General features: G+C 44.0%; 5 protein-coding genes and 1 long non-coding RNA gene across 7 annotated transcripts in view; 5 read left to right on the forward strand and 1 right to left on the reverse strand.

Moving 5' to 3' along the window:
* Positions 1-316: 316 nt before the first annotated feature.
* Positions 317-5,641, forward strand: LOC122164414 (ovomucoid). Its single transcript, XM_042826429.1, has 8 exons — positions 317-374; positions 1,295-1,314; positions 2,044-2,180; positions 2,710-2,767; positions 3,032-3,168; positions 3,910-3,976; positions 5,023-5,132; positions 5,568-5,641. The coding sequence occupies exons 1-8, from the start codon at positions 317-319 to the stop codon at positions 5,611-5,613; spliced, it is 633 nt and encodes a 210-aa protein (XP_042682363.1). The 3' UTR covers positions 5,614-5,641.
* A 1,386-nt stretch (positions 5,642-7,027) lies between these two features.
* Positions 7,028-18,955, forward strand: LOC122164543 (ovomucoid-like). The gene is made up of 11 exons (XM_042826642.1): positions 7,028-7,042; positions 7,332-7,461; positions 8,463-8,479; positions 14,927-14,978; positions 15,482-15,504; positions 16,067-16,191; positions 16,438-16,483; positions 17,377-17,504; positions 17,604-17,649; positions 18,301-18,416; positions 18,889-18,955. The coding sequence occupies exons 1-11, from the start codon at positions 7,028-7,030 to the stop codon at positions 18,932-18,934; spliced, it is 744 nt and encodes a 247-aa protein (XP_042682576.1). The 3' UTR covers positions 18,935-18,955.
* A 3,506-nt stretch (positions 18,956-22,461) lies between these two features.
* Positions 22,462-26,252, forward strand: LOC122164497 (serine protease inhibitor Kazal-type 6-like). The gene is made up of 4 exons (XM_042826581.1): positions 22,462-22,522; positions 24,434-24,459; positions 25,249-25,361; positions 26,207-26,252. Exons 1-4 carry the CDS (start codon positions 22,462-22,464, stop codon positions 26,250-26,252), a joined length of 246 nt encoding a protein of 81 aa, XP_042682515.1.
* An 11,065-nt stretch (positions 26,253-37,317) lies between these two features.
* Positions 37,318-50,101, reverse strand: UBLCP1 (ubiquitin like domain containing CTD phosphatase 1). 2 transcript variants are annotated; one of them, XM_042826524.1, is made up of 11 exons: positions 50,040-50,101; positions 47,391-47,584; positions 46,853-46,944; positions 46,395-46,480; positions 46,188-46,303; positions 45,013-45,111; positions 44,080-44,117; positions 41,678-41,776; positions 41,192-41,308; positions 39,690-39,817; positions 37,318-38,385 (listed from the first exon to the last, which is right to left on the reverse strand). In XM_042826524.1, exons 2-11 carry the CDS (start codon positions 47,542-47,544, stop codon positions 38,358-38,360), a joined length of 957 nt encoding a protein of 318 aa, XP_042682458.1. In that variant the 5' UTR covers positions 47,545-47,584; positions 50,040-50,101; the 3' UTR covers positions 37,318-38,357. The 2 variants fall into 2 exon arrangements, with proteins under 2 accessions (XP_042682458.1, XP_042682457.1); XM_042826523.1 differs by having other exon boundaries at positions 47,391-47,581; positions 50,040-50,097.
* A 53-nt stretch (positions 50,102-50,154) lies between these two features.
* On the forward strand, positions 50,155-53,428 carry LOC122164345. Its single transcript, XR_006170209.1, has 2 exons — positions 50,155-50,549; positions 52,602-53,428. It is a non-coding gene; the product is annotated as an uncharacterized LOC122164345 (long non-coding RNA).
* Positions 53,429-55,989: 2,561 nt separating this feature from the next.
* RNF145 (ring finger protein 145) overlaps positions 55,990-69,376 on the forward strand; it is a 39,923-nt gene continuing 26,536 nt past the window's right edge. Inside the window, exons 1-2 of the mRNA XM_042826299.1 lie at positions 55,990-56,094; positions 64,568-64,781. Of these exons, the coding sequence (XP_042682233.1) occupies positions 64,598-64,781 (184 nt within the window). The 5' untranslated portion in view covers positions 55,990-56,094; positions 64,568-64,597. The remainder of the gene's footprint in view (positions 56,095-64,567; positions 64,782-69,376) is intronic.

The raw sequence follows: 69,376 nt of genomic DNA on the forward strand, positions 1-69,376 counted from the left end.
TCCTTAAGAGGTATCCTTTGTCCAAAAGGCTGTTTGTTTGATTTTGACCACTGAGAGCATGTGACACTTGTCTCAAGCTATTATCCAAGTGTCCAGCCAAAATCAATTGCCTGGGAGACGCAGACCATTACCTGGAGGTCAGGACCTCAATAAATATTACCAGCCTCATTGTGCCGTTGACAGATTCAGCTGGCTGCTCCGTGTTCCAGTCCAACAGCTCAGACGCCGTGTTTGTATATATTTGCAGGCAGCCTCGGGGGACCATCTCAGGAGCAGAGCACCGGCAGCCGCCTGCAGACCCGGGCAGTACCTCACTATGGCCATGGCAGGCATCTTTGTGCTGTTCTCTTTTGCGCTTTGTGGCTTCCTCCCAGGTGAGTAACTCCCAAAGTGCTGCAGAGGCTTTGTGCCTGCCAGTGCTGACTCTCCTTGGCAAAACGTGGTTGTCACCATCAGGGAGAGACTTCCCTACAAAGCACCTGCAAAGGCTGCCTCGGTACACGGGTATTAAATGGATTACTGCTGTGCTGGGTGTCTGTCGGGTTCTGTGTTCCCAACACAATTCTTAGGCTCTCAGCACTGTTACGCTGCTTGCATTTGCTGCAGAGAATGGATAAATGCTTGAAGCGAGGCCATAACGAGGTGGTCAGACCTCCAGGAACTAGGAAAATATTGTCACAGCACAAGCAAGCTCTGTGCAGGAACCTGGCAGCTTTCCTGCAATGCTTTTGCTGCTAATGGAGAAACAAGAGATGCAAACAAGCCAGGATCTGATGTTCTCCTTCCGTATTTACATCTCATGAAATTACAAAGTCAAAGACAAGTGTGGTTTATTTCTTACACTCAGCTTCTTTAAAATGTATATCCCTGACAACAGATGCTGTGTATGTTTGCTTATCCTGTATGTGAATATTTGCATTTGCATTTATCTGTATTGACTCAGGTTTCTTTTCAGATATGTGATAGATGTTTTCTAGGGACAAAACGGATGTGTAAATAGATAAGGAAGGAAAAGATATCCATTTTTCAATTAATAAATCTACCCTATCTCTTAATTTTTTTTTAAGAACGGAGCTATTCAAGAACACGTTTCATCAGTCAGCAATAAGAAACTAAATTATGCTTATCAGCATTAAAAAAAGTCATACATAGTTTACTTAGTTCAATAATTGAATCAGTGGAAGTCACTCAGTTTGGTTCTCTGTGCTGGAATTTTGCATGTACATTTCAGCTAGCTGTGGTCCCAATGATCAGACTGCCTTTGTTTTACATTTTTGTCCTTTTTTTCCCCCAGATGCTGCCTTTGGTGTTGAGGTAAGTAAGAGAGTTCTTTCTGTCCTCCTTTTCTCTTTTCTCTCTTTTTTTCCCCCTTTCTTAATTAGTATCACTGTAATCAGATCCCACAGTGTAAAATGTTAAATTATGCAGTTCTGAGCTCTACATCTATGCTGCATGTAATATAGAATTGTGATATAAAATTGTTGGATGAATTAATTTCTAATCGACTCTGAACTGGTCTAAGCTTCAAGTTGATCATATGGTCTGTGAAATAATACAGTGGTTTGGGTTGAAAAGGACCTTTAAGATCATCTAGTTCCAACCCTCCTGCTATAGGCAGGGCACCTCCCACTAGACCAGATTGTTCAAAGCCCCATCCGTATGATCAACTCTAGACTGATGGCTATAGACCATAGCAATAAAACCAACCCCAAAGCAGCCTACTGAAAGAAGAAAGGACTGTGAGGCACCACAGCTCCCAAACCCCAGGTTGTTAGACTCATTCTTTTGAATAAACATGTTTGTATGAATAACAATGGAAGAACACTGGAGGGCTTTGCACTCTCAGGCTTTGCAAAACGGTGCCTGGAGGACAGGATAGATCCCTGCTGGTTTACCACAGAGGGAGCTGCATGGCTGTAAACCCACTGCCCAGTCCTCTCCCACTACATGGACAGGAGGATGGTTCTGGTCAGTGCCCCTTGAAAATGAGAGATATAACTACAGAATGTCACTTTGTCCCGTTGCTGTGTGTTTCTTTGTCAGGTGGACTGCAGTAGGTTTCCCAATACTACAAATGAGGAAGGCAAAGACGTTTTGGTCTGCACTGAGGACCTCCACCCCATCTGTGGAACTGATGGAGTCACTTACAGCAACGAGTGCTTGCTGTGTGCCTACAACATGTGTGTACTGCAGAGAGAGCTCATCCTGCAAGCAAGCAGCTGTGCTTAGGGCTCCTGACAGCACCCCTTTCCAACAAACAGTGATCTGTTACATGTCACTTACGTTGACTCTTTCAGAGCAAGCTTGAGTACCACTGCGTGACACTCCGTTGCCTAGACATCACTTTGGTTACTGTGTCTTTTTTGTTGATGTAATTTATTCAGGTTTTTCTCCTCCATCTCAGGGATGAGGCAGATGATAGCCCCTGGGGCATATTTTACCCTGGCAAAAAGAAGCAAAAGGATGGAGAGATGCTCCAGTTTGAATGGTCCAAAACAGTCCTGAAGATTTCAGAGTCTTGAAATCCCTGCCAGCCACTCAGTGCTGGCTAGTTGGGCAGCATGGCATTACCCTCTCCAATACAAATGTATATATGTATATATAAATACAAAGATGACTTAGCAAGACTCAGCCTCATTGCATTAGGAACATACTCCCAGTAACAAGAAGTCTTTGCTGAGCTTCCTAATGTCTGTTTTCCCTCTTCAGAGAATATGGAACCAATATCAGCAAAGAGCACGATGGAGAATGCAGGGAAGCTGTTCCTGTAAGTGAAACCAAGTTCATCCTTTGTGCAGTCAAAACTGCATATTGGCTTGCCCAATAAATAATTTAAATGCTGAGTAAGAGGGCATGTGAGATGTCAGAATCTTGTACTGATCATCTTCAGGTGAAGTTTCATCACAGTAACACAAAAAAAGCATTTTTTCCTGCTGAGATGGCATTCTAGGAGGCCCAAAGCACGCACTCCACTGGTCTACATGGTCACTGTAAGCCCTCACTAGCGCTTTGCTCTGTGCTCCTTCCACAGATGGACTGCAGCAGGTATCCCAACACGACAAATGAGGAAGGCAAAGTGATGATCCTCTGCAACAAGGCCTTCAACCCTGTCTGTGGTACTGATGGAGTCACCTACGACAACGAGTGTGTGCTGTGTGCCCACAACGTGTAAGTCCTGTGCAGAGCTCCCTTGGCAGGAATGGGTCCTGCACCCCTGGCAGCCACTCTTTGAGCGCTGGGTTTTCCAATTATGCCTTTTCTGTATGGCTCTTGGACCCTGTCCCTCCTCTTCCTGATAACCAGATGCTGTTTTCCTTTGCAATTAGAAAGAGAACCGTGCCTTTGATCTTGAGAGAGAAGTAGAGAGCTGAGTGGGGACTTAAGAGAAGCACTCTGTCCTGTATTAACTAAGGGTCTGTGTGGCTCACATTGCCTTGCAGAGGACTGTGGCAAACCTCTGCGGCACCTATGCTGTAAAACAAGCTAGCTCCTAATCCATGACAGCCTGTCACCTCTTGTCCTTTGCATCATGCAATACTGCAACACTCTGGCACATAGTACCACCTCCCATAACACCTGGTGTGTTGAACCAGAGTGTTGGAGACCAATAGCATCCCTGTCTTCAGGACCATCAGGTACCATCCTGTGTAGAGGGTGGGGGGAGGGAGGACTCTGAGTCCCATGAAGTATTGGAGGAAGTATATATGACTTTTGAGGTCACTTCCAACCCAAGTGATTCTGTTATTCTATGAATGTCAGGGAGGTGGGGGTGCTTGCAGGGCTGATATCTTGAGTGGTATGGACACAAACTAGGCTGGGCATTTGCAGCCCATCAGCACTGCAATGATGTGGAGTTCAGCACAGCAGGATGCAGCCACAGCTCCCTGACATGGATTTTTTTCCTTTCAGAGAGCAGGGGACCAGCGTTGGCAAGAAGCATGATGGTGGATGTAGAAAGGAACTTGCTGCAGTGAGTGTGAGTTGCGCAATGAAGGAGCAGGTTCTGGTCCCACTGATGTCAAAGGAAACATGGCCAGCATCTGCAGTAGCCTCAGGAGCATCACTTGTGCTTCAGAACAGAGAAGATTTCACTTTCTACACATGCAATACACATTAACCACAGTAAAGTCAGGAAGGGAAGAAGACGACTGCACAGGAAGGGATCAGTAAAAGACCATGAGCAGAAATAACCCATGAGATCAGAACTGAGAATAGGAACTGATAATATATTTAGGGGGTCAGACCAATGGGCCACCAAACCCGTGATGGTTTGATGCAGAGTCCCCTCTTTCAGCATTCATAAGAATTGAGTAGGAAGGAGTAAGAGTGGGCTGAGTACATATGGATCTCCCCAAACACTCTACAGCTACACACCTCAGCCAGGTGTGATTTCTGTGTAGTTGGTAAGCCTCAGTGGATTTCTCTCCCATGGAATTCTCCAGCCTCTTTCTGGACATGTATCCATGGTAGTTGTTGGGTTTTTTGGGGAGTGTGTTTGTTTGTTTTCTTTTCCTGCCTCTTTTATTCCCCCCACAACAATGACCCTCAGCAAATATACTACCCATCTCTCAACCAAACAAATCCCATTCTCCATGTACCCAGATAAGTGCTGATTTTTGCTTTGAGCCTGTGGGAGAGATGCTGGACCATTATAAAGGTATCAGTGCTGCCTCTTCTCCAGACACCAGTGTTTTTTCCATTTAATTTCCTGAACAGGTCAGGAACACGGTGCAACATGATTGTAAGCACAGCACGTTCACGGAGCGAGCTGCTGCTGCAGCTCAGAAATGCAGCAGTCAGGTTGTGATATGCATCTCTTACACAGGAAATTATGCTCTATTTTTATATTATTAAATCTAGCATAGGAGAAAGGACATCCAGTTTATATCAGATCGTGCAAGGAAATTAATTATTTTTAGTTAGATCATTATCATCGGCACTGCAGCTGTAGCTGGGGAGGGGTTGAAGCTCTTCAGCTATCGACTCCTTCATATCCTCCACATCACAATGGTGTTTTTGCAGGTTGACTGCAGCGAGTACCCTAAGCCTGCCTGTACGATGGAATACAGACCTCTCTGTGGCTCCGACAACAAAACATATGGCAACAAGTGCAACTTCTGCAATGCAGTCGTGTACGTACAGCCCTGGTTGCATTCATGTCGTCGGCTGCCTCCTACAGGCACCAGCTTGCACAGTTCCTGCTTTTGTTGCTGACTGCTGACCAGGATTTGGGGGCAGAAAAGAACACCAGGCATCGCGCCAGCCATTCATTTTATTTTTCACCAGAGCATGTCCGGTTTGTTAGAATGGATGTTTTGAACATCATTAACCTTAAGGGAAGTTTTCCTTGCTTGCTGCAAAGAAAATCGAATTTGGTGTTTCATTATAGTTTTCAGAAGGGGTTAAATGATTTCACTCATCTCTTAATAATCAGATAGCTGAGGAGATGCTGAGCCTGCCAGTTCTTGGGCTCTGGGCAGGATCCCATCTCTTGCCTTCTCTAGGACAGAGCGCAGCAGGCTCTGTGGCTCTGTGTCTAACCCACTTCTTCCTCTCCTCGCTTTCAGGGAAAGCAACGGGACTCTCACTTTAAGCCATTTTGGAAAATGCTGAATATCAATGCTGGGAGAATTCACCACAGGATCCCCACTGGCAAATCCCAGCGAGAGGTCTCACCTCGGTTCATCTCGCACTCTGGGGAGCTCAGCTCACTCCTGATTTTCTTTCTCAATAAACTAAATCAGCAACACTTCTTTGTCTTGTTTAATGCTCTGTCTCATGCAATGTTTTCTTCTGATTTGTTGGACGGTGACACCAGACTGAATATGTTCCATGCTCGTGGCTCTGGGGTATAACAAGAACAACATCTTCCTCCCATCCCTGTCATAAAAGGCAGAAAATTAAATACAGATGCATAAACCTCGGCTGTGTGACTTTGCGCATAAATGATAGTCAGCCTCCATTAGTGTTCAGACCCTTTTAGACAGCTGAAATATTGCTACAAACTGCTGATGCTGGCTGAGCTCCCCTATGATACAAGCAGCGCACTTTCCTTGTGCAGCATTAGCAGTGAAAGCAGCTCAGGGTGCAGTGGTGGCCAAATGCAGGGCCAATCCCATCGCCTCCTATCCATGGTCCATACCCATGGGCACAGCTGCTAGTGAGGTGCATGTTTTTCGGACACGTTAGTCTGCCCTGCCTACGTGCCTGGGTCCTCCAAATGACTTTGCAAGGTTTTTCTCATCTTGTCCTTTAATGATCACCAAGTGTTTGAAGATGAATGCCTTGCTAGGTCTGGTTCTGCTTCTGCCTACTGGTCTTTCCTCAGCCCGAGTATCTGAGCAGTGTTTTGCAGTCTGAGGACAAAGTATCCCTCTGCTTTTGAGTGTGACCTCTGTCATTGGCTCATTGTCCGTGAAATTTATTCTGCTTTTGTCCTTTGTTGGTGTATTGAACTGATGTTTTCTTGATCCACATGAGAGAAAATTTAATAAAAGTTACAAAAAAATAATTCCTCCCTTAAACGTTTCTTTTCCTTGATGGAATGAGGTCGTTCAAAAGAAGGATTCTTTGGTGGTAAAACAAAGGATTTATGCTGAGATGGGTAGATGGATGAAGGAGTGATTTCCAGTTTGGATTGAAATTTTCTGGGATCCAGGCTGTGGGCCTCACATCATTCTGTCATCATCAGGCTATCAGTCTGCTGCTGCAAATCTACCCCACAATGCTAATGGCTTTTAGGGAAAATAGCAATTGTTAGTTCTTTGCAAATGCCCATAAATCTTCTTCCATCGCTTGTCCAGTTCCAGGACTCTTTTCAGCCCCTGGTCCCCCACTTGCTCTCTCTCCCAGCTCAGAGTTTTCCTGGATTTACAATGACTTGATGACACATTATTGATAGAAAAAGGGGAAATTGTTTCAAACTGGAAGAGAGGAAATTTAGACTGGACATAAGAAAGACATTTTTTACAATGCGGGTGGTGAGCCACTGACACAGGCTGCCAAGAGAGGTGGTGGTGCCCCATCCATGGAGACAGACAAGGTCAGGAGGAGCTCTGAGCACTGATGGAACTTTGTCCCTGTTCCTTGCAGGGGGTTGCACCAGAAGGCCTTGAAAGATCCCTTCCAACTCAAATGATTCAATGATTCTATCGGGATGAAGCACAACAATTAAGAATTTCCACTCTGGAAGACATTCAATTCAGTTTAACAACATTTTGCCAGGAACATTGAGAAAGCACTGCATATAGATAAGCACTGATAACATGCACATGGAGGAAATCCAGCAGCATTCTCTCTTCAGGTTTGTACAGTTGCTCTTTTGCCCACAGGAATTTTCCACGGTCCTTCAGCAGGCACCTGTCACACACTTCACTGGAAATAATGAAGCCAAGGGCATACTTCACATATTTAAACCTGTGATTGCTGTTGATAAAGAAGCATTCTTTGTGGCTTACCTCTGTAAGTGCCATCAAGATTTACAACCCTGACACCAGAGCATAAACGCCCGTTATTTCAGAGTAAGGGTGGGTAAAACAAACGTGAATGCACACAGCCACGCACACACTGAACAGGTTGCCATCCAAGGGCAGAAGGGCCACATTCCATGAGCACGATGCACTTCTGCTCTTTGCCATTGCCCAGGTGAGGGGCTGTGCTCCTGCTCTGCGCTTCGTCGAGTGCCGGCTGTAAAAACACAACAAACATCCTCAGACTGGAAAGAGCTGTGTTCTACAAGGACTTATTTACTCCTAGAGAGATGGTGTTGAAAAGACTTGACATCAAAGACTATCACTTATGGGGTAATATTTTAGCAACAGAACTGAGTGGGTAAGAACAACTGTGGGAACAGCTCCGCGCTCAGTGCTAGTTTATGCATAATGAAAGCAGTGACATGTACGTGGTACCACCCGGCGACTCTGACATCCACTATCGAACCTCCAAAACACTCCAGAATCACAAATTATTTTACTGAATGGAAGCGAATGTCTCTTGCAGTCATCCTGAACTGAGATGCAATTGGAGAGGCTGAACGGCTGCAGCAGCGTTAGGGGAGTTGCACCTCGCTGAGCCCTCCCGTTATTTTGGTGCTATTGTGAGCTGCAAGCAGGAGCTGCTGCCAGTCCGTGCCAGCTCTGCGGCCCTGCTTCCCCAGCAACTTGCTTATCTCTGAGTACCTGGCCTTGCTCATCCTGTGAATCACAGAAAATTGCTTTCTCTTCCTCTCTTTCATTTTGCACATTCTTCTCCACCCAGGCTGTAACCACATGAGAAAAAAATGCAGTACAGAATCGCTGTTGTAAACCTCAGTGTGGCACGTTTTGCCTGAAATTCCTTTTGTCTGAGAGTCGTAGACCGAATTGAAAGTTGTTTATTCAGGACATGCACTCACGGATTTTAACACTAACGGAGGAGATGAATTGCATTTGTGTCACACTTCCTATTCCCTTCTTTTTTTCCAGATCCCACTGCACTGAAGGTAAGCGACAGACCTTCAATTTTTTTCTCCATCATTTCTTTCCTCAAAGCAGTTTCCATATAAATCATTACTAATCGCATTGTGATTGAGCGTTTGAAAGCCCTGAGTCATCCCACGGTCTGAGCAATATTTGCTACAGATATTACCGAGTGAAATGGCCACTTTCATCTGATCGTTTAAAAAAAATAAAATAAAATAAACAGTGCAGCATTCAGTTGGTGTCCAAGTTATTGTCACGGTTACTGCAGCAGCACTGAAGATATTTACATGGGATTTACATCACTGGAGACTCAGAGGGCACTGCAGGAATGTACTGCACTATTCCTGCCCTGTCCTTAAGCTCTTCTTTGATAGCTGCTGATGGTCGGTACTGGGGAAAGCCCAGGGCTGGGGGGGAGGTCTCCTGGCATTGCCCTGCTGATAGATCTGCTGCTGAGGGTATTTTTGTGAGCACAAGGCTGCATCGATCTACAGGGCGACTGCAGTGCCTGCGCCGTACCCCGCAATTTCTGCTCTCAGGAGTACATCCCACACTGCGGGTCTACGGTGTAACATATGCCAGCAAATGTTTATTCTGCAATGCTTTTCTGGGTGTATGAAAATAAATCTCTTTGCTAACTAAGTGGTGAACTTCAACTGTCTTATCAAATTCGGGGACTGGTTGGAGATGGAAGGTTGTTTTGTTTTCCTACTAGCAAGGGCAGTATTTTTTTTTAAAGCGTGAGGGTTTACCAGGGATTCCTTTCTTTCAGGTATAAAGAAACAACATTTAGCAGAGATCTTAATCTCCACATTGGCTAATTTGCTGAAGAGCTCGCTTCCAGCAAATACAGTCTATTTCCTACAGACTATTTGTTCTTCTTTTAAATTAAGTCTTTATCATGTCTTTGAATGTTAGTAATAAGAGGAAATAGCTAGAACAGCTTTCCAAATGTTCTGTTTTGGTTAAGTTCCTCTGTGATGTATCCTTAAGCAGAGGGATGGATGCACAGCAGAAGTGCAGAGATTCTGCCTCTGAGGTCCTGAGTTCTTTCTCTGCAGAACTCACTGGGCTCTCACTTTGCTGTGCCCTGCACAGTGCTCACATCACAGCCCACCAGGCTCCAGCTCAGACAGAAGGACTCTCCCTGGCTGTGTCCCCTATAGTGGATGCTGCACAAAGCCTCATTCTGAACTTTGAGAGCTCCTGATAAAGCCTGAAATTATGCTCAATAAAAAAATCTTTCAGCATTTATGTCTTGCTTTCATACTACGTATCATGCTGCTGTTTTGTTGTTTTTTTTTTATTTTAAAGATGCTGTGTGATTGCTTCACTGAAACAGTCCTGGGGTGTGGTTATTAATGGGTAAATTACCAGGAGAAATAATGGATTGTCTGATTTATGAAGAAATGAACCCCTCCAAAAGGCCATGAGCTTCTGCTTTCTTCCAGATTTTCAAAAGAAAACCTCTGCTGGGGATGAGACCCAGTGCAATGTTCAGGCCACCCTGTACAGACACTGTCTGTCCCCTTAGGAGCTGAAAATAAAGTGGTGGTGGGTACCCATAGGTGTGGGAAGCCTTTCTGCAGCCACCTGTTTTGCCTCCCGAAGCAGAGGATGGGATATTTTCCCATCTGTACAGCACCAACAGAGGGGTGGCAGCAGGGCGAGGAAAGTGATTGCCCCCCTCTGCTCTGCTCTCATTGGAAGCCACGTGCAGTATTGCATCCAGGCCTGGGGCCCCAGCATGAGAAAGATGTGGAACTGTTGGAGCGGGTCCACAGGAGGCCATGAAGATGATAAGAGGGCTGGAGCACCTCTCTTATGAAGAAAGGTTGAGGGAACTGGGTATGTTCAACATCAAGAAGGGAAGGCTGAGGGGAGACCTCATTGCAGTCTTCCAGTACTTGAAAGGAGCTTGCAACCAGGAAGGTGAGCAAATTTTTACATGGTCTGATAGAGATAGAATAAGGGAGAGAGGCTTTAAACTAAAAGAGGAAAGATTTAGGTGAGATTCTCTACTCAGAGGTTGATGTAACACTGGCACTGCTGTCCAGAGCTGCGGGTGCCCCATCCCTGGACATGAGCTGAAGGCCAGGTTGGATGGGGATCTGTGCAGACTGATCTGGTGGGGGGCAGCCAGCCCACAGTAGGGGTTAGGGTAGATGGGCTTTTAGGCCCTTTCCAACCCAAACCATTTGATGATTCTGTGATTCTCAGATATGCCTGCCTGCATCTGAGCTCACGGTGCTCGCGGGGGTGGGATACGGTACACTACGTGATGCTCAGAGGACCGCACACAGGAGCTGCCACAGCCGTTTATCACCTCACCCACCACTTAGCTGCTGCTTGTAGTTAATTACGTCAGCTGTCGCTTGTAGAGAATCCTTTGAGATCCTTGGGCCCCTGGAAATCTTGGCTGATGAAAGGAAGGGCTCAGAGTCATAGCGTTAATTTATTATTCATTAACACCAAAGTGCCGGCAGTGCGGCGTGCTGTACGGGCAGCGGGCTCACAGTCAAATAGTTAATGATCTTAAGTGACAATGTGTCACTTTGCAGAGAGCAGAGAGCAGCTCTCCTAAGGGAGACAGCTTCTTTCCAATTCTGCAACCATTCAGTGCCAAGCCCCTCTTTGGGATGAAAGTGAAGATGAGGAGGGTGACGAGGATGAGGAGGGCCTCAAGGAACCTTCCTGTCTTGGAGACAAGTGATGATCCCAGTTGCTCTCAAGGTCCCAGCAGTCTTCAAAGTGCATCTTGCAGGGGCCATGTCCTCTGAACAGCAAAATCCAGGTCATAGAGGGGAAAATGTGAGCCGAGATGGGACAAATCTCCATCTTGCCATGGAGCTGCACTGCTGAGGAGGTGGTGGAAAGCAGCATGGGACCCCAAAATTCCCCCCACCTCTGCACCAGGCCCAGCTCTGCAGGATGATGAGGAGGGCAAAGTTCTGTCGCAAGCATCGCTGACAATCATTATTTTGTTGTTGCTGCTCAATAAAATCCTGACACAATATAACACAATATCCTCTCATCATTACTAATCTAACTCTCCCTCCAGGAAATTCCAGGCAGAAAACAGTGTCTGCCGGCCGAGGTGCTTTATGGCACGGTTCCTTAGTGGTACCTCAGCACTTTGTGTCATTATCTGGTGACAGTGAATTTAGGAAATGCCATTCAATTACCCTGCAAACTGATTAACACATTGATGCAGTTATTTTGTTCTGCTCTATTTTATATCAGTTCTTCTGTTTTATGTATTTCTCTACTTGCCGGCCAGAACACACCTCGGGCCAGTCTAGACTTTGCTGTTGATGCAGCTTTTCCCTAGGGCTTCATCAGCACAAATGGTTTGTCAGTGTGGGGAAAAATAAAATTACGCTTTAAAATAAAACTGCCTGGAGATGCTGTTTTGGGGTCTGGCTGTGTCACAGCTATTGCAGTGATGGAGCTGAGGGATTGGGATGTGCTGGGCCAGATCCTGAGCTCGTTGCTATAAGCCAAATAATTCCAGACACCCTTTTTTCCCTGAGATATCATCTGTGCTTAAGCAGCAGGAGATTTGCAGGCAGCGATCAGATAGCTGAGCTGCAAGGAGAAATATCACAAGAGCACGGCTTAGAGCAGGGGCTTTACTCGCTCTAAATTGAATTCCTATCCTCATAGGAGATCCAGTCCTGCCCCCGTGTGCATCGCTCCAGTAACAGCAATGTGTTTTGCTCCATCCTGCAGTGGGTCCAGAAGCAGGGGAAGGAAATGCATCTTGCGTTCGTCCCTGCAGCAGCGCAGCCCATAAAGCAGGGAAAATTAATGAAAATCTTTTTTAGGTCATGACAGATTATGGATTTCTTTGAGATGGAGAATCTCAAAAGCAGAGGAGAAGATTCTCAGGAAATAACACTGATGATGGCAAGGTGCTGAGTTGGGAACTGGGGAGAATTTCCAGGGTTACGGGAAATTTACTGAAGCACAAGGGAATGCATCGTGTGACTGCCAGTGTTTTCCCTCTCATGTGGCTATAATCTTCTTGAATACAATTACCATCTTGGAACTTAAAATAGCTGAAAGAGTTTTATTTGATCTTTTCAGCAGATCTCACATCTTTAGAAAAAAAGGCTAGAAATAATCCTCAAGCTCACTTTGCTGACCCACCATCATGAAACTCCAGCAACACACAGGGATTTGGGCAGGTGTGTTCATCTTCCTCTTCCCATTTGCAACATGTGTATGGCATTTCCTGAAGCTCACTCCTCCAAATGCATTGAGACAGTTGTTTTTCATTCTTCCTAATGCCTGCGTCAACCCATCTGCTGATCAGCAATTATTTCTATCCCATTCCCTTCTGTTTCTTATTAATCAAGCTCTTTATGCAATCCCACGTAACACTTCACCCAGCTGCCCTGCCCTAACCGCTACCAATTATCTCATCCTGGTATATAGGCCCTGTAGTAAGACTCTGTCCTTGCTCCTCTACCTCTCTCTGATGGAGCTTTTGGTGCAGGGCTGGCTGGCTAGCTGTATTCTTAGGCATTCAAAGGATTAAAGGTCTCCCAGAAGGAGCTTATTAATCAAGGACGGGTGCTGACCACACAGGAGGATGACACCGTTCTCCACCATATCCTAAAGCTCTCCAAGAAGGAGATGGAGCTCAGCCTGGGAGAACAGAGAAAAGCAGCACAGGTTTCAGGATCCAGGGCTGTCAGACCTGGATGGGGGGTCATAGGTTGAAGAAGGGATAGGTTGTGCTCCTGTGGCCTCTCTGCAGAAGCAGCAATGCTATCTCCCTAGCAAAGCTGTGCATGTCTCATCCCTGGGGTGCACAGGACCATGTGGGATGGAGCCCTGGGCAGCCTGAGCTGGTGGGAGTAGCCAGACCACAGCAGGGGTTGGAACGGGCTGGGTTTTAAGCTCCCCTCCAACCTAAGCCATTCCTTGATCTCTGTTGATGGCTGGTGCAAAGTTTGAGGAAGCCTCCTTTTCAGCTCAGGCATTCTTGTCCCTGGGGAAAAACCAATATTAAAGCTTCAGTGATTACTGTTTGCCTTCCAAATATGCTTCTGATCAGTTCAAGAAATCTGACAGTCACGTCGCTCAGCATGCTAAGAATACAACAGAAACAGCTTTGAAAGGAACCCTTCAACTCTTGATATTTGTGAATGAGCTCCAAAGAACATTACTCATTTATTTTTCAGGAAAATGATTTCATTGACATGAACAGGCCAAAGCCTACAAGCTCTATTTTGTGACTGCAGCTCCTTACGCTTTCAGCTGCATTTTTATGATTTATGTGCCCATGCTAAGGCTTGAACACCTCCCAGGATAATGAGAAAAACAGTTCTGGTTCCCCATTTAAAATGTAGGATGCCTTTAAGGCCACATGTGTGGATCAGGTTCCTTCTAAAGCATAAATGTGTTCCATTCCTCACTTCTCTTTCATTACAACCTTCAATCAAAAATGTGTTTTATGAGATATTTGTTTTGCCGTATATCTGTGACAGTGTTGAACTACTTAGTGAAACCTCTGTTCTTCACTTAGCTGAAAGGTATGTTTTAGGGAACGTGACGCTGTAAATTTATTGTGGTGTAATAGAAGGGGGGATGTGTGGACTCATCTTCTGTTTGTTGTGGCTGCAATAGTTTTATGCATTACCTGAGCATTAAGCAAGCTCTTTTCATCTGCACAGAACACCTCTTGTTTTCCAGTGAGATGAAAGAACGTTCAGCTTTAAGGTTTGCTATTCTCATTGTTTCTTAATCGGGTTCACATTGATTGCCAACAGATGAATAATTCCTCCTTCTACATGGACGTGCCTCTTAAACTTGTGAAGTCTTAGGTAACGCTTTTCTGTTGTGATGACTGTTTCAGTCCCCTCAGTGAGAAATCAAGTGCACCAGTGGAGTACAAAGGAGACTGTGGAGGTATTCATTGTGCCCTCAGCATCTTCAAAAGACGCTGCTGCCTGCCAAGCCCCAGACTTCATTTCTGTAAAAGTGGAGGACGTTCAATTCTGCTGTGCCATAAAAGTCTTCTGGAGCCCAAACACGGTGTAGCGTGTGTAATGTAGCATGCACAAGCTCAAACGCTTTCAACAAATCAGCTTTTTTGCTTTGCCAACTTCCATACGTAATTTCACAACATCTAGTATTGAGACAGTGCTGTTGTTTGGGCAGCATAAATCACTCACTGTACAGCAGGGCGCCTTCCTTAACAAGCTGGGTGTAGTTCACATTTTTGTCTAATTCCGCTGCGCATCTCTCTAACAAACAACCACTCTTTAGGGCTCAACTCAATAATCAATACATTTTTTTTAGTTTACAGAGCAAATAATTACTTTAGCTGATGACTTCATAAGGTTAGAAGATGGATGTATAAAGTCTGGAGTGCGAAGGCAGAGAAATATCTCTGCTGACCTCAAGAGCAACAGGTCTGCAAGTAACAGGCTGCACAGCCATCTCTGCCCGTGAAGGCAATGAGAGCTGCTGCCCTCCTTGGATTAGTGCTTCTCAGCTCCTTTCCTAGTAAGTTGTTTTTGTTACATTCTCTGCTTGTATCTCTATTCCTACTGAACTAAATGTGGCTCCGGATGCCTTTAGAATCCTAAAAGGGAGCTCAACCTGCTGGAGAAGTGGTGGTTTGGTAAAACATGAGCTCTCTTTTAATGATCTTTATCCATGTGCAAATATTTATGTAACTCTAGCAGGATGCCTCCATCTGACATGAACTCATTATCCCCACTAAGTCTCATAGTGCTCAAGAGAGAAAATTTATACCCTATTTCTTCCTTAGTGAGTCAAAGTTAATATTTTTACCAAAAATTGCTATTTTTTTAATCATAGGATATAACTTGCTTATTTGAACTGGATAAAATATTTAGGAAACAAGTAATTCTCAGTGATAAAATATATATATATATATATATATATATATATGTGATGACTCTGTAGGGAAATTGATAATTCCAGAGGAATTTTAATCAAGGATGCTGCAACATTTTGCATTTTATAATCTCCGTTTTTTTCAGATCTTGTTCCTGGTCAGCAATGGGTGAGTAGTAGATCTTCTGCATCATTTAGTTGTGGTTTCTATGAATAGATGAATAATTCATACTCACACCGTATCCTAAGGAGTCTTGAGGGAGAAGAAAAGAAAATAAAATAACAAAGGAAGAAGAAAAAGGGCCCCCAGGAATTATATGACATTTTTCCCCCAGCAAGTAAGAAAACATCTTTGTCAGAGAAAGATAACGTGCCACATTGGTGATAAGAACTGGCAATTAATAATGCAGAGTGGGAGCCGGCGTGGCACAGCGTGCCAGCAGAAAATCTGCACAGCTTTTCACTAACTGCCTCCATATCTCCCCTGCCTGATTCCCTAAGGACCGATCATTTTTGTCAGTCGTGTGTGTCTGCTGTGCCAAAAGCCTCAGTAGCGAAACTGTGCTCGTGTATACTGTAAGGAACACCGTGATTTGCTCCCACTTCTTCACCATGGAGGAATGACAGAGAATAAAATGTCCACCTGTAGCATGGCTATGCATGGAAAACATGATGGACACGAGCTGACCCTTCCTTTCCGTTCAGCAGTGTCCCACTTGTGCTCTTCCCAGGCCTCCTGCAGTGAGTACCGGCTGTCAGGCAGCGGGAACCTTGCCTGTCCCAGGATCTACCAGCCTGTGTGTGGCACTGATAACATCACCTATCCCAACGAGTGCTCACTCTGTAGACGAATCCTGTGAGTACGGATCACCTGATTACCCACCATGATGGCTCAGGTGGCAGCCAAAAGTCTTTTGAATTGTGACTAATCACGGGTGGATTTCATTTCTCCTGTTTCTGCCTTCCCAACGTGCAGGCTGTGTCTCTTCCTTGTCAAAACTCCTGAGTCTGATTAATTAGTGGGGCTGGGAGTGGACAGGCTTGATGACTGAGGTGACTCCATGGCACCACCAGGTTAACCCTTCCTCTCCTTCTCTCCTAGCTGGAGTCGGACGGTTGACAAGAAGCACGACGGGAGGTGTGTGAAGGTACGGTCCCAGCTCAGCCACTGTGTAAAGTGATGGCAGAATCCCTTCCCAGCACTAGTTATGTGTTCAAAATGTACAGCTCCAAACCCATCGGAAATGTAATAGAAAGGGAGAATTTCAGGTCTTCAAGATACATATATATGTGTGTTAATTTCATTTTGAACAACGCAAATCTGTTTCAGTGGTGAGTTTTGAGATGTCATCTTGTGTAGCACAGCTGACTTCAAAACAGAATCTTTTGATTTCAGTAATGCTTTGGTGTTGTTGAAATAGTTCCCCTTAGACTTAAATTGAAGTTTGTTGAAATTAAGAAATTCCCCAAGGAAGTCTGGATTTTGACTAAATCATAATTTTGTCACAGAAAAAAAAAGATTCCATCAGAATATCTACCCTGAGGTTTGTTTATCAATACATGGAGCTACCACGATGTGGAGAAGTGTCTCTATTTTTAGATTAGAGAGATAATGTAAAGAAACACTCCGGCTGTGCAATTTAACATAATGCTACAATTTTCACTTCAGTACACTCAGAGTAATGGCAGGAACACCGAGGTGAGCGTCAGCTCCATTTTCAAGTGGAGCAGACATTTCACAGCAGCAGTTGCTGCCATGTAGGGCATGGTAGGCACAGATCCTGTGTGGTGGCATTTGGGGTGGAAAGCCTCAAGATGACACCAACAAAACCCATTTTGTGAACCCATCCCCTCCAGGATCCTGCTGGACTGATGTCCTCAAAGGTAGAATTTCACTTGTCTGTCTCCCTTGCCCGCACTGTGTTGGGCTGGCAGCTCACATCTCCATACAGCCCCACTCACCATGAGTCTGGGGATGGGAGATACCTCTCACACCACGCAACATTACACAGATTGAAGTGTTGTTCTGTGGCTGTTTCAGGTTGATTGCACTGGCTACATGAGAGCAACTGGTGGTCTGGGGACAGCCTGCAGCCAGCAATACAACCCGCTCTATGCCACCAATGGGGTCACCTACAGCAACAAGTGCACCTTCTGCTCAGCAGTGGCGTGAGTGCTGGGATCTGGGCTTTGGTGTCTGGGGAGTACTGAGGCTTCTGGAGTGGCTGTGCTGTGCTGGTTAGTTCTCAACTTGCTTTCTTCCCCAAGGAATGGAGAGGACATAGATCTGCTCACTGCTGGAAAACACCCTGAGGTAAAGCTTGAAAGTCTGCACTATGAACTGTTGTTAAAGTACATTATACAACACAAATTCAATGAGTCAGAACTATGTAATAGCAATGTCTGCACTGTGCTGGTGTATTTGTCCTGGAAGAAGGATTTGATGAAAATAGCTCAAGTATGCCAGGCTCAGGGGACACTGAACAAAACCCCTGGCTCCAGCATCAGCCTCACCTGGACAGCTCCTGATAGGGGTTGACGTTGACAGCATAGTTCAGATGGTGTCTGTGCTTGCTTCTCCTGGTGAGTGTGGGGCTCATACAGCATCAGCTGTCATTACTGGGTGGGAAGACTTCATACCGTGCCGTTTGAGACACACTGCTTCTTGGCAGCCGCTCTGCTGGCTGCTGAACCAGAGCAGAGCAGGCAGTGGGCAGCCAGCTGGGGAGCACTGCTTTGGCTGTGTCACTGCTTCTGAGAGTAGATTTAGGTAATCTTTCCCTCTGACTTCTCACTTTGTGCTCTGCTGGGCAAGCGCATTAGGATTTGAGGAATTGCTAGAATAACAGGGGCCTGCACTGAAAAAATGTTTTTTTGCTTTGCCATGACATAAACGTAAAGCACTCATGTAGCAAAACACAGCAAACAAAGGCTTCTCAATATGTTCTTGCTCCATTACCTACAGATTGACTGCAGTGAATTCAAGAGCACCAATCTCTATTGCACTGAAGAGTACATGCCCCTTTGCGGCTCTGACGGCATAACATATGGGAACAAATGCCACTTCTGCATTGCAGTTTTGTAAGTACAGTGCTCCCCATGCAGCCATGAAACCACTGCTGTGCTGCAGTACAAAGGCAGAAGCTGCCAGGGAGCCCTTGTGCTCCCGTTATCCCCATGGTAAATCTGTCCTCATCCCCAACCTGACCCCAGCACTCCCTCTGCTGTGCCCTCCCCAAACACTGCAGATCTTAAACACAGGTGAGCCTTATCCTCCCTTCATCACTAAATTCAGATTCTCATTTGCAGGCTCATAGCACTCCTTGTGACAGCAATTTGAATGCTAACTATAGGAAATATCCAAAATTACAGGGTTTGTCCCAGATCTCTTTAACATGACAGAACGTGTAACCTGGGGAATCAGGAGAGAGGTGAAGGTGTAACTGGAACTGCACGGGGCATTGCCTTGTCCATGTAAAGTCAGCAGTGTCACCATCAGGGCTATAAAACCACCTTCCATGTCACTGATTTTGGCTTCCTCCTTTGTCTGCAGGAGGAGTCATGGATCTCTGTCTCTCCAGCATCATGGAGAATGCTGAGTGCTGGAGCACAACCTTTACCCTCATTCATCTTTCACTTCCAAAGCCTGCAATTCCAACATGTTCTTCCCTGCTCCCTGTTGTACGCTGCTTTCTGAATTGACCCATCAGTAAATCAAAGCCAGCAACTCTCACTGCTGTGAACTGGTGTGGTTTTTTTTATTTATTGTTTTTATTATTTTTTCCAGGGCAGAGGTAAAAGTCTTTAGGCTTTTAGGCACTTATCTGTCAGGCAGGAGAAGTTTTGAAATAAACCACATTAAAGACCAAAGTGCAACACCCATCACACAAAAGCCTAAGCCCTCACAAAAGTGCGTCACCCCACTCCAAACCAACAGAAGAGGAAACACATTGCTATAAAATACTGCTGCTCTCCCCAATTTATGTGTCTTACAGCACATAAATGGATTTGTTGTAAGGGTCAGGATGGGGCTTTGTAGAAGCATGGAGCCTTGGAGGAAGCAGTCCTTTTGGGAGCCTTGGCATGGAGGAAACATGGCTTTGATACACCTGGGCAATGGGCAAGTCTGGCAGCATGTTATAAGAAGGCTTATGGCAAAGGGAGGAGGCTATATCTCATAAGGAAGAAAATTAGGAACTGTTGCTTCCTTGAAGGGTGTGTCCCTTGAGAGTGTGGTGATCAGCAGAAAATTGCAACCAGCTGGGCAAGGCTGTAATGAGCCTAATGAGGACCAGAGGAGAAACTACATTGGGCTCAGGTTTCTTGGAAAAGATATCTGAAAAGCTGTACTAAGAGTGTTTGAGGCAGAGGAAAGAGAAAGGACTCTTCAGGAAAAGGTTTGGGATTCTTCAGGCCTAGGAAAGAAAGGACGGAAGGTGAGCTTGGAAGATCCAAGGTAGTTTCTATCTGCAATGAAAGGTGATGTATGGGTGATGCATGTGAGCACGCACAGTGATGCGCTATCTCTTCGGGTGAGTCAAGGAATGAGTATGCAAACGACAGGCGAAAAGTCCCAAGTGCCTCCACTCATGTCACCTTCTCCTTCTTTTCTCCACCTCCCATTCTCTCATTACGTAGGAAGACATTCAGCTGTTCAGGCTGATAATGAGGACAAAATCTGTGACTTCCAAGTTTTTCTCTGGCTTTATTGCCTGAAATAAACTGTGTCTTGACCTAGAAATCTTATGGGTGCTTCCCACCAGAAGATGAGAAGCTGTCCTTTAATAGTGTGTCAGGGCAGTGCTCCATCCTAGGAAGGTGGATGGAACTTTGAAATGTTTATTCTATTACTACAGGTAGTGCAAACCACAGTGTGCTCTATGCCTGCTGGTGAGAAAAGGTAAGCTGGAGAGCCATGAGTGTTCTCCCTGCTAATCTGCCTAGAAAGGAAAAAAAAACCCAAGAAATAGCGTAAGCCACTACTGAAAGTGAGCAGAGACCTTTAGTGAAGGACACAGCTCAGCTGTAATGTCTCGTTGGCCAGGAGGTTTGTTGAATTGTCACAGAGTTTTGGTCAGAGCAGGAGGGTGCCTTCAACAATAAGATCCCATGGTAGGCCTCTTCCACAGTGTGCTGGAGCAAGCCTGGTACCTGCTCAGGAGCAAAAAAAGGCTTTGGAAAAGTTCAAAGAAGGGCTGATGTCTTACAGGGAAAGGGAGGGCAAAAGGCAAGCGTAGAGCATGTGGCTGTACAGACAAAAACTCTTCAGAAAATGGAAAAGGTTTTATCAAGTAAGTCCAGAGGTTGGCCCAGTGCAGGTAAATACTTGGCTAGGTAAGAGTGAAGCTCTGCCCAGCCATTCCTCTGTAAGGCAAATCCCAGGTGCCTTTGTCTTGTCTGGTCCCGTTCCATTCCCAATTTTCTGAGAAATCAGAGAGGCTGAACTTCACAACCTATGGCAGCAAGCAGCCCGCTTCATAGGTTATAAGAAGTGCAAAGAGGAGTGATAAAGATAATCACCACTTTGCTAATTTAGTCTCTTCCTCCCAGCCCGCAAAGCACTGGTCCCTTTGGTACGTTTTCTAAGGCTTTTCCCAGTCAGCTATGCTGTAGCAAATGAAACGTTTGGATAGCTGTAGAGCTGAGGTATTAGTGCTGGGGCAGCGAGCAGAGTCTGGGGCTAGAAAAGGCAAACACAGAATTCTGCGAGTGGCAGAACTAAGCATGATTTTGAATGGCACTGCGGCTGACGGGCTTGTAAATTATATGAGAAGCTGTGTTGTGAGCTCACCCTAATAGACATCTGAGAACTCACCTGTCAGTTGCGGTTCCTCTGTTATGTGGGTTTTATGGTGTCTAGTGAGCTGCAAACTCTAATGCTTTCCCAGGTGTAGGGCGGTCATGGCACTGCTCTCCTACAGAAACTCTCACTTGCTAGTTGAGGATGTTTGGGAAATCCTTGTTTGCTAGAAAAATATATTGAAGTGCATTTTTTGTTTGTTTGTTTTCCATTCTTGTGTGAAATTTTGTTGGAATAGCAGAATCGTAGAGGTTGAAAGAGAAACTCTGAAAATTATCGAGTTCAACCCCTTGCTGAAGCAGGCTACATACAGTAGGTTGCAGTTACAAAATTTGCTGGGGAAGTGAATATGAAGATCTGTCTATAAAGAGTGCTCCCATAACACTTGTTTCTTAACAAAATTTCTTGCAGAAATTTTGAAGGCTGTGCCTATCTGAAGAGATATTTAGCAAGTGGTGCAACTAAATGCTACGCTTGGTGGAGAGATGGTTGGAGATGGGCTGATGGTTGGCTGATCTTAGTGGTCTTTTCCAACTTCAACGATCCTGTGATTCTATACTCTTTACACAGAATCAGCTGGAAATAGAGTGAGTCTCCTGATTCCCCACCAAATTCCTGTAATTGCTGCTTGCTGTGGAAATAGAGCCCTAGCATATGTTTGTGAATGTAAAACTGGAAAACATTGACAGCTATAGTTTAAATAGTTCAGGGAGGAGAGGTGGCTGTCCTATGTGGGACTGCACACGGCTATGAGAGCCCCGGTGTGCTTCTCCACCCCAACCCAACAAATTTAAAACCATCCTCAAAAATAGCCAGAGAACAACGCATAATTGGTTTCACAGACAACACATTCTCATGCTGTGATTTATTTCGTAATGTCTGGTGAGTGTCATCACGCTGTGCTCAAAGCCTTGGAGCTGGCATTCAGCGAGGACCCAGAGAATGAAAATTACCAGCTTCCCCGATGAATCACCACTTTGAAAATTCACCCTTGTGAGAATCCTGTGACTATTCAGAGAAAAAAAAAAAAAAAAAAAAAAAAAACCCAACACAAAGATATTACAGGCCCAAGTTTATCACTCATGTAATTAGCCCTTTCTAAGTTTGATGTGGACAGGGCGGCATTCCTAAAGCACCATAAACACGGCCAGGACCAATAATGGCTCTAGAAACGAAGTGGAGAAGTTCTCACAATTAAGGTGAGGAATGAGGGCAGCAGCAGATAGGTACATAAATACACAGAGGCAGGGCTACGAGCACGCTGTGGGCTTGTGGCTGTGACAACACCTCCCAAACTGGTCGATTGCTGGGGACTAAAAGAGCAGCATGAAGGCAACAGGCACCTCGGTGCTCCTCAGCCTGCTGCTGCTGCTGTCGTTCTTCTCGGGTAAGTTATATTTCTGTAGCCTAGAAAGAAACTTTATGACAAGAGCAACTTCGGGGAGCCTTGATCACTGGATGACGGGCTTGAAGAGAAAGCTGAGCAAGTAGAAAATATCTGTGGGACTTGCTTGCTCGCGTCACGTATTTCCATTCCTCGTGTGCCTCCGCAGTGAATAACACTGTGGAGGTGTCACTGGGAGACAGAATGAGCAAATTGTAAGCAGCTCGTTCAGCAAATGCACCAAAGCAGAGTGTAATCATGAGTTTTGGTGGAAATGTTTGCTGCAGAGTTTTGCTGAACCAGTTAGAGAAGAAACTCATACCTCAGGGTCATCAGCTCCTGTTTTGATTCTAAGCATTTGGTAGTTGGTGTTTTCCTCAGAGATGTGGCAGCATAATTAGATGAAAGCTTCAGCTTCCAAATACATTGCAGAGGAAAGCTTAAAAATTAAATTCAAATGTCCTCAAGGAACCAGAACAAAGAGGGCAAATTGAAAGGATCCAGCGTTTATTTGTCTTGAGGTTTACACATCTCTCTGTTGGTCTGGGAAGGCTGGCTGATGGTCTAGGATGTGTAGGGCACATGGGCTGTTCGTGTCCAGCTGATCCGAACGTGGAAGCGTTGTGGTGGCCATTATTGAAGACTGCAGATCAAGAATTATTTATACTTGTTTTTCTGTGAATAATTTGAATAAAGAATTCACTTGAGAAAATTGCAGGCTGTGCATGGAGAAAAGAGGTGAATTACTTTGTACACATCATTAATTATGAAATATTCATCTGTCTTTAATTGAGTCTTAATTGGGACTGGGTTCCATCACAGTGCTAAAGCTTCTTTCCAACACCAGGCAGAATAGCAGCAAACTCTGTGATCTCAAATAAAATTAACAGATACCAAGAGACGTTCTCACAAAGTCTTGTGTAGATGCATGTAATATTTATAAAAATTATCTAATGAGCTATTTTGTAAACAATATGCAAATAGCCCTAATGGCTGCTTCCCCCTTCAGCCTAGCTGAGGATGTGACAGATACACAAATGGCAAGGATCAAACACTGAAAGGCATCACAGCAGGCAGAAGCTGAGTGGGGTCATGGATACTGGTCCCGCTGAGTGTGATGCTACAGTGCTCCCAACTTGCACCCTAACCACGAGGGGTGTCCCACTGCAATGTGCTCCAGCTCCTGCAGAACTGCGTGCAGCCCACTCTCTGTCAGACACCATAGGATCCATCCCATGGCTGTGACCTGGCCCCACGCAAAGATTGCAGGCTGGAAATATCAAAGAGGATGGACTGACTGTCTCCAAGCCCAGAGCCTGTGTCTGCAGCAGGTATTTTTGCTCTGTCACTGTCTGGCACTGCCTGTTCTGCCCCAGATCACGCCAGGCTATCCCTTTGTATCTCATCCGGATCAGGCTGTTCCAGAAGCCTCAGGGCTGTGCCGTGCTGCAGATGGCTCTGATGCTGACTGCAGGGTCTCCTCCTCCATCTCCCCTGTGTGCTTTTGTTACCGTTCTGGCCAGTTTTGTAATTCAGAGGTGCAAGAGCCTAAAAGCCATAAGACTCAATGAAGCTTTAAAATCTCTGCTGAGAGAGGCTCAGCTCTGACATAGCTCCCTGCATCCCTGGTGGTGGCTGCCTGCCAGGGAGATGGGTTTATGTGTCTGCGGTGCAGTTAGCAGCTGAATGACTGATTACATGGTATTTTAGTAACATTTTTCAAATAGCAAAATACTGAAAAGCAATTCCGATAATGTATTTCCTACCCCTCCTCCACCTCACAGAATGGCAGAGGAGGGAAAACCTGGTGTGTTTTGTGCTGCAGTTTGTAAAGGGGTTTGTGACTTGGGTTCAGTTCTCTCAGAAAATAATGCTAATGTGTATAAAACCTTCGTTTGTTTGTTTCAATTCTAGGTGTAGCAGCTCAAGACATTGAAGAGGTTAGTGCAGCTCTTTCTGTTTTCTGAATCTGCATTTTCTCCTGGCTCTAGAAGACTGCTTTTCTCACAGATCTCGGTGCATGCTGAACTGCTTTGGGTTTTGCTGGGAGAAGTGGGTCCTGCCAAGGTGCCTCAGTGCTTGGGAGTGCTCACACAGCACAGAGATGTTAGCTATGGCCACAGTAGCAAACAAGTCAGGGGATGATTTAGCTGGTTTAGTACGTGCTCCCCACGGTTTGATCCAGCGCAGGGCTGGCTTGCAGTAATGCTTTTGTCTGTTCGCTCCTCCATGCAACGAATGTGAAATCAGGAGTGATATACTCCTTTAAACTAAATCCGTAACTGGGGCTTGTCCAAATGCCTGCTCACTTCATAGAATCATTAAGGTTGGAAAGACCACTAAGGTCATCGAGTCCAACCAACTCATGCCCAGACTCCTGTGTATGGCAGCTGCAGGCCATGCAGTGGTGTGAGCTGCGTGGTGTCGGGCACTGATGTGGGGCTGCATCAGTGCTGATGCTCTCCCTGTGTGCACAGGTGAACCAACTCATGTCCTTGGGACACCAGGGCTGCCCCCAGATGGTGACAGCTTCCCTCCTCAGCCACAGGGCAGGATTTCCCCTGTTTCGGCCAGTTGTGACAGGACTTCGTTTTTCAGTAAGCAGGCTATGCCTCACTGCTGCTTTGGGCCTCTGGGCTGGAAGAAGATCACACTAGCGATCTTGTTTCCTGCTTGGAAAGTGAAACCCAGTGGTTTATTGTGGTTGTTACTTTTGATTTCTTTTGCAGATCTGCAAAGAGTTCTTAAACAGGAGTGTGTTCTGCACAAGGGAGTCCAACCCTCATTGTGGCACCGATGGCGTGACGTACGGCAACAAGTGTGCCTTCTGCAAGGCTGTGCTGTAAGTGGGGGTGGTGGGATACGGACCCACACAGGGATGGTCCACTTCCAGCCCCACACTGCTGCTCCCCTCACACAGAGCAATCCCTGGCCATAGAATCATAGAGCTAGAGAATGGCTAAGGTTGGAAAAGACCACTAAGTTCATCTAGTTCAAATGTCAGCTCCTCACCAGTATGCTTGGTTATATTTCAGCTTAATATTGATTCATTTCTAGGCTTTCTATGATGCTCATAGCCTTAGAGAGATGGTGCAGGGCCTGGGAGGCCATTGAACCTGCCTAGACCTTCTGCATGGGCTAAATTGATGCTCATTTTCCTCTGTATGCCGTAGGCTGAAGCTCTCCCTGTCCACACCTCTGGATTCTGAAATGTCTGGAGGAATGTAGGATTATGCATGCCAAATTATTGGAGGAAAGTCCTAGACTCATAGAATCATAGATTTGTTTGAGTCGAAAGGGACGTTTAAAGGTCAGCTGGTCCAACACCCCTACAATGAACAGGGCAAGTGCTGAAATGAAAGTCTAAATGGACTTAGTGGAAAAGTACACAGAATCTCAGAGGAAGGACTGGAGTTTCTCCTCTCCTGTCTCCTCTAAAGGAGCTGTAATAGGAGCAAACACCTCTGGACTGAAGACCTGCAAAAATTGATTTATCCTTATCAGTCTGCACTCTGAAGGCTGCCTTATCCTAAGGGAAATTAGAGAAGAGGGAAAGATGGCTTGATGCTCCCTGTGAGGCACCAGAGTCGGGCAAATGATCTTGTTCAGACGGACAAGCTCCCTGTCCCAGCTGTGTCTGTGCTGGATGCTATACACTGCTTTGTTTCCATGCTGCTCCTTTTACAGGAGGAGTGGAGGGAAGATACGATTGAAGCACATGGGGAAGTGCTGAGTCTGAGCACCAAGCACCGATCCTCGTCCGCCACAGACGCAGGAGCCTGGGCACAGCAGCAGCTGTCCTTGTCGCTGCCATTCTGCTCAATAAAATAAAACTCAGCACACCTTTTTGGCTGGATTCCTTTTTCCGTAACACCCAGATAAGCTTTTCATGCAGCTGTGCTAGCAACTGAAATGTTTACTGCATTGTGCTGTTATATCATCATCTTAGAGTCATGGAATCATAGAATTCCTATCAGGAGGCACCATGCTGCCTGAGCAGGAGCAATGATTCCCACAGCTCTGCCCTCCCTGCCACTGCCACAGCTCTTCCATGCTATGCCATGCCATTCCATCCCATCCTACAGACAAATGGCCGCCTTGCTCGACTGTCCCAGGGGTGGGTGACAGCATGCAACTTTGCCTCTCAGTGGCCACCCAGATGTGTCCCCCTCACTGAGGTGTGAGCATGAAGGTGGCAGAGAGCTACGAGTGGTGTGGCTGTGGATGCCTCATCTGCTTGGGAAGCCAGAAGCAGACAGGATGAGGCTGAGGAGTGTTGCTGCATTTAAGCCTGCACCAGGAAGGTGGCAGGGGAGGCTGGCTTTAGGCAGAAACACAAGGACTTCACTTTACTTGTTTGTCCTAAAAGAGCACTTTGCCTCAAAGACTGTAAACTCACCAGCATTCGTTTGCAGCTGCACACAAACTTGATTTCTTTCTTTAGTTTTCACACTGCTGCTCTCTCTCTCCTCGATGCTGGCTGGAAAATCCTTCTTTGTGCCAACCAGAGAAAATTAAGTCTACAGTCTCTCCCCATTCGCTGTACAAAACATACACAGGGAAATGCTTGTGGCATCCCCTCGTTAAAACGTTGGCAGCACATCAATGGGACTCTACTCACTTAATGTTAAACACTTAAGTTTCAAAGGGAGCTTTAGATTTTATCATGAGGTCAGCCAACTCATTTTGCAAACACCTTTACACTGAGCATCTCAGCTCCTGGATGGTGTTTGGACAGAGCTAAGTGCTTGCCTGTGGTGCCACACTGCAGGCTTTGAAGTGAATTGGGACATTATATTTTGTAGCCAAGGAGAGTTGCAATTTGCTTTGTTCCAAATTCAGATGTTTCTTTAGTAAACATAACAGCCAGGCGGCCAGAACACGATAAGATTGAGGGGAGGTAAAAGCACCTCCTGCCTGAGGACAACTGATCACCAAGGACCCCGGTGAGTTGCGGGAGGACCTTTATCATCCTCTCTACAGTCTGAATTAGGATGAGCCCTGCATCCCCTTTTCAATTGGAATGACCCTGTGAGCCAACTTGTGGCTACGGAATAGTGCTGTATCTCAGTACAGTTCTTCAGATGGAAAGAGAAATATTAATGAGGGGGGGATATCGGACATTTCTGTGCCTGAGATGTCTCTTGGTGACTCCAACAGCCTCATGGTATATCCCCATGCCTAATCCTTTTTAATCTGGAGGCTGAAATAACGAGGACAGATCACAAGAGAACAGAAGCAGCGAGACTTCCCTGTTTAATAATCAGCCTGCATTTTACCCTTTCAGCGCAAACAGCAAATAAAACCACCTCTGTACCCCTCCAGACCCAACCACCAGCCCCAGCAACACTGTGGCAGGCTGGAGAAGGGTGACTCTGCCCCTCCTTGCCTCAGCTGGTGGTGTAAGCACTGAGTGTAACCAGAGCTCTCCTTGGCCCCAGAGGGGCTTAGCCATGTAAACTTCCCAGGAGCTGGCTGGTGGTCTCTTCCGTTTCTCTTTCCTCCAGCAGCTGTTCCCCTTAACAAGCAGGAGCAGGCGCTACAGAAGATGGGCTCAGGCAAGGACATGGCATATGGGGATCCGTGGTGTTGTGCAATGCAGATGATGTTACATACATGCAAAGCAGATCTCAGCAATCACCCAACGACTCATAACCGCAATCATGGAATGCAATTGCATCTGGAAGTATGAAAACACAATGATACCAGGAAGCTCTTGCTAATGGCACAGCCATTTTGGAGCAATTTGCCCAGGTGGGGAGAGCCCTCACAGCGCCTTCTGTCACAGGGAGTGTTGTGAGTGCCCCCATGGCTGTGCCCAGCCCCCAACACAGGGAGATTGGGGTCACTTAGCTGTAACCCTGTGAACACAAGGGCAGGGAGGCAGCCCTCTGACTTGGATGGGGGAGATTCTTTGGGATGTGCATGGAACTCTCTGGGCTGAGCTCTCGGCTGTGTCCAGCTGCAGTCTTAGGCACATACTGAACCAGAAACCAAGCATTCAGCTGGTATTTTTCCTTCAATTTCCTTCCTCCACATTTTAAGTTGTGGGATTTTTTTTTTTTTTTTTTTTTTTTTTTTTTGACAGCTTTGAAAGATGAGTGAGTCACGAAACACTTGAGATCTCTCCTCTATTAGATAACAGAGCAACTCTGCAGCTCTTCCTTTCCCTGGGGAGGGAGTTCCTTGGACCAAGGGCCAAGGCTGGATGAAAACTGTCCCAGCAACACGGTGGCTGCTCCATCACCTGACCCTCTGCAGTGAAATAAGGGAAGAATTACATCTCTGCATGGCTGCTCTCACTGAAAAAAAGCACTGCTTACAGCTGAGCACCCTGATGAAGGGGAAGGAGCACCTCCACATCTCCATCACAAGCTCTGCTCTGCTGGTGATGCAGCTAACATCATGGTGTGCCCTGACTCCTGGCCCATTTAACTGCTGTGCACCAGTGCCTCCTCCCCAGCATAGCCGTGTGTCCCTGTCACAACTCATTGGAATCCTTTGTCCTACTTCTTCCCTTGACATTCACAGCTCTTGATAAGGCTTTTTGAACTACTGCGGGATAATGTGGGGTGGTGGTTCCTGCTGCAGTGTTCCCAGCTGGGCAGGGAGCTCAGCATTTGGTTGTTGTTCCAGTTCCCAGGGGATTGGGACAGACTGGAAGGGACTTTGGGACTATGGAAGAGTATCTCCTGAAGTCAGGGCAGATTGCTCAGGGCTTTGTCCCATTCAGATTAGAAGATGTCTGAAGGCAGAGAACATGCATTCTCCCTGAGCTGCCAGTCCCAGAGTTTGACTGTCACCATGGTGAAGACTTTTTGCCTTCTCTCCATTTGTTACCTTTTCCCTTGCAACTGCCCCATCTCCCAGCCGTGCACCACTGGGGAGCCCAGCTCTGTCTGGTCAGGAACCCCCTTAAAGAGCCACGGCATCCTCCTGAGGTGTCCATCTCACCATTCAGCCCACCTGCCTCAGCAAGTGCTCCAGCCTTCAACTCCCATTTTTCATTATGTTTCTATCACTGGATATGGGAGGGAAGGCAGAGCTGTGGGGCCAAGAGAACTGATTGCTCAGGAGACAGGTGGGAGAACTCTATTGCAAGGTACCGAAAAGATATCAAAATTGACATTTGCAGGAAAGAGTAGAAGGGTATCTGTGTGTGTTGGATCCTTTAAGGATTAGACAGCAGCTGAGCTTTGGGATGAGAGGGTTCCCAGATGCTGTGAATCAGCCAGCAGACCTCTCCACCCCATTGTTGGTGGTGAAGTTAAATAGAGGCCCAGGGAAAACACTGGGGTTGGTTTTTTTTATGGACTCCAGAGCAAGGAGAAGGTAAGGGGGTTGTGTTTTGGAATGGGAGTGGAAGAGTTTGTTGGTTTTTCCTCTCCCCAGAATAAGCAGTGTGGTGTAAGAGCGTCTCGTTGAAGTAGCTGCGCTAATTGTGGCTGGTGTTAGCGTCCTATAATGTTGCTCTAGAAATGCTGGAGCAGGCTTATAATGATGTATGTGTATTACCACAATACACGAAGGGAGAATAGGGGAGATAGGTGCAAGATGTATGCTCTTAGAAAAGTGGGTGTCACTTAAAGAAGTATTTGCTTTATAGCTCTAGTGATATCTTTGAGATATTCTGAACCTATAGGGCATGAGGGGGCCAGAGATTCAGGAAGGTCAACCCTCCCTGGAGGGAGCAGGGATAGAGCCTCAGTCCGGGTCTGAAAGACAAGGCCACAGCTGAGATCTGCTGGACTGGGGTGCTGCCCTGAGCAACCTGGGGCTGGCCCTAAGGAGCAGCATTAGTGGATGCAGCTGGGCTGGCCCCTGTGCCCAGTGTTTGGGGTAAGGTGGGAAATGTAGGTGCTTCACAATGTGGTTCTGGTCTAAAACTGCTCTGTTAATTAGGAGAGATGCTGGTGTTGCGGGAAGGGCTGGCTGTAACAGTTCTGCCTTTCTTCCCAAAGAGCTCTGCGTCCTTCTCTGCAGGGTAATATGTGACAAAAACATCGGCGGTGACTGCGCTGCCCAGGGCGCATCCCGCAGTGTGCCAGCGGCACTCCGCTCGTTGCCGGCTATGGGGCTCCCCCTGCTGGCGACCTGGAGACCCCAGGGCCGCTGCGCCCCTCGGTGGTGCTTTTCGGGACATCCTTCAGGAGCGGGCAGCCCAGCGGCTCTTGCTGTGGATTAAGCAGCTCGGTGCAGGGCGGTGTGGCGCTCAGCTGCCCCAGCAAAGCGCTGCTCGTCCCGCGGCTCTGTTTCGATAGATGCTCTTTGCTTGGTAGCTCCTTGATCGTCGTTGTGGCCGATGGCTACCCCAGCATCGCTCGGGGTTCGGTGACATCCCCCCGGGGCCTGGATTGGTGCCGGTTCCCGTCCCCGTGGTGACGGACGGCCGGTGCAGTACCGGCTCTGGGCGCTGGGTGCTGCCGCAGACCGAGCGGCGCTGCGCGGATCCGGGACGCCCCTGGAGCGCGAGCTGGGCAGCCTGGTAGAAAATAAGTTTTGTCCGGTGGTAAACATCATAGTGCCGAGCTCTTAGACTTTGCCAGAGGACTAAATGAAGCTGCGTCAGGCGAGGGTCAGGTTGGGGCTAGGGAAAGGTGGTGCCCCAAAGGGCGGTGGGCATGGAATGGCTGCCCAGGGCAGTGGGTGCAGTCTGAGCTGCCGGAGCTGAAGGAGTGTTTGGACGGTGCTCAGGTTTGGATTTTGGGTGCTTCTATGAGGTGATGGGCTCACTGATCCTTGAAGGGTCCCTTGTTCTATTCAATTAATATTGTTTATGTTCATTCTATTCTATGATCTTGTTCAGGCTCACATTCCTGCCTCCAAGGGCTCAGCTCCCCCAGAGCTGTCAGGGCTTCAGCCACTTGGTTACAGCGCTCATCCCATGCCTGGCCCACGGCTTCTGCCTGAGCCTCGTTAAAGCATTGCTCAAGTGAGCCTTGTGAGAGATCAGCTGCTGCTGGGAACTCAGTGCTCAGCACTCCACTTGCCCTGCTTGCTGCCTTAATAGTCTAACCTGGCGCTGGTCTGGTATGACTTGAGTTGTTGTTTTTTTTTTTTTTTTTTTTTTTTTTTCAAGGTGCCACTGATTTTTTTCCTTCCATAGTTTCTGGAAGCATGCCCTGTACTTGGCTGAGTTGTGCTCTGTGGATCTGCAATTATCCATATTGATTATCTATCCTTTAAGGGACTTTATATTTTATCTTGTATCACAAGATCATTTTGCTGCTCTCATCTCAGTGGCTGTGAGCTTCACCAGCACAGCACTGGGTGAGCTGCAGGCTGAGACTGGGCACCTCTCCTGACTCTGCTCTTCTCTGACCGCAGAGCTGTGCAGTTCAGATCCTAACACCATGCAGATGCTCCAGGACCAGCACTGAGCCCCAGCACTCCTGGTATTGGCACTCAGCTCTTCTTTCCACACCTCTGAGAGCAACAAGCGTCTCTGCAATGGTGATGTAAGTTGAACTGGGCGGGTATCTTAGAGCACCTGGAAGTTTTATACCAGACACAGTCGTCTTCACGTTATCAGATTGCAGTTGTCAGTTTAATAATTGAGTTCATATTGACCAGTTGCGTGAGTATTGCACAGATGCTGTGTGAATTCCATTCCATAAACCCATGCACTGTGGTTTATTGGTGATAGAACTAAACCTGCCTAAACTTGGTCTCTCATCTTGTCTAAAATGAAACATCTCTTCGGGGAAGCGTGAGGGTACTTTTCAGTGAACCAACAAAACCTATCATAACAGATTAAGGGGAGAAAAATCACTTAAGGTTACTTGAATTCTTAAAATTTAGGAGTATTTGAAGTGGGAACGCACAAAATGAAGTGTTTTGATTCTGTTTAAGGAAGGCAGGATTTCCAGTTATTTGCCTGTTTTCTTCCAGCTGCAATTGAAATGAGGCAGTTTAGTAGCTCTGAATGTGTTTGTCCCAGTTCATTTATTGTTCACTGATACTGTTCAGATCGAGTTACAACTCCACTTATATCTGCAGCTCAGGATTAGATACGGATTCTCTTGTTCTTAATGTTACTGTTTGTTATGGAGAAGGCATTTCTACACAGCTGTTCTGTCTAGACACATCTGCAAGGGATGTATCAGATTTAAAACGAATGCTGTCACTGTCTCATTTTCATCTCCAATCTATTTTTTTTTTTTTTTTTTAAGTATACATTTTGGTCCCAATTGAAGCAATATCCATCACTAGGACAGCAGAGGGACCCAACAGTCCCACTGGTATCAGCTACACTTGGGGCACGTGCTTGAGATTCTGTTGGTGCTTGCAGTGTGCACTGCTCACAGACGTTGCATACCCAGATATGTAGTGAAATGTGGACAGAATATAGAGAGCAGTGTAAGGACTTAGTATTGCTTTTTGCAAGGCTTACTAGAGCCAGCTCAATTTCCCCTGGGAAGCATCATATCTTACAGTTCTATTAACACTTGTTAAATATGTGCTTCCTGTGCTGCTGCTTGCTCTTCCAGTATGACCCATACAAGAGCAAAACACCTGAGAAAAGAACTTAGAAGCTTGCCAAGGGAGCTCCTAGCTTGCAACACATCAATAATGCACAGCGTAAATCAAAGCACTCTGACAATGCCATAACACTGCCTCCTGCAGAGCATTCAGAGACTGCTACGCCAATGGCATACAAACACACAGCCATGCAAAGCAGCTGTAAAAGGTGAGGGGACCTCTGACATGATGACAAAAGCTGCTCTTTTTTATATCTAAATACACAAACACCCTGGGGGAGGGGGGGGAAATGTGCTCTGTGAGTGGAGTGAACGTGCAATTTCCAGCCAGACAGTTGACAGGAAAAAACAACTTTCAATCAAGTGTCGATGATGCACTGTTCTGTGCTGTGCCCACCACCATAGTGCTAAAAGCGCTATGCAATTTGAGAACAAGCTCTCTTTGACTTGTGGCTGTTATTTCCCAATAGGAAATGGGTTGAGGGGGAAACTTCCACAGGAGAGATGTGGGAATCAGTGGTGTGGCATTGTATGTGTCTGTGAGGCAAGGAAATGTGCTGAGCTCTGCACCTCTGAGAACTAAAGGAACATCTGAGTGCTCACAGTGTCAAAAGCATCAAAGAATCCACAGAGATGTGCACATCTCATGAATAAGCCCAAGTAATGAAGTTCAGGGATGTATGAGAAAGCTCATCAGTGTATAAAGTAGTTTGAAATCCTGTTGCAGAATGCTGCTGGGGAGGACTGAGGTGTGGATGGTGAGATAGAGGCCTCTTGTGTGTATCAGGGATCTAAAGACAACTGGGGATTGTAGCAGAGGGGATCTGGGATGGACAGTACAGCTGGGCTGTGGGAAATGAGGGTCTGAAGCAGGCAGTGTGGTCTGGAGTTGGGATCAAACAGTGCTGTAAGCCACAGTGGCCATTTCTCACCATTCTCTACAAAAACTGAACCAAACTGAAATAGCTCCTCTCTAATTATGAGGCAGATCTTCCAGACCTCAAGGCGTTTAGGTTAGCTTGTACTTCAAACTTAATGTCTTGATTAATGGCCCTTTTTAAAGTGCGCATATCAGTACAGTGCTCTGCTACTTATGTTTGTCACTGCTAAACATGACCCACATAAGAAACTCATGGTGTTTGAAAGGTGTGTCGTGTCTTCTGCAAGAGAGATGAGTGTTTTTGTCTTCTAGTCCTGTATTTTCTTCATCAACTTTACCTTTTCCACTCAAATCTTTCTCCTTCAATCCATCGGCCACTTCATCTGGGTGCAGTGGTCACCCACATCCATTCTGGGTAGCACCCAACATGACTGCTGCAATGTCAGTATTGAAATGTCAGAGGATTCTGCCCTCTTGCACTTCTTCACCCAGAGCTTCTGGCTTTTAATACCCTTAGTGAATCAAGAGTGCTTCTCATTGCCCTCTGAAACCATTTTCGCATGGGCTTCATCTTCACCTTTTGGCATCCATTTGCTGTCAGTCACATGTCAGGTCAGGAATAAAAATTGGCAACTAGCTGTAAATTTCACAGTCATGCAGCAGGATTTGTGGAGCTGAATTTGCAGTTCAGTTCTTGGCTACAGCTGTCACTGTGTAGCTCTGGTGATGGGCATTCATGCCACCGTGAGGTATTAAAGTTGTCAGATATCCAGAGCTTAGAGAAATAACTTCATTTCCAAATGGACTGTCTCTTTTGGTATGAATAATCAGATAGAACACCATACAAAATACTTGACATGTACTGAGAGTCCGGTACAGTCTGACGCAGGAAAATATTTGGGTTATTCTGACTGGTCTATTTATTGCTCCTCCAGAGCCACAGAACAGTCAGTAGAACTCTGTCATTAAGCTGCATTCTTCCTTTGATTATTTTAATCCTGTTTTGTTTAACAGATTGTGAAAACAGTTGATCAAATATTTCTCAGAGACCCCAATATAATAAAAAATGGGAACTGACCATTAAGGGGGTGCAGAGCATTGACAGCTGTTCCCAACATCCATCCATGCTTTGGAAATGCAAGTAGATCAAACTGCCTTCTCTCTCAAAACAGAGAAGCCATGTCAGCATGGCTGTTTTCCTGAGCCCACAAGCAATGACAGCCTTATTTGTGGGCTAATTACAGTAGTATTCATTTTCCTTACTGTAAATATTGCTGGTTTGGCACAAAATCAGGTGATGTTCTGTAATGTAAGCGAGGTTTGGAAATGTCCACCATAAAAACGTGAGAGCCGAATTCCTTTCTGAACTTGCTGATAGCACCTGCCTCAACTCCAACCATTGGCAACAAATTGCAGGGTTTCACTACCTGCCACTCTTATAATGGCTTTAAGCTGCTTCAATTCACACGAGTGAGCCCTCGCTCTGGTGCTGTGGGATTTGGTGAACATCAGGTTAGCACCTGACTTACGCACAGCTTTATGATTTCGTATATCTCAATCTCTCAGCTGAGGAAAACTGCAGCATTTCTGAGAGCCAGTGAAGTACACGGGTTTGTGGACTCAAAACCATTCAAATTGTGAGACCAATCTTCAAACACAGAACGATAGGGGAAACAATACCAGTCATAACAACCATAATGATTTGTCAGTAACAGTCATGAGTTACCATTGTGTGCAGGCTGTTCTCATGTACTCCAGATCAGCTTACAAGGTATGTGGAAGAGGAATGCACATCTGTCTCAGATTATTAAGCACTTCAGAATTCTGGGATGCAATCCTAGTGTTATTTAAAAAAAAATGAGATCTTTTTTTCAAGTTCCATGTACAGAGCAGAAGAAAGGAGGCCCAACTTCAGTACAGTGTGTGTATGTGTGCACCATCTTTGAACAAGACACGAGTGCACGTTTAAACGCATTTCCTTGGTTCTGTCTTCTCCAGCTGTGTGGCTCAGCATGCCCTAGTGCAGTACTTCGTATTTCAGTCCTGTAGACGTTCACAGTTCAAACCTCAGAGTTATCTATGCTCTGACTACGATGGCTGCTCCGAAAGTAATGCCTCCCATTTTACTATGTTGGCCCGTGAGATGGATGTTGGTGGTACGGCTGTCAAGGCTGAACCTTCCCACCATTATTCTGTTATGTTTTGTTGCTGTGTGAGTGATGGCAGTAGAGGGGCATGCTGACACAATGGTATCTGTGTGTATAAGTAAAGATGTGTCACTGAATTCTTCCATGAGGGGGAAAAAAAGGCACCCACTGACATTAACTGATGCTTGCTGACTGTTTATGGAGACCAAACACTGGATGTAGCACAACCCCATGGACTGGTGACATGTGAATTTTCCACTGAATAAGAAGTTCAAGATACAGCCTTTGGTGGGTACAGTGACCTGCACTGTATTTTGGGTTAGGAAAGGAGTGATCCTTCTAGATTTCCTGGAACACAGACAAATCATCAACTCTTGACTGCTAAAGCATGATGCTGACTAAGCTGAAGGCTTCGACTTCCAGAGTCAGACCAGAGAAGACATTGACTTTTCTCCTGTAGCATTATAACACCAGGCCCCATGCTAGTCTAAAGACCATGGAGCATATTGGCTGGACTGTCCTACCACCCCTGCCATATAGGCACCTTCTGCCTTTCATCTGTTTGGGATGATGAAAGATGGACTGCATGGACAACATCTTCCTAGCAACAACATTGTCACGGCAGCTGTGAAACAATGGGTCACCTCTGCTGGTGCAGGTTTTAATGAGTGTGGTATGCAGGCTCTGGTTTGTTGCTGGTGAAAATGCATAGCTAGTGGTTCTGTAGGTGAGAATTTGCTCTATCAAATAGTGTTACTGTGCTCTTTTTAGCTGTTGTAGTTTCTATGGAAATAAATAGGAAGCATTACTTTTGGAGCAACCTATGTACACAAGTGAGTCAGCCATCCAGCTCAAAAATCAGCTCTAGGAGACAAAACTTCAGCAATTCACCTTCCATACTTGCCAAAAAAGACTTTTATCCATCAGGTTCCAGGTTTACTAGTTTAAAACACAGCTTGAGTTGGCACTAAACCACAGAGAGCAGCAGATAAGAAACTGTATATTTTCTGACAGGTCACTGAGCCGGAGCCTAACGTGCTCCTCTTAACAGCTCATTTGTGTCTGCAGTCCTGACACGCTGACATTTGCTGTCAAGGTTCCTTTCCCGTGCAGCGACGCACTTTGCCATTCAACACCAGTGCTCTCATCTGCAGCAGCACACACTGGTCTCTCATTTAACAACTGATACGAAATCTGTGTCTCTGGATTCTGAAGAAGCACCTCAAACTGAAGATTATCAATGGCTTCTCTGTGATGTGAAACAAATCCATAAGAGCACAGGACGCAAAATTATGAAAAAGGTATTTATTATTTACACAACTGCTATAGTTCCTTAAGAACAATATATACCATTTTTATTTGAAAGGGTCAGACTTCTTTCAAATACATGAACTGCATGATGCACAAGTGTTGGTAATGCCAAACAGCAGTCACATCACACTTCTATAGTGCAGGCATAAGCAGCGCAAGGAAATGATATTTTAAGAACAGTATGGCTGGATATTGTGTTTAAACACAGTGTTTGCACTTTGACAAGATTGAGCTAGAAGAGAACAAGGGTTTTGTTCATGCTTTGTTAGGGATGTGACTTTCCCATCTGAGGTCTCAACCCTTTGTCTGATGTACGAGAATTTTTCAGGCAGACTGCTTTTCAGTTACCAGATAGGAGTGGGATTATCTCCCTCAATTTTCAGTCTTCTGTTTTCCAGTTAACACTGCTTTATGGTACAAGTTCACATATTGGGAGAAACTGGCCACAGAGGTGGTGCCTTCCCATCTCACTGTCTTGCACAGAGAAACACTGACATACTAATACATACCAAACTTAGACAACTTGTAATTTATAGATTTAAATACTGGACTGGGTGAGGGAGACTGTTTCTAAAGATAGAGGGAATAAAGGGCTTATACAATTCATACACTGTCAAAATTGGCTCCTTACCCAACTTTTTTGGTCTAATTTTTTTTTTTTCCTAGTTTCAGAATGGTTTTGGTCTTTAACAGTTATGGTTGTAATTCAGCAGAAAAGGAGAGAAAAATATCTGTAGTAACACTGTAGAACTGGATGTTAGGAAAAGTAACTGACTTGTTTCTCCCACTTTGAGCTTATTGCTGTGATCTTTAGGAGAAAACAAGCAAAAAACCCCACCATGAAACAAAACAACAACTAAAAATAACCCACAACCACCCAACTGGAAGACCAAGTATAGCAGTCGTTCTGGCATTGTGTCCAGTGTCCAGCACTATTATACTCTAGCGTATAAGCAAGGAAAAGTCCAATGATCTGAGTTAAGTTCCCTTTGATTCAGTGCTAAATGATTTTGTTACTGTTATTGTCCTTGTTTCTTTGAAAGATACCTGAAAGAAGCAAAAATAGTTTCACACAAAATGAGCAGACACAAATATTTGTACATCTTTTTATGCACAAACTATGATTTTTTTCACCAAAAATCTAATTATTAATAATCAGAAATTAAACTGTGATCGATGCTGCTTATGACTTAATCTCACTTCACGTCCTTTCAATTTCATGATAGATTGTCTTGGAATGACTCAATGTTTTTAGTTAAACTGTATAAGGTTTTGAACAAGAGAGGGGAAGGAAATGAAAATATATTAAATTCCATGAGGCTGAAAATTGTAACAGCTGAAATGTAGTTATTACAACCTCTGAGGCATATGCATTTGATATGGGACTCCTTCAAATGCATTCAGGGCTTGAAAGAACCTGAATAAAAGCTGAAAAGAACAGTTCTCCACCAGCCCCTTCCAAGAATTTGGGTTGCTCTAAAATGCTTGTTGCTTGATCTCATAGCTTGCTTACCACCACAGATGGAACAATCCAACATGATGCATTGCAGACTTTGCAGGTACCCTAAAATATCTAAGTAATGTAACTGACCCTGTGAAACATCCAGTGAGTTCCAGGGCTTTTAAAATCTAGCATTTGACTTTCTGTTCTAATCAGAAACAAAAATTAAAACAACATTAAGTTTGCAAGGCTGCTGTTTTAAGCACTGAATGGGTGCATTTCCAATAGCACATCATCCAACCTCTTTTTTACATGTATTGAAGATCCAGGCTAATGCATACAGTCAAGCATAATAATGTTACCTACATACTTCAGCTGGTCATTCTACAGCAAGAATTAGGATGGTAGTGCTTAATTTAAGCATTTGGAGAAGTTGGATTCGTAACACATTTCAGTGCTGGTGAATACTGTAGTACCACGCATCTGGGTAATGCCTGAGAGCCAGCCTGACAACACAAGCCTTCAGAAGTAACTTCCTTGCAGCAAAGGACATGCGATCTGAACTGGCAGCCTAACTTTGTAGGAGTGGAAATAAGGAAGTTTTCAAGCACCAGGTTTCTTCACTTTTTTTTTTTTCTTTTTTTTTTCTCCTTTAAGAAGCAAAACTGCTTCAATCATCCTGAACTCTGAAGTAGTAGGAAAAAGAAAGTCTGCTCTGTCAGAAACAGACAGAGGCAGCCGAAGCACTGCAGCCTTTTTAAAATCCTGCTCAAACTAAATGACATTGGCAGCTTTAAATCATGTCAAAGTTCACCAGCTCAGCTGTTTCTGGTCTTTCTACAGAAGACAGTAAGCCAAAGGCAGTGGGGTCAGGAGCAGAAAGAAGAAAGATTTTTGACTTTTTTCTTACCTTTCCCAGTGTTTATGATTCAGCTCCAAAAAGTCATCTAATTTTGCGATTTCTTTGAGGTACTGAGTGAGCTTTAGAAGCTCCTTGTCTTTATCTCGATTTAAATGTGCTTTCATGAAAGGCCTTATCTAGTAAAAAGAAGTGGTTATCATCATCTGCTCCAAGTGAGTCAAATGCTTACAATTCTAGAACGTTTACCACACAGTCAAAATGTTGTCAGTGCTACGTCAAATTTTAACTTCTTTTAGGTAAGAGAAGGAAAAATTTTTCCATTAGCAGTCACCTCCAATTTGTCTTCTTATTGATGCAATCTGGATTTCAGGGTTTTTGTCTTGCATGCTCACCAGGATGAAATCTGTTCTGTCAATCTTGTATTTCTTCAAGCATTTCCCTCCCAGTCAGTCAGAAAGATAAATCGATCTGCGATCGACTGTCACATTTTTTAACATGATTTCATAGATATTTTGCAGGAGAAATGAGGGGGTTCCAGCTGTGCTATGAGCTGTGTGGCATCTTTGAAACCAGATGCTTTTTTTTTTTTCTCTCAACAAAACACGTCTGATTACATTCATAGCTTCTGTGACAAGAGATGTCAGAAGTAAAGCTTGTCTGACAACTGCTTTAAGCTTGGAATACATTCTACCTGTGCCTTGTTTCAGTGATTCAGTGTTCTTGTCTGCAGCTGTTATTAACATTTTGACAAACATCCTTGCAATCTGAACTAGAGGGAGCTCTCTGGCCAATCCTCTCCCAGCACGATCCTCGATTCTCATAATTTTTGTACAGTTGCAATTAGTGCCAGCTTACAGGTATCAACAATTGCCACCTTCCTCAAATCAAGGATATTTTCAAAGAAACACAATCTTACATTTCCATTTTTGAATTTGTTTACAAGAAACTTGCAGAGATTCTTTTAGTGCATATTGTTGCACCAGGGAATTTAAGTTGTATTCTCATTCAGAGCCAGCACTGATGGTTAGAAGTTTTGGAGCAGGAACTGGTTGACAATTTTATAAAATGAAATATTTGCTGTTTTGCAGTCAAAGGACTCCAGGTATTAATTACCACTGGGGAACAAAACGCTTGCTGTTGTGTTGACATGCTAACATGAAGCACAGCAGCTTGTTATTTGATTTGTTCTCTGAACATAACCACTCTTAATGATTCAACATCACATTTTAATGTTGCCTGTCAACAAAGTCCACATTGATTATAGTTTGCAGGTACAATGTAAGCAGAATAACAATTTCAGTGCTTTGGAGTTCTCATTTAGGGAATCAACACTAAAACTGCAATTAGGGAAGTGCTAGTGCTTGTCCAACCAAAGGGCAATCTAAATAAAAAACAAAATAAATAAAATGTGCATCTTTGCTACTTAAGAACAGTCTTAATAGACTTAACAGAGATAACAAGTCTCTTTAATATAAAACAGAAAATATGAGAAAGTACTGTTTAAATTATAAAAAAAAATAGTAGCACATAACATTTCCAGTTAACATTACCTTGAGTCCATTCTGTGGATTCATTAGGAAGTTCCGGCCGATATCATCAAACATAATTGTATTCTTTTTGCTGTAATATTCCGAGAATTTTCCCCAGATAACACCAAGAGGCTTCACCTGCAAAAATGAGGTGTAAAAAGAACCCTGGTAAATCTGATCGTATGTAGTAGATCAAAGTATCAGTCTATAGGAATTTAAGTCCATACTCAAATGGACTGAAAAATTATCATGTAGTTGGGCTTTAATAAGAGATGTAAAGAGATCTACAAGTAGTCATTATTTGATGTAAAGCAGTCTTGTCCATATGAACTACTTACAGCATTAAACTGTAGAGGACTTCTATAGGAAAAAAAAACAACTGTGCTTCAGATATTGTTAGTTTTCTTGCATGAAAACTTCAGCACAACCTTATTGTTAAATATTTCCATGCAGTATGATAACATGTACTCTGCACGTAGAAAATAATGAGGAAAAAACTGCACTTACATCTATCAGTCCTCTTCGAGGAGTGTGCACTGTTATCATGGCAGCACTGTCCAGCATAAAGGTTATCTTGTAGTTTGCATTAGTGCTCACACCAAGCTCCTGCATCACAATGATTAATCATTAAAGCTTCAGATGATAACAAGAGTATGCTATTCTACCAAGGGAAAGACTGACAGGAATTTATGTTTGTAGTGTTTGCTACAGAAATGTAACATCTGATGTCAGCATAAAAACAACTTTACAGAAGAGGCAAAATACAGAGAGCTTTTGGCCATACCTTCATGCACAGTCTTTCAAAAGTTCTGTGTGTCTCAATGTTTATACCTATGAAAACAACCATGCACGTTCTGCTCTTTGGTTTTTTCCACTAAGCTGTAACCAGTCGCAGCCAATCCACAACATAATAGCAGTTCACTGTTATCCTTTCCTCAGCACATGCCCTACATGGTCAGTGTTCATAAGAAATATTTCTGTTTAGACCTGAAGGATTTGATCATTCTTGAAACAAAGTAAAAATACTTTGGTTTAAAAAGAAACCCCAAACCTTAGACAAGGTGAGTGGACAAAATTTCCATTTCAAATCTTTTTCAGAATTGGGAAGTAACAGTAAAATCTACTGACACCTACTATGTGACAGACATTGCTGCTTTAATTTCTGATATATGTGACAGCAATAATGTGCAAAGCTGCACAATGTGGAGAAAATACCCACTGTAACAGTTGTCTTGCAGATATATAATCACACTTCACTGATTGCTTTTACGTGGAAAAGTGAATCTTGCAAATGAGAAGTTTGAATACCAGGGATAACGTCCTCTCATCCTGAAAAATAGCTGTTCTACATCATCTGAAATTTGGGCATAAATAGATGGAGAATAAGAAACTAAACATAGTTATCTGACACTTCTCTTTTTAATGCTGTTTCTGCTTTGTAGTTTAAAATAAACACTTCAATGTCAAGTATTGCTGGGATCATTGCTCCCAGACAAAAAGTGATCCTTGTAGAAGTGCAGTCAGTTTAAGGAGAAGAAACAGTTGTGGTCTCTAGCATTAGGAATCTCAACTGAGATGAAGCAGTAGGCATGGGGAGGTTGTGAATTGATAACATGAAAGGGCTGGAGAGGTGACCATGCAGGGTAAACAGCCCAGTTTAGAACAATGGTCTCCTGTTAGATTTAATCCTGCTGTTACAATGGATTCTACAGCAAAACAAAGGTTTTTTCCTTAAAAGGTGAACCCCACATGCAAGATGTGATGTATCTCACCTGTATTACAGACACGGAACGTGGCGCAGTTAATGATTAACTTCCTATTTCAGCACACTTGCTCTTACCTCTGTGTTACAATGGTTTTGATTCAGACAGAGAATTAACTGCATGGTAACAACTGCAAGCTCTTTCAAGAGTATCTGAGCCCCAAACCTAGCCTAGCTTAAAGTCAGTTTGGTATTACAGAACTGTAGTTACAGTACCTGTATTGAGAAAATAAAGTTGATTCATAGATAAAACATAAACAGAGATGGAATACTGGTATAGAATACAGTGTTTGCAAGTCTTAAGACCAATTTTAATTGTTCTAATCCCAGTTCAGAGTTCTGATTAAAGGTTTCATTTCTGAGATCGTTCTGCAGGATTTTTGCTTCACTGCAAATCACTGTTTTGAAATAGAAATAGAAATTCTTTGCTATGTTACAGCCTGAAAAAAGTCTTTAAAAAGGAAAAGTGAGATAAAGTTGAAAATTGGAGATTTTTTTGTGAAACAAGCTTTGATTTATAAACAAAAAACAACTGACCAACCAAACGTACAGCAGCACATCTTAGTAGGCTCATTAGGTTTACAGCCAAGAGTGGCTGTCAATATGTTTGCCATTAGGTCAGCTGTGCAAAACTGGCTGGTTGCCCAATTTAGGTACGGAAGAAACCAGGACTGAAAGAAGAGTTTTTACAGATGTTTCAATAAAGCAGAGGAAGAAACAAAATCACACAGCTGCAAGACGTACAGGATGAATATGAAGAGAGTTTTCTCTTGATACCCTATTCCAGCATGCCACATCTGTCCATTCTCTTAAAGAATTGTGTTATACTTAAGATTAGAATTCTATAATTAGAGCTAAGATGAAACAACAGTGAAGGCTATGTGACTAAGTTTCAGCAAGTACTGATTTGTGCTTAGTTCTGCTAAATTTAGTACCTACTGCTTTGATAGTTTGCGTGGAGTTCTAAAATTAGATTTTTATCTAGTTTTGTGTCAAAGGTATTTTAGAGTGACTACAAAGATTTAGAACACTTGGGTTTTGATCGTCTCCTCAGTCGTTAAATCTCTCTGTAATGATGAACATAAACCCAACTCGATGCACAGTAAGCTAGATTAGAAACAAACTGCACCTTTTCAGAACAACTTACTTTCATTTTAGCTTCAATCCACTTCATATTAGTAGCAGCTGAAACAAAAGCCAAAGAATTATTTAGCAGTATGTCACTGGTCGATTTAAAAAAGAAAAAAAAAGAAGCAAAATACTGTTTACGTATCCATTTGTTTTACAGACTTTCATTTCAGAAAGACCCATCCTTGTCACAGCTTCCAGGTTCACTGCTTTCCTGACAGTCTGCCTTTATGGAAGTTTATTTTAATTTGGAAAAGATTAACTTTCAAATGAAACCTAGATTAAGCACTGCGTGTATTTAAAAACATTTTCTAGATCAGTTGTTAGTGAATTACATTCTTGAGAGCCATAGAACAGCCTACATCTGGTTTGAGGAACCACAGTGTCTGTATAGGATTTTCTCCTGGGAGCGTTGTAAGAATTCATAAGGTTGAAAAAGGACAAAGTGCCAACATTGCCCACCGACCAAAGAATACGTGGAAGCATTGTTTCAGATTATGAAAGCTGTTTTGCAAAACAAGTTTCAATCTTATGTTGGCTCCAGCTGTCAGACAGGAAGTGAAGTTGTGCTAAAGCAAAGCAACAGCCACCCTTACAGACATGTGAGTTTGGTCCATTTCCAGTTTTTTATTGCTATGGCTTATTATTCTGAAATTATTTGTAGAGCTAAGCTACCCAGCAGTGTCTGAATGTTGATTTTACAACTGTGTTATTTCAAGCATTTGTTTGTTTGTACAAAGTGACATTCACTAAACGGACATTAAGCTTTATACTGTTATTAGATGTGTTCATAACAGCAATATTCCTGGTGAATACGGTACAGCTGAACATTCATGTACTGCTTTACATCTTGTGATTCACACTAAAAAGTGATATAAAAACCTCCCAACTGGAGTCTCTGCTCCAAATGATAGTTTGTAATGAAGTCTTAGCACCGAGTACAGAAACTTACACCAAATTACAATATCATAATCCTCATATGCAGATGTCAGGAACTCGTGAAGGTATGGCCTCATCAGTTCTACCCCAGTTTCAGCGCAAGATCTGTGGTCTAAAAAGTACAAGAGAAAGCAGAAATTCATTATAGAGTGTAGGATGTTAAGTAGGACTGTCCTGTCCACCCAGGAACTTGAAATGTTTCATATGAGAAGCACTGAAGAACTTTGAAATTAGGAAAGAACTTACAGTGAGGCATCGTTCCTACTTTAAAGGTGCAAAGAAGAAGGGATATTTCTCTCTTGATCTTTACAGGAATTTGTGAGTTCAGCTGTAGCTCTGAATATCTTTAATGAGTCTAAAGAGTCAGGCCAATTAATTCATCTCTTCATCTTAACAAACTTCTGACAGCCCAGGTATTGTTCAGAGATTCTTGCCAACTTAGTCCAGTTAATCTTGTGAACATATATACCAAGCTTATTTCAAACATGCAAATACTGCCTGCTCCAACTAGAAAATTGCTGTTAAATTCAGCTAGAAGGAGACAGGTAAACAAAAGTGTAAATTGTCATAGGCTGAATTTTCATCTCAGATTGTAAAGAAATGCCATGCAAAAGGAAATTACAGAAAAGGAAAAAAGGCAAGCTGATATGTAGTGTTTATAGTCAAACTGCCATGACACCATGACACACCGACATCCCAGAAAATGAAGTCACAAGGAAAATTCTGGCTTCTCAGAAAACCAGTCTGACAGAATTTTCAGGTAAAACATAGTTCTGTATGTGTTTACTGATCTGGAAAGTCAATCTGAAGCTGTTCTGTCATCCCCAAAAGAGGAATCAATTGGCTACAGACATCATTATTTTACAGCACTACCTTGTCCTGCCATCATCATGTGCAAGCTACACACTGGTCAAGAGAAGAGTTTGTTGGATAAAATCCTAAACTACTTTTTGCAGCATCTTAGAGAAAATGAATAGTTGCTGTACAAAAATCAACAACAGGCAACATTTACAAATGCCAATGCTTCTTAAAACATGAGCAGAAGACCTCAAATGTTACAAAACAGAAGTTACGTAGTGCAACACAAGCCAACATTACTGAAGTATAGTTGTAAATCAAACATGAAGAAACATGAACTGGCAAATAAATTGCCCTCTTAAACCAACCCCACAAGTTGCATGTTCTCACCAAATAGTGTATAATCAACATCTAGCACCAGCAGCTTTTTTCCTTCCCTGGGAGGATTCAGAATTTCCACTTTGTATTCTTTAACTCTGCGAGAAATTTTTAGTAGATTTTCTTCCCTAATACAAGAGTGCAAAAAGTTACAGTTAATTCAAATGCAAACTGCACGTTCCATAACAGGACTGGTTTTTAACAGCTAGAATTCCTAACCTGTTTTCTACTTCCACAACTTCCTCTTCAATATCAAAGTCATTGATGACATCGTCGTTATCAGGAGGAGGCCCAAGGACGTCTTCCTAGCAGAATAATAATAAAAGACAACTGGGATCACTAAAAGAGAACTGTGCAGATCCAGACTCTGTGAGTGTACGCTACAGACAAAGGAAATTAACAAACGTGATTTTACTTCACTGGTAGAAAAAATGCTCAAATATACCGATGATTAAGATTTCAGAAGTCAGTGAGAATATCACAGTAGTAGGTTTGTACTTTGAACCTAAAATACAGGATTTTAATGCTATCCAAGTTCTACAGAAAAGTTTACATAAATACCAGAAATCTACTGAAGTATTTATTTTTCAATGATTTAAAATCATAATGAGGAGACATACAATCTTTTTTTTTTTTTTTTCCCTCTTATAAAGCTAATAAGCAAGTAAAATATTTACCAAACTCTCTTCACGAGTGCCCATCATCATGATTTTAGTATTTGGTTTTAACTTGAGAGCTCCAAGCTTAACATCATCATCCGCGGGTTTCCCTATAATGCAATAAGAGTTCTGTTTGCTTTTTTGTTGTTCTTTTGTTTGTTGCTTTTTCTTTTCAAACTGAGTAGAGAGATTTTAGAAAACGGTCAGTACATTTCATGCTTAATTGAAGTTAGCTACCCATAAAACACAAGAATACCCCAGGCTGCACTCTCATCCTCCATCACAGGCACGCTGCTTGCCTGGCTAACGACAATTAAAAATGTTTAAGGTACATCTGCTGCACATCAGCCACTAAGAATGCCCATTCAGATACATCAGTAACAAAGCACACGGTGCTGTATCGAACTCCTGTGTGTGTGCTCATTCAAAAGCTAGATCTGGGTGGTGGATGCTCAGTTAATACACATTACATTAATACACATCCTGACTAAGCCAAGAGGAGGCTCTTTAAATATCCCATGCCCACCCAAAACTAATAATAAACACAAATAGTTACCCTTCATTTTAAGTCCAAGTAATTTTTGGCGCTCTGGTAACACTCCAGTAAGGCCTTTAAGAGATTGCTTCAGATCCAACACTGTGTCCTCTTCTGATAGCGAGGTGATTGTATACTCCTGTCCACCCCATTTTATTATAAGAGAGAGGGACATCCTTGGAGCATATGTTCAGTGTTATTTCCTGAAAAATCTGCTGGAGGAGGAAAATGCAATGATCACGTAAGCAAGAACTCGGTGTGGTGGTTTCTTTTTTTCAGAAGACAAACCTTATGGTGTCAATGTTTGTTACATTTCTGTGGTATTGTACATCAAGGAGCCGTTTGTTTTGCATGCACAGATGATAAACGTTGATAAAATGCTGAACCTAAGGGAGAAAGAACAGCACTACAGCTGCGGCTGTCAGTTGCACTTTGATGCATTTAGCAGTGTCACATGCACTGTTTGCTGTAACACCTTGCCCTGTGTTCTGTGCAGGTACAGCTTGCACGCAGCACAGCCAGCACCCAAGCAGAGTCCTGCAGCATCAGAAAAGTCATTTCAAACCTCGGAAATGTCCTCTGCAATAACTTCACAACCGAACCACTCATTACATACGTGGCTACTAAACAGCAAGTAAGAAATACCTAAAATAAAACCAACAAAACAGTTCTGAAGCAACAGTTCAGGTGGATCACTTTCTCTACTGACTTTCATTAAGATCTGTGCAATAGCTGCAGTAATACACCTCAGGTCATGTCTCACTGTAGCAATATCAAAGCAGGAGTTTGAAAACAAAGCCAAAATACACACCTACACAGTACAATTACACTGTAAGAACTGCACTTTCATTGCAGTGCTGACAAAATAATCATAATTACAACTACCTTTAATTTACACCAAATAATTTATGTGAATTATATCCAACACTTTATTCCCACACTGAAGAGAGAAGCAAGACTTTTAGCTTGCTGGGGAAGGAAAAATACATTTTTTTTCTGTCAAAGTCTGAAAGCAGAGAATCAAGGAATGGGTACAAAAAGGCCATTTCAAATTGTCAGAGATCCAAAGAAGGTCTCTGCACAACTAATGGTGAGAATGTCCTTAAAAGATTGCCGACCAAAAAGTAAAGAGAGAAGAGCCATGGAAACAAAACAGAACCAAACCTGAGGGTGCCCACCTTCGAGAAATGCACTGTACCAAGAAATCCAGGCCTGGCAATTCTGAAAAAAGTCAGAATTCTGAAAAAAGTCTGACTCCTCATCTTCTCAAGCATCATTCTCAGCAGTTACCTGCTCTCCAAAAAAATTCCAAAATAATTCCCGCCTACACAATATCCTCTGTTAAGAACAATCAAGTAATTATTCAGACATACCCACTGAGCTCAAATCAGATAAGAAATGGAGGACCAGATGCAACCTGCCTGCTGAGGACAATAAAAGCCATTCTTCCTCACTATTTCCTCTAAGATCCCTGAAAGCAACCTGAATAAATTTTAAAACTTTTTTTAAATTATTTTTTCAAATATCTCCAAATATCTCCAAACTGAATAGTGAATAGTATTATCCTATGATTTAGTATTATTCTGTGAAAGAGGGTCTTAGAGATACTAAGAGAAACAACTGAGGTTAAGGCTGCATATCAGCAAAGTGTTAGCTCATTATCACAAATCATCTGTCCATAAATGTCAGAGCAAGTTTTCTAGGCTTAGAAAGAAGAGTTTGCGGCCTGTTTTCTCATCCTTACCACACGCCTGAAGTCATTCTGCAAGCAAATACTCAGAGTAAAAGCAGTAAGGAAACTTCTCACGCCTCTGTCAAACTGAAAAGATCTTGTTGAAGCAGAGCACTCAGCTGCCACTCCTTGCAGAAGTACAGCTCTGTCTGGATGACGATTATCAGAAACACCAAGCAGAAAAACCTTCATCAGTGCAAAACACTGATGGAACTGAGTGTGGACACCAGAATCAATGTTTACAGGACAAGAGATTAAAGGCAGGGTGCTGGAACTAGAAGATCGTTCAGGTCCCTTCCAGCCCAAGCCATTCTGTGACTCAGTGAACAGGTGAGGACCATAGAGAAAGTCACAGGGATTTTCAAAGTTTCTATGGACAGGACCGTATAGAAGGGGAATCTGAAAAGTACTGAAACAAAGTTTTTTCTAGTTGCTTACATCATCAGATGGATGACACTGTCAGAGCCCCGCGGGCCACCAAGAGCCTACAGTTATAAGGGCAGTGGGGCAGAAGAAGCGCTCCTCTTGGGGAGATTCGGGAGAGAGAAGCACACCTCTACGTTCCCGGGTATTTCACTCGGCAACGTAAACCGCGGACACGACAAACCCAACCCGCGGGAGGGGAGAGCACGGAGCACGCGGCACGGAGCGGGGACGGAGCGCTCAGGGACGGCCGCGGGCACCCGGCTGGAATCCGGTCCCGTCCGAGCTGTCCCGTCAGTAACACGGGGAGAGCGGAGGTCCCGCGCCGCTGCAGGCCCTGCTGTGCCGCGGCCGTTCCGGGGCAAAGAGACGCGCTCACCCCGAAGCGCTACCCGCGGCCCCCGCACCACCGGCACCGGAATGGACTTCGGATCCAGCCCCCCACGGCGATTGCGGCCGCAGCGGCGTTGCCCGCAAGCCCGGCCCCCACCCGGCAGCGCGATGCGGCCCCTCACCCTGGCAACGGAACCGGCACCGACCCGCGATCCGTCGCATCGGAAGCGGAAGTGAAGCCCACCGGAAGCGGAAGGGTGGCGGATGTGCGCTGGTTCCCGCTCGGGGGCGCGCGGTGACTGAGCTGTGCTGGTGCGAGCTGAGCTGTGACGGTGCGGCGGGCCGGTACCGGTACCAGTACCAGAACCAGGCTGAGTTCGCGGTGGTCTGTGTGTGCCGGGAGACGCCGAGATGTCTCAGAGTCACAGCGGTACACGAGGAGGGAGCTTCGTTTTACTGCTCCTCGTAGCTGCTGCTCTCCGGTTCTGACAGGAATTCGTTATTTTATTTATTTTTGTTTGTTTTCTTTCTGAGGTAAAATCCACAGGAGGCACGGAGCGAGTGGCCTAGCAGGGTCCGCAGCCCCCAGCTCTCTTGTCACCAGCTTCTCTCTTCCATTAATAACCTTCACAGGAGATTTATTCTCACCCAGGAATCCTTTTTAGCTTTTAAGCTGGCTCCTTCAAGGCAGAGTATGTTTTTGCGTCTCTTGAATCAATGGTCCCATCTTGGGGAGTGCTGGGATTCTCAGGACTGGGCTGCAGCTGTAGTTGCTTTGTGCCATTGGTAATGAGTGTAAAAGGAAAACTGTGGTTTGCACAGTGATGAGCTTTTGCATTTAGATGTTCTGCTCCTTAGAAATAGTTTAAAGGAAAGAAAGCTGTCAGTACTAAAGTCTTATGTAAAACCAGGTGGGAAGGATACAGGGCACAGTTCCAATTGTCACCTGTGGTCAGAATTAAATCTGCAGGGGAGGGAAAGTGAAAGTGTTGGTCCTTTCATCTTAGCTCTTGCTCTGTAGAGAAAATTACTTTCTCCTTTCTGGTTCAGTGATAGGAAAATGAAGAGGAAAGGAGAAGAGCTGTGCAAGAACTGTCCCTAGCATTGCATTGCAAACCTGAGCAAGGTGCCATATTAACAAAAGCTGCACAGAAGCCTGGTTTGCCACAGTCCTTTTTTTTTCTGACTGGGAATTAATTTTATGCGTTTCCTGCTTGGATATGGATGTTGAGGTTTGTTCTGTACTCAGATTTTAGCATAAGAAGTGCTCTGGTTTCTGGAAAAGCAATATAAATGGGAGATTACTCCGCTGACTTCATGTCAGGTGTAGCTTCTGACTGCTTGCAAATCCCAGTAAAACCAGTTAGTGTGTATGTATGTTAGTCACAAAGGGCTTTCTTTTCATGATAGACAGTTGTCGTCTGTACTGAGGCAGCACATTACAGTAGTGCTGGAAAGCTTCCAAAGTTGCAAGTAGTCATTAAGTCACACCCTGTCATAAAACTATGCACCCTGCGGGCCTATGTTAAAAATTCAGGCTACAGAAATGAGACTGTAATGTGATCAGCTCTCTACTTACAATCTTTTCGATACATTCTAATAATTTTCTAATTGGCCTTGATAAAATTCTCTCTTTGAGGAGAGGCATTAATGGTTTTTCTGCTTGGCTTGGGTTTTATTCCTTGTTTGAGGAATATGAAAAAACTATTAAGTGTTTCTAAATGATATTTCATTTTGGGTTTGATGATGATGTTTTAGTATCTTGAAGCCTGATCCATGACTCCTTTGGGACTACTTTGTGCTTGGCACTGCTGGAAAATGCTCTGCTTCTGGTGGTGTTTGTGTGGCACAGATAAATATGTTCTTTAACTCAGCTGTGAAAACACATGGTGGTGCTCAATCCTAGCACTAGTAAGTGCAAAGTGCTTAAGAAATTCAACTAAGACAATATAATTGCAACTCAGAGCCCAAACAGCAGCATCTTTGTACTGAAAAGTTTGTTTTGTGGTGGTACTCTTTGGGTTTACTGTGGTAAATTCTAGCAGAGCAAGGAAGAAGAAAAAGCAGTGTGAAAATCTTAAAGCAAATGTCCACTCCCTGACATCCCGATGTACCCTATGTCTGGGATGCTCTAGGGTGAAAGAAAAGAAATTCTAGAACTTGGTCTGAGCAGGCAGTAACAGCAGTGATGTCAGAATGTCCAGCTCTTCAAGTGTATGCTGTCCAAGTGTTTCCAGCCTAATGCAGATTTGTGCACAAACCTCTGCTGTTCCTGAGCTCTTAAATGTAATACAACAGACAGCATGGTTTACTGGACACTGCCATCACTGTGCCCCAGGAACAACAATGTGTGAACGTGAGCTCTGATTCTGAGTCACTGTGTGACTATGGGCAAAACTGAGAGTTTCCAGTGTTCAATAATGTGATGTGCTTCAGTAGCTGGCAGCTCAGCTGGAGACATAGAAACATCTCTGGTTTGCAGTGAAACACATTTTCCAGTTAATCACTAATACAGTGAGTGTCTGTCTTGGCTTCATTATCAGTCAGGTGGAAGTTGGACTAATATTTATATAGCTTCTTCACATGAGTTTTTTCCAAATTATTTACTTAGTGTTGGCACTGTGAGATGTTATAAATACTGGAGGTTTGTACCCATCTGCTATGTGCTGAATGTGACTGTTATTCTTCTTCTGCTATTCTGCCAATTATTTGTATTTTATTTACTTAAATTCTTTGTATTCTAGATTATGCCCCACTAGCAAGGGATCTGGGGAGAGAACTGCGATTCTTTTGTTTCACTGAACAAAAACTGATTCATCACTTTCCTTACATCACCTCTCAGCTCTCTAGCTTCTCAACACAGAGATTGGTATGGCTTTCCCTTAGGTAAGTTGCAAATCACAGCAGCTGTGTATTTGCTGGGAGTCAGCACTCAGTGTTATTAAAGTGGTATAAATGTATGTAATCATACGAGATGTAATTATCAGAGATACTGCAGAAGTAGTTTCCTGAAGAGAGTGAAATAAATATGAAATTGGGATATTGGAACAAGCTGAATTGCGAGAACGAGCTGTGAAAAGCTGTGAGAATGACTGGAAAAAATAAAAGTCAATATGAAGCTGAGAGATGGGGAGAGACTTACGAAATAGGGTTATAGACAATGAAAAGAAGTTCTGATGTGGGGCTAAGCAGTAAGATCAGCTGAATCAGGCAGATACATTTGCTATGTCTGTGCTGGGACTCTGTAATTCTACTGTTTCCTCTGACTAAGTATGAGTTTCTGCAAGAATTACAGTTGATTTGTTTTTTTTTATTCAGTGAATGGGCTAAGATATCAAGAAGAGAACACCAGCTTTGGGGGCTGGCTGCCATCAGTGTGTTGAGGCGAACGCGCAAGGCACAAAATCAGGTTCCACAGTCAGTCTGAATTTTTTTGCATGTAACTGTTGTGTGAGTGCATTTCACAGTGTGACCTACTGCGTTGTTTTAACATATGTATGCGTGAATATTTTGTGAAACAATTTACTATGAGAGAAGCTTCAAATAAAACTGCCCATTTTATTGTCTCCCATAGGCGTGCAGTGTCCTGCCTTGTCAGCGCATTTTGCTGCTTTAGAGAATTCTTCTGAGGGGTTTTCTTTGTAAGCGTTTTGAGGTGCTGGCTGTTGTCCATCCACACAGACAAATCAAATTTCTGCATTATCTGAACTCTGAGAATGTCTTTTGAAAGCTTTAATGAGATGTCACCAAAGTGGTCCTCTTTAGTCCTCAGCTGCTGTTCCTACAAGTTTGTAATTCAAATGCCTCTGCTCATAATGAGAGACAAACAATCATACAATTCAGAACTCGTTATCACTCAGTGTCAAATGTAGAAAAGGCTTTAAAATTCCAGAGACTTTTAAAGCAGAAGGTTGTGGTACTTTTTTGAAGACATGCCTGACAAGACAGCAGTAAGGCTGCCTGCTCTGCCCATTAGAAAATCTGTGTTTTTGTGAAGCAGTGCATATTCAGAATTAATGATGAGGGATGTTGAAATGAAAGAAAAGGACATTTGATTCCAATGTCTTCTTGCAAACTGAAGTATTTCAGTGATTTACTACCATACTTTCATGATACATATAATTCTAAAATAATGGTAGACTTCCACTCTTTCTAGAAAAACCTGTTGCTTTATACAGTGAAGGTTTTTTCTCCCTCTGCTACCTGCTGGGTGTTATTTTTTCCCTTTTTTTTTTTTTTTTTTTTTTTCCAGAAGCAGCACAGAAACAGGCAGTAGAATTTTACAGATGCTGCACCATTGCCCCGACTTCAGTCAGCATTGAAATGAAACCATAGAGAACAGAAGTGACTCTCTTTTTTCCATGTACGACAGGAGAATACAAGTGCTCTGCTCAGGTTCTTATGCCTTGTATGACAGCTGGTGGTTTGTACTCCTTGTGATAAGATGTGTGGTGGTACCAACAAGTGTTAGTGAATAATAGCAGCAAAGTAGTGAGGAGGCTGAGCCAGGCAGAATAATGGGATGGCTGGAGTCTGATGAAGCCACTGTTTTCCCTTGTCCTCTGATAGCTTTAAACTAAAAGCTTAAAAAAAAAAGCCCAACAAAACTTATTTTTAAAACATCATTAAAATCTGAAGCTCATGGAAACTTGTATCGATAAGCTGAGCTTCCTTTGCTGCCTGAGGAAGGGCTTCTGTTTGGGAAACCTCAGTCAGTTATGCTGTTTGGTCTCCTTTCTGCTGATGTGTGGGCTGACAAATCGGAGAGAAGTCAGGTGCAGTGTTAACACCAGATAGAACCACCAGAGCACATAGCAGCACCGAGCCCTGCTGCATTACTTCGAACTACAGTTTTCTTCTGGTGTTTTGAAAACCCCTGTGTATGCAGAGAGGGGTCCTTTTGCAAAGCATGGTGTGGACAGACACCCTTATGTTAGTATCTGTGTGTTAGTGTCATGGAGTGACATACGTTGTGTTTAGACTGAGCACTTTTATACATGTTGATGAGTGCTCGGGTTCTCATTAGAGGTGGAAGGAAAAAAGCAATTACTGAGTTGGCTCGCCCAGCCCCTGCGAATGACAGGATTTTCCAGTTCAGCTTATTCCTTCATTCCTCACCACAGCAAAGGTTCTCATGTCCGAGACAGTGCGGCTTTGTAATTTTTGTCAGGTATGAAGGTCAAAAGCATTACATCTCTTGGGCTACAGCCCTTCCTCACCACTTTGGAGAGCGTGCTGGGGCCTGGCCGTGCAATTTTTATATGAAGAGGAGACGTTGGAGCACATCCAGAGAAAGGCCACAAAAATGAAACACAGGATGGAACACTTCTCAGCTTGTCCTCTTATGAGAGCTGGGGCACTTCAGCCTGGATAAGAGAAGGCCCTGAGGTGGCGAGATAGAGGCCTTTCAGTAGAAGAAGGGGAGCTACAGGAAAGAAGGGGACAGACTTCTTCAGCAGGGTCTGATGTGATAGATCACGAGGAAATGGCTTTAAGCTTAAAGAGGGTAGATTTAGGATAAGATATAAGGAGAAGATCTTTTACAGTGAGGGTGATGAGGCCCTGCCACAGGTTGCCCAGTGATGTGGTTGCTGTCTCGTCCCTGGACGCTTTCAAGATGAGGCTGTTTAAGGCCCTGGGCAGCCCGATGGAGCTGTGGCGTCCCTGTGCACTGCAGGGAAGATGGTCCTCAGTGGTCCCTTCCAACTAAGGATTCTACGTTCAAGGACGAGTTACGGGTGCAGCCAGGAATCCGCCTCTACAAGCTGAAAAGGGACAGCGCAAAGTCCCGTATTTTCGAATTGAATCACAGCAAAGGTGACCACAAAAAAAAATTGAGTCAATTTTAGTATTTTCAATTGCTAAAATCACCGACATCCTCCCTAGAACCCCTTTTCACGGACCGAAGTGACGGAACCAGACTCTCACGCAGCGCCGCGGGTCGACCCCGCCGGGTGCCGGGGCGGAGCTGCGCGCCGGGCGCATGCGCGGTGCGGGGCGGCGCGCGCGCAGGCAGCGGGGCCATGGCTGGCCGTACGTGGGGCCGCGGGCCGTCGGCGCCCTGAGGCGGCGCGGCGCCGCCATGGTGCCTGGAGGAGCCGCTCTGCCGCCGCCGGGCGCCCGACCGCCGCCGTCGCTGTGAGACGCAGAGCTCCGCCGCAGGCTCGGGGAACGGCACCGGCACCGAGAGGAGGGAAAGGAGGCGGCGACCACCACCATCACCAGCCGCCGCTCCAGGTGATTTCCTCACACGCGCACGGCCCCAGCCTTTCTCAGGGCCGCGGTGCTCTGCGTGCGGCCCGTGTGGGACCCTGCCGGCCCGGAACGGCTGCGGCTGCGAGGATGTTCGCGGCCGCCCCCGCCCGGCACCGGCCCCTCCGGCGGGCGCGGGCCCGGGTACACCTCGCACCGACCCCGGTCGTGCTTATGTAAGGGGCGAACCCCGCGGGGCTGCGCTCCTTTGTACCGCGTCGGACTTTTCCTCGGGCTCCTGGAGCGGGGTTTGTGATGGGAGCGGGCAGTGCTGCACCGGGGAGGGCGGAAAAAGGGAGAAAGGTGTTTTTTGTTCGTGACGTGCAAGTATCGGTAACCAAGGGAGAGCGCTAGGTGGGAGACACGGCAGGCAAAAAAATGCAGGCAAAAAAAGAAGAGCCTTTTGTTTTCCAGGGAGATGGGGGATTTCGGTAAGGTGCCTGACTCACACGCGTTACCCATTGGTGATCTCATTCGAAATGCTGTTCTTTTGGTTTGTAGGTGTTGCTGTCTTTGTCTACTGCGACTTTCAATACGAGAGTTGCTGTTAACTTTCTGTGTGCTTGGGCTGCAGGGGTACCCACTGCTGTGTGCCTTGGGTTCTGTGTGCAGTGCACTCTCAGAATACTTGAGAGGGTCACAGGGAAGTTATTTTTAATTGCTCTTTGAGATTAAGTATAGAAAAAGAATGTGAGCTGTTAAGCTGTTGCTGCCTGTAACTTCAGTTTACTTGCAAATTTGGTTTATTTGTGCTGATTATCTTAAACAACCAACTAGCTGTGCATGGGAAACTGTGTTTCTAGATAATTTTCTCATTAGTTTTACCAGTTGTAGCAGTCAGCTCCAGTTTCTTACTCCTAATGTCACAAAAAAGTTCACTTTATTAATCCCTGAATTCATTACCATTAGGAAACAGTTCTCTCTTACCAGCATTATAGGGAAAGATCATCAGAAATCTCAGTAATGTGAAACTACTGTTTGTCTAAAATGCAGCAGTCCTGGGAGGAAGCCCTGACGTTAGAGCAGTCTGATCCTGCAGGGGACATGGGCTGAACAGTGTGTGTCTGGAGATGGGCTGGGGAATTCCTTCCTTGGGAGAGATGGAAGGAAAGGAGTGCCTCGCTTGGGTCCTGCTGTGGAATCCACAGTGCAGATGCAGAGAGACTCATGCCCAGAAGACATAAAGGATGGGTGTGCCTTGGAAAGCTCTAAGCCTGCTTAGCGTTTCACGCTGTGCTCCTTTTCTCTAAGCTATTTTCTATTCTCGGGTTGGTTTTTTTCTCTTCATGCAAACATGCAGAGACCTTCCGTTTCAGTTCACTGGAAGTCTTTTTTTTATAGTTTGGTAACTTGTTCTCCTTCTGAATCAGTTTTAATTTCCAAACACATTAGGGGATGTTTAAGGTGTTTACAAAGTCACAGTTCACAGCAGTTTTGCTTTTTAAGTGTGCGTTCATGTCTGGCACTTCCAATGTGCTTCAAGCATCCGTGTGTTGGTTTCTCTGTGTTTATTTTAAAGCATTTCCTTTCATTTCAGCGAAGCATGATTGCTTAATTAGCTGCACACTTGAAAGGAGCATTCAGAAGTGGGTGCTTCACCTCATGGAGTTTTCCTGGAAAATTTTGTTGATTGCACTCTTTGTGTTTAAAAGAGAACTTGAGCTTTAAGGGGGACTTTCCTTTCACCATTCTTGTGTCACACGTCTGTTAACGCCGGGAGCAGAGCTGCCTGCTTGAGAAGGTTGGGACTGATGCTTCTTATTCACAGGATTCAGAGTTGCAACAACAAAAGTTTTATGATATTAACACAGGAAAATCTTGAAAGTATTTTCTATTTTCACTTGTAACGAGTTGGGTGACTAGTTGCACCACTAGTTAGCACTGCCAGCTCTAAACATAGTCTACGTCTGTATCTGAAGTGGCTCAAAGCTAGGTGAACAGCCATAGGGGATGGCATGCGTTTCATCCTGCTGCATAACAGCATCCTGGTACCACGTTCAGGCTGCAGTTTGTGGGATCTGTGAGCTCTGCCTGTGTGGCTGCTCTCCTCTGCTCCAACCCAGGGTTGGCTGTCACAGACTGCATCGTCCCAGTGCTCGGTGTGCAGGTCCCTGGGTGCTCTGTCCTCTGCAGAGGCGCTTTGGGACTGCAGCCCAGATTTCCTCAGAATATGCTGATACAAATGTGGTTAGGCAGGCCTGTAGGTGTAGACTTGCAAATATGGCAGTGACGGCAAAAAATCTGCTGAATAACTGGTTAATGAACCACAGCTCAGAAGGCAAGGAACTGTAGAGTCAGAAAGGACCTGAGAGCAGCTTGATTTCTGTTCAATCTGTATAACTTTCTTTTCCCCTGAATTACTTAAAGATATAATCGGTTATGGTTTTAATGTAATGAATTAGATAGCTGTGTTTCAGATTCTGAACTCGACTGGGCAAGCAACGTTCTGTGCTCTGAAAAATGAGCAGCCCTTGTTGGTGTGCCTGCATTTGAACTATTAATATTCAGGCAGGGAGCTGATCCTATAGGAATCCTCAGAAAGGTTTTCCTGAGTACCTACTGGGTTTATTAACCCTTGTTAACATGTGTCAGTCCCCGAGTTCAGCTCTCTGGTCCTACCTGCTCATTAGGAAGACTTGAAAGCACTGGATGTTTTACAGGCTGCCTATAAATAATACACTTGCTCTATAATTGACTGGAGCTGCTTATAGTGTATGAAAGTACTCTAGAAATAAATCTTTAAAGTAACTTTTAACTTCCCAGTGCTGAGATATATTCTCATTCCTGAATTGATTTTCTTCTCCCTCATAAAACTTGCTAAAACTAATGGCAGTTGGAAATGTAGATTTCTTTCTCCTGTACAGTTAACTGTCTCTGGTTGGTTTTGCCTTTAATGTGAATGCATGTTCACTTCTGTCCCCATGAAAAGATGAGGGGTTGAGGTACTGATTTACAGTATCAGTTGTTTTACCTGAAATATTTTATGTGTTTGCTTGAAGTGATCAACTTTGGTTTGGATAGGGTCTGGGGTGAGTAGGAATTCAGCAATTCATTTGTTTTCTAATTGGAGATAAGAACTCTGTAGTTCTGTATAGTCAGCTCTATAGCAATCTGCTGTTAAACTAGATGGGGGAAAAATCATTTATTCTTGTCACCTTCTTACCTATCGAGTATTCTGTTTGCGAACTGTATTCTCTATAAACCTTTAAATTGAATGCTAAATACCAAGTGGTTATTACTTGGAATTACTAACCAGCTGAGCTACAGAAACTGTGTATTACTGGAGCTGCTTACCAGATCCTAATGACAGCCTTGCAGTGCAGACTGGAGTGTTTCGCTGCTTTACTGCTACGCTCGGTATGCTCATTGTTTCTGGCCTTCTCAGCAGAAATGGTTGAGTGCTGTCCTTGTTAGCCAACACAGAAGTTGGCCTCATTTAAGCTGTACAGCAGCAAGGCGTCTTTTGCTTTCCTTGCTGCCGGCTGCATGGGAAGGAGCTGTTCTGATGGATCACTGACTCACCTACTCTCCAGAGTTCTGGGGGTTTTTGTGTATGTTTTTTTCCACAGACACACCGGGAAGTTCTTTGCTGAGTGTACTATCTGATAAACCTTTTCAGACTGTTCCTTCCCTTTCCTTCCCTTTGTTTTCTCTCTCCCAGATAGACGATATAAAGATAGAACTCTCTGAAGTACCAGATTCTTCTGTACTTCAAATTCCTTTCAGTTTATTTTCCTCAGGAACAGGACAGGCCCTTGGAAGGAAGGGTTCTAAGAAATGAGAACAATATGGCTCATGGGTCTAATTTTAGGGCTTTCTCCTGTGACATTGCACCTTCTGTAGTTCCAAGTCAAGACTCTTCCCCTCTTCAAGATCTTTCCAGCCATGTTTACCCTTCAGGAAACTCAAAGCTTGGTGACTTCTTTAGCTTCAGTAATTTGAAGTGGAAGCTGGAGTACAGATCAAAGTCTGGTGGTTAGTGAGTGTATCCAAAATAACTGGAATGTTGCAGGTGTGAAGAAAGCAAGTTGAAGTTGTTACTTCTTTTGGTTTCTGGTCAGACTTTCCAGCTGTCTTAAATCGTAATCCTGTAGGAGGATGAGTGCCTGGCTGGTTCTCAGATGTTACGCTGAGCATTGCACTGAAGTTCTGATTCCAGATGGAGCTACTGAATCTTTCTATGCTGGATTTTGGTGGCTGTTAGTGGAATTATTGGCTATTTTGGTGGGGAAATGAGAACAGTGCTTATAATAACAAATATTCCAGCGTGTTTCTGTAAGTATTGAGAAACATTGTGTAATGCTTTTCTTACTGTGAGATGCTTTACTTGATTAATGGAACTTTGGACCTGCTTGGATGAGTGGATGCAGATTTTGTGTATCCTCTCGTAATTTCATCAGTATTTTCTGCCTGTGATGTTTAAATATAAGTTAGTACATAAAAAAAGTACTGCATTTGTTCAAGCAGCATAACTCACACTTTCAGTTGAAATGGTAAATTCTTATGTTATGTCAAAGCCTCAGAAATAAACTTCTATTAAAGGCAAAATGTGTGTTGTCTTTGAGAGATTTTTTTTTTAAGCTTGCTGCTCATCTGTATTGGCAGTGGACTCCTAAGAGACCAATCTGTGGTAGCTTTAAAAAAAAAAAAAAAAAAAAAGAGATTTTACTAATTTGTCTTTAAAACCAGCCAGGAATGTTTTTGGCCAAACATTTCTGCCAGATGAAGGAGGGATTTGCAGGTGCCGTGTTGTTGTGGAAATGCTGTTTTCCAAACGTTAATCAGTTCTGGTGGGAAATGTTAAAATGCTGTTTGAAGTCCAATAGTGCAGCTGTGCATGCACTCGCTTAGGAGGTGGAGTCTGAATTTCTTCCTAGGACTGTTCATTTTCTCATCCTCATTTGGAACAGCAGGATGTTTGAAATCATGGGGAAAATATGCTGAGGCACAAACCAGTGGCTTCCCAATCCTATTAAGCCCATTTTTTGGCTGTGTTTAAGTGTGACCTATGTTTTCTGATGTCTGAGCATCCAGCAACTTTTCATCATCCTTTATCTAAAGGTTTTAGAGGTTTAATTTTTTCTTATTGGTTTGCATTTACACCAATCAAAATAATGTATTGTGAGAGCTCTCTGTGATGTAATGGGCTGAGTGCAGTGAGCTTTGTTGGTTGTCTGTGTTATGTTTTGTTAGAACTTGGCAGCAGTTACAGCTGAAGCTTTATTTGACACATCCACATTTCTAATGAAGTTAATTTTAAAGAGTTTCTTATTGGCACTGAGTGCTCTGTCAGGCAGTGGCAGAATACGCTGCATTGTGTCAGTGGCTGCCTCATGAAATGTAGCCTATGGATTGCAGCAGAGTGTGCTTCTGAAAGCTCCTTTGCCTTTCAGAATCATAGAATCGCAGAATGGCCAGGGTTGGGACCTCAAAGACCATGAATCTCCAACCCCTGCCACACGCACGGCCACCAACCTCCACATTTAATACCAGACCAGGCTGCCCAGGGCCCCGTCCAACCTGGCCTTGAACACCTCCAGGGACGGGGCATCCACAGCCTCTCTGGGCAGCTGTTCCAGCACCTCACCACTCTGTAAAGAACTTCTCCCTGACATCCAATCTAAATCTTCCCTCCCTCAACCGAAAACCATTTCCCCTTGTCCTGCAGTTATCAACCCTTTCAAAGAGTTGACTCCCCTCTTGTTTGTAGGCTCCCTTTTGGTACTGAAGGCTGCCATGAGGTCACCCCACAGCCTTCTCTTCTCCAGGCTGAACAAGCCCAGCTCCCTCAGCCTGTCTTCGTAGGGGAGGTGCTCCAGCCCCCTGATCATCTTCGTGGCTGTCCTCTGAACCCTCTCAAACAACTCCCTTCTTTCTTGTACTGAGCTCCCTGTCTTTCTTGTACTGAAGAACTGTACTGTACTCTTGTCTTTCTTGTCTTTGTGTTCATTAACAGGGTTAGAATTGTGCACTTCCTTAGGTAATAGAAATGCTGCTCGTTCTACTTTTATTACATTCTCAAGTATGCATGTATTGATTTGGAAGGCAAAATTTTCAACTTAATTTGGATGTGCAGAACCCCAATTAACTTTCAGTACTTGGAGAAGTCCACAGAGTTCTGTATTTGGGGTAAATCAGGAAAGTGGGAGCTTCCTCCTTGTCCTGTGGGTTTGTCCTGTGGTTGCAGCTGACTGAAAGAAGTTTGTCACGGGAGCTCAGCTGGGAGTCAGTGCTTGTTGGCAGTTTGCTTTGGCTGTAACAGTGAACACCTGAAGTCAGCTCCTGCCCCCCAGGCCCTGATCCACTTGGAAGTGTGTCTTAGCAAAAAGCAGATGGCAGCTTGGTTTAATTAATTAATTAGTTGCAATTAATCTTGTGTATCTGGCAAACCCAAGGATTTTGGGGGGAGGAGAAGAAAGGACACTATATGTCTTCATACCAGTTGGCTTTAAGCAGTGTGCCTTTGAGCAGAGGCTTGTTTGCAGCCTGCAGCTGAAACACCTTGTTCCCATCTGTGCAGGTCCCAGTTCAGTACTGCATGTTTAGCCTCTGCCTTTCATTCTCACTAAATGCTAAACATGAGTATTCCTTAAGCTATCCGGGCTGTGGTTTTGGTTATTGGTCCTAAATATTTGTTAGTGTTGTGGCAGAACTTCCTCTCAGAAGCCCCAGTGGGTGGCGTGGGGGCCAGGCATGACTGTGGCATTTTGGGGTCTGCAGAGCTGCTGCAGGAGCTGTAGCTGTCTGTAAAGGAACAGCTAAAAACACTTTCTGACTTCCTGTGGTATGCTTGGTATGCGGGACGTGACACTGCTTTACTTGAGAAATGGGGCTGTGGGCTGGGTGATGGCAGCCCTGTAACCTATAGTCTGCTGAGACAGACCTCACTTCTGATCCACCCTGACTTGTTGGCCAGAACTGATGCTGTCATTGTGCCAGTGTGGCTTCAGGTGTGCATGAGTGGTTCCTGGGAGCATCTTGTCCATGGCAACGCAAACAGAGCTTCACATGATGGTTGTGTATGAGAAGTAGGAAAGATTTTTGGTTTCTGGTATGAGCAGGACTTCCTTTGGTGCTGTGCTTCCGTGTTGTATTTTTAAAACTTGCACAATAACCACTTAAAGAAAATCTTGTAAAACTTATTTTAGAGAGCACAGCTCCAAGTGCAGATTTTTCTGTTTCTGTGCTGGGAACCCAGGGTTTTTTCAAGTTGTCCTCCTAATAAGAAGAGGTTCTCAATTCCAGTCTGTCCAGTTAGACCAATTAGTCCTGAACTCAGCTTCTAATGGTCTGCTGTTGGTGATGGTTTTTGTTTGTATGGCTGCTGCTGAATAAATGCTTGTTGGGATCTTCCCCACCTTGGCCTTGAACACTTTGCTACTCTGCTTCTGTACACTGTGTGTGTAATGGTGGCTCGTGTACCAGCCTGGGGGCTGTGCTGCTCCCCAGTGGGTGAGGGTTGAGAAGTGCTTTGCTTTTAGAAACAGCTCTTGGTCTCAGCTGAAAGCAGTGCTCTGGCAGGTTGTGGAAAGTGATCCTTCTGCTCTAGAATGGTTCTGTTGGAGATCAACAGCCTTTGAAATGCTGTTGTGGACCACTGTGTGTGTGTATGTATATATATATATATATACACATATATATTTCTGTTTTGAAAGAGAAAGAAGGATGAATTAGAAAAAGAGGAGAAAAGAAAAGCCCAGTCTTGCATCATCCATCTTCTCTGATTGCAACCTCCAAAATTAAATTACCTTCCAGTACTCAGGAGAAAGGATGTAATTTTTTTTTTAAATATGATTCCTTGCAGTGAATTACATTAGAAATAAGTAGAATAGTTCTGTTCCTGGTCTTAATCTTCAAAACTGCCTCGAATTCCATAAGCGTATAAAATCATAGAGGTTAATGAATGTCCTAAATAATTTTCTGATGTTTGAACTTATTTTAAAAATCATTTCAGTTTGCATTGAGAAAATGAATCCAAAATGTTTTAAAAAGTTTTAGCTGGTGCTTATTTCATTTGAGACTTATAAATCTGTATATAGAAACAGAACAACTCATTGGCAGTACTCTTTGTGTGACTTTTATTGCTGTTTGTTTTTTAAAGTTTCTCATGTTGGTGTTTGTGTAATCTCTCATGTGCTGGAGTCCTTTGAATGGACACTTGGGCTCTGAATTAGTGCAAATAGAATAAAGGTTTATTTGGTGTGTGCTCTGACCATTATTGTGTCATTAACCTGCCTCCCCAGCCCCTGTCTTACCATATCACCGTGGAAAGCTGCTAGCAAATTGACTTACATATAGCAAAAGTAGAAGCTGTCGTGCCTGGATTTGAATTTCAGTCACTGGATTCATTTAGTCATTTGTGGCCATGCAGGAAGCCCCATTCATATGTTCACAAAGCCTAATAGCTGTTTGTTCAGTGAGATTGATTTGATTACTCTTCCTCTTGTGCTATTTACAGTCTGCTGCCAGTTCACGGAAAGAGAAGAGGATGGCTGCAAAGGAGAAGTTGGAGGCAATATTAAATGTGGCCCTGAGGGTCCCAAGCATCATGCTGTTGGATGTCTTGTATAGATGGGATGTCAGCTCGTTCTTCCAGCAGATCCAAAGAAGCAGCCTGCACAACAACCCTCTCTTCCAGTACAAGTACTTGGCCCTTAACATGCATTATGTGGGTAAGTGAATGCATATTCAGGAGAAAACACTACTAGTAAATACCATTTTTGCTTGCTTCAAAATTGTTAAGAAATTTATAATAGTATGGTAATATATTGATTGCAACAAATTGCATGGAAATAAATGTAATCAGCAGCACTGTAATTAATGTAGGCCTGTTTATGTTAGCAGTAAAGAAGTCCTGTCTAGGGTCTTCAGCTTTGTTATTTAGCCTTGATATGTAAATAGAATAAAATTAATGCCTGGAAACAGTATTGATGCCCTGAGAGAAGTACAGTAATGCTGGCTGCAGCTGACTAGTAAGAAAGCTGCAGTGAAACTCTGTGCAGACAAGTAGTGTAACTTCAATCATTGGCATTAAGGAAGAGACTAGAGCAAAGGTTGCCTGTTCTGAGCTGTGACCACAGCACCAGAAAGTTGGCTTTTACTGCTGTGTGGATATGGTTCTTCAGCAAACAACCTTATGACCTGTATGTATGCTCCGAGCCGATTAGAGCATGTAACAAGTCCTGCGTGGCAGATAAATGGACAAAATTACCAGCATGGTTCAGGGAGCTGAGGTTTCAACCTTGCCCCTGCAAGTCTAGCTCTGAAATGCTAGAAGTCTGCTTTTAGGAGATGAAAGGATTGCTGTTCTGGGACCTGCTCTCCAGGTGGGTATGTGATTCATCTAGTGAGTGCACATGGGGTTAATTAGGGCTCGGATCCAGACTGTTGAGGTTGATAGCCAATGACAATCAGCATGGGTGCTGCCTAGCTTTGGGAGAAGTGGCTGGCATGTAATTAGCCCATTCTGCAATGTTTCTTCCTTGTAGATGACTTAGAGGATAAAGATGTACTGGAGTCAGCTAAGGAAAACGCCCTTCAGTTAAGTTGTTACAGGACTTCTTTTTTTTTAATGGCTTGTCCAGAGTTTTAATCCTGACTGCAGAAGTGTAACTTCTTATTTTCGATCTATTAAATGTCTGTCTGGAAGTTTATTTACTGTCACTGAAAACACATGTGGTTTTCTTTGTTATGGCTCCATTCTACTTGGCTAGGGATACTTACGTATCTACTTTTACTGCAAAAAGCTGATGTGGCTGCTTTATGGGGTCTTCATGTGTTTTGGGGAGAGTGCTTGTTTGTTGCTGGTAAATGACACAGGACTGTGCAGGCATGGTACTTTGCCTGGCCCTCTCCTGCTTAGCTTGATCTGTGCATGCAACTTGTACACAAACAAATACCTTCTAGGAATTAGTTAGCTCTGTTTCTAATAGAAAACTAACCATTGTGCAGTGAGCTATCAAGATATAACTTCCAACTGTGACACAACATTCTTTTTTATAGTCATTTAATAACATTGTATTTGCTCCAGAGTGTTAAGATAACACCAATAAAAAAGCATTACAGAGATGGTAGGTATTATTACCTCAAAGTATTTCTCACCTGCATGCTCCTTAAGTACTGAACCAGTGGATTCTGGTGTGCTCCTCCTGCAGGCTGGTGTCTCAGTACAGATTCTCTCAGTGGTAATTCTGCATTTGCTTTTGCAGTATTGAGTGCCTGTACTTCTCTTGTTCCAACCTGTAGTTGCTGTGACCAAGGAGAGCTTTCAAATCATCAAACAAGTTGCTTGTTTTAAAAGATTTTCAGACAATTATCTGGGACAGAGCTTTGCTTGTACTGTATTTAAAAAGTTGATCTGTGTTTCTTTCTGTGTTATAAGTCTTTTTTTCTTAAAGCTGCATCAGCGTGAAGCTGGGCTACATCAGCTTTCATGTCTACACAATGTTCTCTAGATTTAATTGCATCAGTTTACATAATGTTAATTAAAATAATGTATCAGAATGTATAAATGGGATTTTTAAAATAAACAAAGTACTTTTGTAGCAGTTTGGGAAATGAAGGTTCTTTGAAGATATGTTGAGGGAAATTAACGGTTAGCGTGCAATCTGAACAGCAGTTTGCTGTGGATATCTTTCAGCATGCTGATCTGTTTTGTAAAAAAAAAAAATCTTTCATATTTGCTGTAAGCAAACATGGTATCAGCAAATGTGGCAGCAGCTTTGTAATATAAAATGATTACTGAATTTCTTTAAAGATAAGGTATCATATCACAGAAATGCTTGTAACAGCTTAGGAGATCAGATATGCCCATCTCAGGTGGATGTTTAAGGAACAGTTTGATTAGAGCTCTATCAGGATTGGTAGATTTTATGGATTTTTTTTTTTTTTTAGAGTTGAATGTTCTCTCAGCACCAAGGACCCAGCTGGGGGTTTCCAAGGTCATCCCTTTCACTCAGTTTGAAAGGCTGATTGTGTTTGGGCAGGTGAGGAGATATGTTATGGTGTGACTCACGTTTCAGGTGGCAGTACTGAGAAAGTCACAAAAGCCTCTAGGATGCAAGCTGCTATTAGATTCAGCTTTTTCCCTCCCATATCATTTCATGAAGCTGCATGAAATGTAACTATAAACGTGTAAAGCACTGCAAGTAGCGGAGGTGAATTTCTGCTTAGAATTCTTGAAAGTAAGCAGATTAATTTAGTATAAACAAAATTACTTTGCAATTTTCCTGTAAACTTTATCTGTCGTTTAGCACCGTGGTTACTGTTCCAGAGGTTTAAAAGGCCTCTGCGTGGCCTGCAGTAGCCTTCAACATGCACAGCATGTGGTAAGTTTGCACACAGCTGCTGCAGTATCAGTGGTGGTTGGAGTGGTCTGTTATCAGATAGAGAGATCTGGAGGTGAGGAGTGGGGGAAAGCTTAGAAAAGGAACAGAAAAGCTTCTGTCCACAACTCTTCAAAGGTATAATATGGTTTCATTAACACTTTGTTAAAATTGTTTTATGTAAGTTAAGTTAACCCTTATATAAGTGAATCCTCTTAAGGAGAAGTGCTAGCTAGCTAAAATGGCTTTCTACCTCAAACTTGTATGCAGTAGGCTAGCACACTGCTACAGTCAGACTTCAGTGTTTTATTCTATGCTCTAGATTAGCTCTGAGAGGAGAGTCATTTATATTTCTTTGATACGGATGGTGGAAATAGATGAAACCACGTAATTTCTTCCTCTGAAGGGCAAAGTAATGCTATTTTGTTCCAATTCATAAATGCTCTGAAGTTAAATGGAAAGAGTCATGTACTTAACCTGTAATCAGACTTGGAAATAAATCACTATGGGCACTGGAGTATGTTAAATATGTATTGTTTTCTTAACTAAGAATAAGAGCAGTTTTCTATCTTTAACTGTATTCTTTGTCATAACAACAATAATAAAATCTGGGAAACAAACTCAAGAAACCGTTTAAAATACTTTGAATAAGTAAAACATGCGTCATTTTTCCTAACCCTGTTTATAGTTGCAGTTTCTTGCAGTTTATGGTTAATGCCTTAATTGTTTGGTCACATCACTTGACCAGGTATGAGCTACTTGTTTGGAATAAGGCCTTCATCAAAGGGGAATGGGGCAGGAGAAGTCTGAAGATGCTGCCATCTGATGGTAGCTGGTTGCTATCTTTCTTGGTCTGCCTGTTTTCTTTCAACAATCATGCATTCATTGGAAGATCTTTTATTTGCTTGGATTTTGTTTTTTATGGTGTCTTTTAAATGGTATCCTGGGCTCCATCAGAAGAGGGGTGGCCAGCAGGGACAGGGAGGTGATTGTCCCCCTCTACTCTGCTCTTGTAAGGCCGCATCTGGAGTGCTGTATCCATGTCTGGAGCTCTCAGCTCAAGAAGGACAGAGAGCTGTTGGAGAGAGACCAGAGGAGAGCCACGAAGATCATCATGGAGCACCTCCCCCATGAAGACAGGCTGAGGGAGTTGGGCTTGTTCAGCCTGGAGAAGAGAAGGCTGCGGGGTGACCTCATGGCAGCCTTCAGTACCAAAAGGGAGCCTACAAACAGGAGGGGAGTCAACTCTTTGAAAGGGTTGATAACTGCAGGACAAGGGGAAATGGTTTTTGGTTGAGGGAGGGAAGATTTAGATTGGATGTCAGGGAGAAGTTCTTTACAGAGAGAGTGGTGAGGTGCTGGAACAGCTGCCCAGAGAGGCTGTGGGTGCCCCGTCCCTGGAGGTGTTCAAGGCCAGGTTGGATGGGGCCCTGGGCAGCCTGGTCTGGTATTAAATGTGGAGGTTGGTGGCCCTGCGTGTGGCAGCGGTTGGAGATTCATGGTCTTTGAGGTCCCTTCCAACCCTGACCATTCTGTGATTTAAGAGGAAAGTTTCAGAGATCTGATAGAAACACAATAAGAAATGCCATGGGAAGCTTTGGTTCACACTGCAGCAGCAGTTGTGAGCAGTTGGGCTCATTCCAAAAACAAACTTTTCAAAATCCTGAGATGAGGATGCGTGACTAAATGTGCAAATGCAGTTAGTGCACACATAGGTGAAGTGCTGCTCAGATCCAGCACATCCAGCACCTCTAGATTTGCTGTTCCACATCTTCTGTTGCCCTCCTTCCAGAACCATTTAATTTAAGGGATAGTAGAACCATTTGCTGACTGTTACTATTTTAAACTATGGCTATTTTTAACTAAGTGCAATTTGATGACATGAACTTGGTCTTTATTTCCTCTGAAAAAATACTTGCTCTATCTTGATATCCTCTTTTTGG

The sequence above is a fragment of the Centrocercus urophasianus genome, unplaced genomic scaffold (assembly GCF_019232065.1).
Source record: "Centrocercus urophasianus isolate 14NV4802_14NV808 unplaced genomic scaffold, USGS_Curo_1.0 seq_26, whole genome shotgun sequence".
In the NCBI taxonomy this organism is placed as follows: Eukaryota; Metazoa; Chordata; class Aves; order Galliformes; family Phasianidae; genus Centrocercus; species Centrocercus urophasianus.

What these genes read in the sequence shown, in the direction of transcription:
- LOC122164414 (XM_042826429.1), top strand. Translation starts at nt 317, where the DNA reads ATGGCCATGGCAGGCATCTTTGTGCTGTTCTCTTTTGCGCTTTGTGGC. An exon ending in ATGCTGCCTTTGGTGTTGAG is followed by an intron (nt 1,315 to 2,043) that starts GTAAGTAAGAGA and finishes TTTCTTTGTCAG; the next exon opens with GTGGACTGCAGTAGGTTTCC. An exon ending in AACTTCTGCAATGCAGTCGT is followed by an intron (nt 5,133 to 5,567) that starts GTACGTACAGCC and finishes CCTCGCTTTCAG; the next exon opens with GGAAAGCAACGGGACTCTCA.
- LOC122164543 (XM_042826642.1), top strand. An exon ending in ACCTTCTGCTCAGCAGTGGC is followed by an intron (nt 17,505 to 17,603) that starts GTGAGTGCTGGG and finishes TTCTTCCCCAAG; the next exon opens with GAATGGAGAGGACATAGATC. An exon ending in CTGCTGGAAAACACCCTGAG is followed by an intron (nt 17,650 to 18,300) that starts GTAAAGCTTGAA and finishes CATTACCTACAG; the next exon opens with ATTGACTGCAGTGAATTCAA.
- LOC122164497 (XM_042826581.1), top strand. Translation starts at nt 22,462, where the DNA reads ATGAAGGCAACAGGCACCTCGGTGCTCCTCAGCCTGCTGCTGCTGCTG. An exon ending in GCTGCTGTCGTTCTTCTCGG is followed by an intron (nt 22,523 to 24,433) that starts GTAAGTTATATT and finishes TTTCAATTCTAG; the next exon opens with GTGTAGCAGCTCAAGACATT. An exon ending in GCCTTCTGCAAGGCTGTGCT is followed by an intron (nt 25,362 to 26,206) that starts GTAAGTGGGGGT and finishes CTCCTTTTACAG; the next exon opens with GAGGAGTGGAGGGAAGATAC.
- UBLCP1 (XM_042826524.1), bottom strand. Translation starts at nt 47,544, where the DNA reads ATGTCCCTCTCTCTTATAATAAAATGGGGTGGACAGGAGTATACAATC. An exon ending in TGTTGATTATACACTATTTG is followed by an intron (nt 45,112 to 46,187) that starts GTGAGAACATGC and finishes TGTACTTTTTAG; the next exon opens with ACCACAGATCTTGCGCTGAA. An exon ending in AATCATAAACACTGGGAAAG is followed by an intron (nt 38,386 to 39,689) that starts GTAAGAAAAAAG and finishes TGCTTCTTTCAG; the next exon opens with GTATCTTTCAAAGAAACAAG.